Here is a 72,089-nt window from a genome sequence, read left to right as displayed (position 1 = left end):
AAAAGTGTTTTCTAGGTATCTCTATGGATGACAATACATTTATTCATGATATTATGATATTATTCCCTTCCACACATATATGATTGAGATACACCTAAATTATTTTTTCGTTAGTTATTCTTTTGAAAAAAAAAAAAAAGATGTGTTTAGAACATCTTGAGGAACAAACAACACGCTGTCCTCAAGTTAAAAAACATTAGTTCAAAATCCGTTATATGTTTCGTTAGTTATCCATTCTTTTTCTTTAGTAGTTCTCTATAAACTTATAGCCTATCAATGTGTATTCATGTATCACCTACTCTCCTTTAGTTTCTCTATTGGTTTTCTGTGGTTACATCTTTAGCCTTAACTTTGATAACTGGTGGATTTATATCTTGAGTTGAGTTGATTTTGAATTTAACGTCCCGTTTAGCAGCGTGGCTATATGAGACGTGGACCTATTGATTAACGTGGTATCCGAACCACATGAGCTCCCACCGGGAATCGAACCCGGATCTCCCACGCCAAAGGCGCGTACGCTAACCGTTTAGCCACGAAGGAGCTCGGGTTTATGCCTTGTTATTTGTACTGTCGAAGAATTATTATTATTATTATTATTATTATTATTATTATTATTATTATTATTATTATTATTATTATTATTATTATTATTATTATTATTATTTTGGCAGGTCCTGGGACTAATGAGGCTTATTTATTTAGTTACTTAAGTTTGGACCTAGAAATGATTCTTCTACCTTTCTGGATGTTCTGCTTCCTCTTTTTAACTCTCAATATTTTCTTTTGTTCTTCAAATTATCCATCATTTATTTTCTTCTACTTCCTGTTCCTCGCTTTCCTTTCATGTGTCTCTCTATTGCGGTATGATGAAGACAATTTCTTCGCAAAATGTGACCATGTGGCAACAATGTGCATAGTTGCCAACACTTGGGAGCTGATACAACTTTGAAAACCAAGTACAAAAGTCCATGTGAGAAAATGTCGGAAACAGTTTTCTTTCCAAGTTAACACAGAGAAAAATCCGTTCTCCGGACAGCGGTATATTCTACAAATATACGGTATCCTCTTGCTTACTATAGAAATCAGTACGGAGCATAAGTTATCCGTATGCTACATACGTATTGCAGTTAGATGTTACATCATGCCGTTGCAGGATTTCTGACATCTAACAGTTTTCCGTATATCACGTGCATATACTTATGTTACCTTCTTCAGCTATATGTTATATACGTCCATTTGTACGTGAGATCCTGACCGCCTACATTGTTTCATACGGAAAGTACGTATAGATAGAACACTTATACAGAAAATATAAAACGTGCCTTTTCAGTTATACGTCTGATGTACGTTAAGTCCAAAAACTACAGGAATTACGCATGCAACCTATCTTTTTAAGTACGCCACCTACATTTTCTCTCAGTGAAGGACGGGTGAAAACGAGGGGAAAGGAACTTTGATTCCGAATAGGCATATAATTCCGATAGATCCCGAAAACGAATGCGCACTAAACGCTGGTGCCAGAAGACATACTAAGAAACATAACGTTGTCTTACCCAAAAGTGAAAAGGTCAGATGTGGTGCAAGAGTGTGCAAGGAATTCCCCAGAGGAAATAAATTGCATTCACTTCCTTTGTGGTGATCCGTCACACCACCGTCCTATTTATATTCGTTTTGAGCCTATTCAAAATTTCTTGCACATTTTCACACGCTCTTAACATGGACAGGAAGCCGTTTACGGATTTTGTCACATGCAATTTTGTACTTAGTATTCAATGATCAATCAATCACATTAGCACGTCATAGAAATCGAGATTTGATAACACCGTCAATGCGGTCTATTGGAACACGGTTGTAGATTACTTATATCAGATGAAAAATTTGTATTGTAATAAGTGGTGATTCTTAAACATACAACAAAAGCGACAACGTAAACTGTAAAAAGGGTTAACCTCAAATCTTATAAGAAGCGATTCAGTTGTGAGAAGGGAGAAACAAAAAAAAACTATGATTTAAGTTGTCACAAAATCAATTGGGAAAGCAATAGGATCGAAAACCAAATCATAGAGCAAGACAAGCAATTACTTAATGATTAAACATAAATAGAGACGCGTTCATTTATTCAGTTTTCGTCTGCTATGGTTACGCCGTCTGTAAGTAGTGAAGTTTTATTTTCTGATTTTACAAGATATTTTATTTTTTTTTTTAGCTCCATTAGTGTTTAAATCATTGTAAAATATATTATCGATATCATACCATTAAAGATTATCTTCGATATTAGGCATATCCACAATGTTTTATGTGCATACTGATGATCTAAATTACTGGTTATCATATGGGTGTTTCCCCTTCATAGGGTTATTCTTGTTTCTAAAGATCTCGAGATTTAACAGCCATAGATTATTTAGAAGGCTTTTGAGATTCCATGAACTGTTACATTTTTTCTTACTACTGGACGAAACTAATTATACGTCAAGATTAGTGAACATCTACCAGGGTAAGTATATCCTAAGATATCTTTACTCCCTGGTATATGTTCATTAATATTGACGTACATCTTACTGTGGTATTAATAGTATATATTTTGTCTTTATTTTCTTAATAGTTTAATAAAAGATGACAAGGGGGTAAAATATCCTAGGATAAATTTACCTCCCGTTCTACGTTCACTAATCTTGACGTACACTTCACTATGGTATTAATATTATATGTTTTATCTTTACTTTGTTTGATTATAAGAAAAGCTAACAGGGGGAGGGGGTAAAATATCCTAGAATAGATATACCCCCTGTTTTGAGCGAACAATATTTCCTTTTGTGAATAATTACTCACTACAAAGAATGGTTGTTGTCTGTTCTTGGACTCTTTTACCGGGGGATATGTTTCTCCTAAGAGAGTTTTACCAGGGGGATATGTTTGTTCTAGGAGAGTATTATCAGGGTATATCTGTCATACGATAGTTTTATTGGGATTATATCTGTCCTAGGACAGTTTCATTGGGTAGTATATTGATCTCTATAACTATTTTACCGGTGATGTATATTTGTCCTAGAATTTGTTTACTGGGGGTGTTTTTCGGAAGGTACGTCTATCCCGTTACACTGGCAATCATCGTTTAACGGTAAGTTCATCGTATCTTCTGTAGGCACATTTTCCTGTGTGAAATTCGTTCGAATTAGACAGCGCATACTTTCTTCTTAATTGTGTTCCAATCAGTATAGACAGTGATACACATTGAAAATTCAACATTCAAGGAGAAGACTGGGTAGACATTGTAAATGTGGCAGAGAGAGATAAGGTAAGGTGTACCTAGTGTAACATGTTTGCCCTTAACACTTAATTCTGATTTGTTACGGAAGTCCGTGAGACGAGCATAAAATTCAGATGTCGCATGCACGTGTGTTTACTACAGATATTCATAATGGCCGTGAGAGCAAAAACATACAAAAGATAAGACTATTGATATCATCCCGAGGCATAAGTTACCATGAGTCTGCGGCAAGTTTCAAGGCCCATTGATTGAACATCATAGTTATTTATGGTGAGTGGTAATCCCCCTTACAGCACAATTACATAGCAGGCATATGACTATTATGTTCCCTCAGGTACATGAGAATGTGTCCAGTATGTGCCTTATATACCTCTGACAGAGAAATCGCATGGATGGCAAGTGATATGCACAGTCTATTTCCGACCCTAGGCACATGCTTTACATGTACCTGGGGAACGTGCCTAGTATGTTCTAGGTATGTTTTCCATGCCGTAAGCGTCAATAAACCACAAAATTACTCCCCCAAAATATGTTACATCGCCTATATACGTAATGGGTTTACATTAAGGTGAGTCTAAAAACACTTTAAACAAGTAAAAAAATAATATGTACCCCAGGATGGGCGTGAACCACCAACCTTTGGATTACTAGCAGCGTGCTCTTCCGCCTTGCCATGAAGGCGATGAAGAGAACGTCGCTTGTAGAGGTCTTGAAGATAAATTGTTGAGGTCTTTTTAATTTGGCTAATCAGAGTGCTCCTTTAACCACATATATTCTGCGATAACCGTTTGGGATCAGATAAAATCTGCTCGCCATGTAATTTTATAACAAATTGTCACATGAAGAGTGTCTATTTACTTTATTTCGTAGTTCTTCCATATTCACTTTCAAATGATCGGCGAAAGTTGTCATCTAATAAAGTTGATGCGTTTATTGCTTCTAGTACACAATCGCTTAGAAAAAGAGGCAACAAATGCATTAAATGTGGGAGATGAATTTAAAACACCTCGCATGCCTAGCTCATCCTGTGCTTTTAGGGTATCTGAAACAGTATGTTTGTAAAATAAGTACCTAGAACATGACAGACATATGTCCCAACTGACGACATAAAGACAAATGACTGTTAGAGTGCGAAACTGAGCCAGGTATATAAATGCTATGTTTGTGGTACATAGTTGCAAATATCAATTAGGTGGAACAAGTATCTAAAACTGAAGGTAGCTGAAACACATACTTAGCACATGAATATCATATGTGCCAAGTATCGGGTACTTAAAAAGTAACTGGGGTGCCTAAATGGCACATGCCTAGCACATCTTGTGCTATTAGGGACAATAATTGATCAGTCTTGTTTAAGCGGCGAGACATAAGGGGAATGTACAATTAAAGATTAATGGGGCATTGCTTATTTCTTGGAATTGTAGGACATTGCATAGCAAATACGTCTCCCTGTCATAAAATAACAGCACGAAGAACTAGCAGTGAAGCGACCAAGTTGTAGTTCTGGCATTTTGTCAATATACAGTTGGCTGATCAGAGAGCTATCAACCCGTGATAGATTCAAGATAGCATAGAGTCAAGTGATATCCAATATAATAGTGGCTAATAAGATTAGAGAGAGATTCACATGAATATGTTGTCCAGCATGCTACCATGATATAAACTGACATTAATCCTACCATTATGATGCTGTAGACAGATGCTGTTAGACTCATCTTAAAAGATGATAACTTGCTACTCGGCTCTCTATGTACAACGAAAACGGCACAATTAGGGTCGATCATTCCTATACTATGCACTTTTCTGTATTTAAGAATATCTTACATGAAGTGTACATGGTTAATTAAAATTCAGTATGTTTGTCTGCAAACTTAGTTGAGTTTGGAACAATACCTAACTCTACTTACAATTTACTGGATTTTATAGGTAAAAGATTGGTAATGATATTTTTAACTGTATGAGTTAATGCTTACAATTGTAATACAATTACCTTCATGCAGACAGCAAGTAAATTATTTTATTATACCGCAAATTAATACATACAAAATCATTTAAACAAAATACAGCTTTCTTTATATCCAACTTTCATTTTATAAAGCACATATTCCATATCAGTATGCATGACCAGGGATAATATCTTATATATGTTTGGGTTTACAATGAATTGCAGACGTAAAAATATATGTATAAATGTTCACAAGAAATTAACTCAGTATCATGTAATGCAATAGAGTCCGACATCTGAAAGAAAGAAATAGTAAAGCATATTAAGTCGTTTCATCAGGTATACATTAAAATGTTGTAGTATATGAGAGACACGTTACATAAAAGAAATATCTAAAGTAATACAAGTAGATACTTGCTCATATATAAAGATTTCTTTCGTGTATGTTACATCAGAAGTTACATTACGTTAGATTTGGTCTCAGTATGTTATGATGCATTGTGTTACGTTACGCTTGAATTGTTAGAGTAAATTTTCTTCCCGAGCTTCTTGCTTACTACATGGCATAGCAAAATTAGGATCTTTCAGATAAAATCGTGGCAGATTGCCATTCAATAGATCAGCACTATTAGTAAGCCATCGATTAGTAAGGCAATATACAGTAACTCTATACATCACGACTCTGGAATTCAATAAAGAAATAATAAACACTTGTGACCAGAGTATATACGCTTATTTATTAAAAACTAAAATACAGTGTAACGGTTTCCACAACTTAACGTTATGTTCATCAGATACTAACTGATAAAGAAAACGTTAAGTTGCCGTTTGCACTGTATTTTAGTTTTTAATAAATAAGCGTATATACTTTGGTCTCAAGTGTTTATTATTTCAATATACAGCATATGTAAGGTGTTTCGGGATGAAACCGGAAAATTCCACATACGCGATTCAGAACTTCAACACAATAAATGGAATCTGTGATTTTGGTTGGAAATGTCTAATGTAACAATTCTACGACCAATTCCACTAATTCTCCTAAATTTACTCTATCCCCATAATTTACCCATCTCCGTAATTAGATGTTTTCGACCTAAGTCACAGACAAGATTTTTTCCTTATGTAAAATCCTGAACACATATGCAAAGTTTGTCGCTTTTTTCTGCCAGAACAGTTGTGTTTATTTCATTAATTGCTTTCAAGGTAACATTTATGCATATCATGAAACGTTTGAATATATATTTCTATTTTCTATTAGATAAGTTATGTTGTAAGTAAGGAAGAAAAAAGTACAATTCTGATAATAAAGCTTTTGCAACTTCACCCAATTTCTAAATCCAGACCATTCAAAGAACAAAATTACAAATTATGTCTGAGAAAATCTTCTTTCTATCTGCAAAATAAGAAGTAAGTAAGTGCAATTTCACCGAACGTAATTTAATTAGTTTTCTTTTTGTATATTTAACCGTCTTCAGGTCTGCCATCTAGAGTTAAAGGAGACACGTGATTAACAGAAGAATGTAATTATGAAGTAATTGAAGGAATAAGAGTTTTGAGAAACGGGACAGTAAAACAGTAGAAACAGGGTAACATAAATAAATAATAAAACAAAAACTGACCATAATCTTCTACAAATAATATTGGTCTATTTCTGTCGTTACATGATGTTTCACTGGTAACAATTTGCCCATCAGCACAGATGCAAATATATCGCAGCTAACTCAGTAATTTTCATATTCAGTTGTAAGAAACCTACCTTCCAAGATGGATCAGTATGAAGGTGTGTCAGAAAAGGACCATTATGAATGTAAGTAAATATGGACATACATCGAATGAATTTATTCGACTTGTTGGTTTCGAACAGAATGTCCCAACCTATCTGCCATTTTCTAACCGGTGTGGGGACACAAAATGACGCCAACTACATACTGAAAGAAATCTCGTAAGACAGATGGATTTCCAGGGAAGTTGCACATTTGTGAAACACGTTCTATTCAAATCTGACGACAAAATCTGCACATTAAAAAGTGCATGTATCCCAACTAACTACAAGTGGACATATCAAATGCAATTTCTTGGAATGGAAATTCGGAATCAAGTATCTCAAGAGACAAGAGATCAAGTATCACATAATGTGGCATGCAGGTGAAGCTGAACATAAACTAGATATTGATTTAGACCTTCTCAGCGGCAATGTTTTGCAGTTTCTTCAGCATATGAATGGCAAATATGCATTAGATATACTCATCTTTCAAGTTCAAAACTGTCATGTTCATATGACACTAAGTATTCGTACATTCAGATATTGTGTCGGATCTGATCTAACCTGCAAAGTCTTCATATGTAAATACAATTGAAGGTATAAGGGATCTTTCGAATCAGTGGCGTAAGCATAAAAATGGATTGAGATGTACAAAAGAGCAAGTAGAGTAACTGATATATTACTTGCTTGGAGCAAATTCTGGAGTTGCTTCTAAAAATGTCAAGGCAACTATCTAGACTCTCAGATATATTAAGTTGTCCGTTGGTAAATTCTACTGAGGGTTTAAATTTTTCTCCGGTGTGTTTATGTTGGGCTGGTAACACTCACAATGTGAAAATAAAAACGAATATTTGATCCAATCCCGAATGCACATGCACCACCGTACGATTACATTTCCTGTATGTGATGATGGTTGTGGAAGTTTAGAGCATTATCTCCACACATTATTAAGCAGCCGCAATTGTCCTATTCTGTGCACTAATCGTTCTGTGTTATCCTAGTATTGATGAGATTAACTAGATACTCTAGAAAACTTCAGTGAGTATGAATAGTTGAGAATTGAAAACTGGAAGGTACTAGGTGTGAACAAAAATCTACGCTGCACACATGCACAAGAACTACACATCTAGGCTCACTCAAAACTTACATTCCATGATGATACAATTTAGGGCAGAGGCAAATCATAATAGAATCTCTATTTACTTCGTTGAAATTATGAATATCGTAAGTCTTTGTTATTTGCTTCTATGAATAAAAATTGGATGTTCATCATACACATTACCAAACATATATTCCATTTTTAACAGGGATATAAATTATAAGAACAATTTAAAATGAAATGCCGTTCACATTGTCATTACACTTAAATACTCAGAGCGTCATGAAGGAGGATCCGGGATTGATTGTTTGAATTTATTGGAGAAAATTTGGTGCCAAACGAAGTTCGAACAACAGATCGAAATAAGTTGTGATGCGCTTATGAGTATCATCCAGATATGGCACATTTAGCTGTGTACTTTCTCATATTCAACCCCCTTAAACACTTTGTCTGAAAACAAAATGGAAATACAACTAAAAACCAGGAAATGTTTACTCAGGCATGTCCGTAGGAATGTTCCAAGAAGGGGAACATACAAAGTTTAGTGGGCAAAAGACTGACATAGAAAGGCAATAGCGAATACCCTCACATTTTGAAGCACATAAACAAATAATCGTATCGTATATATATAACTACATGAACTGACAAAATAACGGGTTCTTTTGTTTGACGTGGAAAGTTGAAATTCGCCATGTAGCTTTTCGAAACTATCCGACAGGAAAATTCCCAAAAGTGAATATTTTTTTCAGAGGTGTTCTGCAACCGTCGACTAAACCTTGTTTCACCGGCGTCAGATGGTGCCGGCAAAAGAACCAGAGGAACATTGGACCCAGTCATTAAGTGTGGTATAGTACGCATATCATGAGCTCGCATGTTATCTAGGTGAAATGTAGTCCCAGGCAGGACATGCGCTAAATATACCACACTCAGATTGAACACGTCGTCAATGTACCACTGGATGTTCAAATGTCTGCGAATGCGTATAAACCAGAAACAGACATTGTATCAAATGACATCTCACACTCATAACATCCGGTGTCGGACCAACATGACGATACAAAATGCAGTTGTCGTCCAGTCTAGTGCTTTGGTAGCACCATATACTAGTGTAGATATAATTATGCTGCAGACAGAGGCATGATTCAGCTGAATACATATGTGTTGAGACTCGTCACTCAATGTGCGGTATTCTCAACCAAATATTAGATTTCCATACCTCCGATGTGCACTCAGCAGAAGTTGCAACAATGCACGCCGTGCAAATATCTTCCACTTTGACAGATGAGATAAAACCCGTTTTGTGAATCGGGTTCGAATCTCGGCGGGAGCTCATGTTGTTCGGATTCCACGTTAATCAGTAGGTCCAATCTCATATAGCCTAGCTGCTGAAAGGGGCTTTAAACTCAAAATCAACTCCGTTTCATGGATACATGTGACATTGTGGAATAGCCGTCAATGCTTAAGGGCGGATGTCCGTATTTGGGGTCAAAATTTTCGACTTTTGAAAAGTATAATTTTACGAATCTATTGTATTTGAAGTTTCATTGCAAGAAGTTTTATGCTCACATGACATCAAGTTCCCTTCCAGAAATTCAAATTATCGTGTACTTCCGTTGTATTTGCAGGCTTAAATACATCTGTTTCCAGTTTTGATTTTCATTCCAGATTGCTTGATCATCCCATTCTTCTGTAATGATGTGGTAAATACATGTTTGCTTTGTCGTTCCGAAAAGAATCCACACATCATTTTGGTTACTGTTGTTTACTATTATGCGTTCACAGTTCCTTCTTTTTTCCTTATTAGTCTGTGTTAGTAAACTTAGTCAAAGAAATTGATAGCTTACAGGTATATTATGGGAAAGCAATCAAGGGAAACGTCGGCAACCTTCAGGAGATGAAGTAAACAGTTTAGGCAACTGACGAGCAACAAACACATATGCTTTGTCCCAAAGAAGAAAATTTCTAGTGTGGGTATAACAGATCTCAAGCAACTGGAGAACATTATGAACATAATCATTGATTGTCTGCTGCAGTGATGGATACTATCAGACCTATCTACAGAGCTTTTGCGGATCCAGTTCTTTTGGGAAAATGTTTGCATGAAAAAAAAAAAACAATGAAAGTTTTAATGCACTGATATGAAAACAATGACCAAAAACTATATTTGCGGAATCTAAAATCGTATAAATTGCAGTGTATGATGTTCTGCTTTATTAATGACCGTGAATCAAATATTGGTGTTCTGGGAAAGGTTAGAATTTCAAACAGGCAATACATCTCCAAACTACTACCATACATGGGCAGGAAGCGAATAAAAAGCTCGGAGTTTTCAATCTTGAAGATTGACAACGAATTAAAAAAATGAAGAAAAGAAGATGTAGGAAGAAAGAAGAAGATACAGCAGAACAACAAAAATATAGTTATGGTGCTTTCTGAATGTTGTGATCCGCCTTATTGATGGAAATCCATTCTAAATTGTAAACTTTTAATTTCTGAAAATTTTTTTTTTGACATACATGTTCCATTTTCTCACAGATTACTAATGGTGAAGTAACTAAATTTTGCACATATTTTACTTACATATACTTCTATTTACTGAACTAGAACTATGGTATATTTCCTTTCGTACTCTCGATTACTCTTTGTTGAAAATGTATAAAAAACACATTATCAAAATTCCTTGAAATTAAAAAAAAAATATTGGTTTTGTATGTAACTTAAAAAAAAATAATCCTAGTTCGGTAGCATTACCAGCTATTGTAGAGTGATTGTATAAAAGTTAAAGAAATCTCTTCAGTAGTTAAAAGAAAAATGCGCACATACTTTTAGAGCTGTGCTAAAAATTTGAGCCCATATCATGTATGTAAGAAGCAAGATAGAGGGACAAAAACTAACACTATGATGCAGAAATTCTGTACACATATACTGACCAAAAATTGAACTTATGCAAGCAATAGCAAAGCGTGGGTTGGTAAATTTCTCGTAAGGGGCCAAAACATGGACACCCCCCCTTAAACCACTATGCAGGACGTGGGCGTTTGATCCACCGAAACCATATGCACAAGCAATCCATCGTTGAGGCCCATAGTAGGCCGTGGTCATTGGGAACCTGTGTGTCGCATTTTAGTGCCTTTGTGGAGCCATGAACACTATTTGTGCTGTACTGTGGACGGATTTCGTTAAATACGGACACTTATATAGCTGGAAGATAAACAAGCAATGGGCCACGATTAGTAAGCGATAAACGGCCAAGACTTGTAAGAAGGACTGCCCCATTTGCTTATGTGGCATCTTTTGACCGCATACACACAGTCACGTCACACTATAATTTATCTACCACTAAAATGTGATTCACTAACCACTCTCCAATTGCTATTACTAGGAGGTAAGCTCGATACTTCCCATTCTTCACGGCGCTCATCTTCTTATCAATACTTTATCCTTTCATGCTCTACATATGCTGCAAATTGAACTTTGTTATATGCATTTATCTTGGTATTGCATTTTAACCCTACGTTTGTATCAAGTTTGCTTATATCATTATTGCTACAAATACGTAAGTTTTGCGATCATAAGACGCTAGCATACACAACTTTCTACAGCCACAGTGTTAAGTAATAAGGATAAATTCTAATGACCTGTAACGGAAGGTATTCACTTGTTGGTCGAGGGGTTGGTGTAATATGTCATTTATAGTCAAGGTTTTGAATTTTCTAAAATAATAATTGTAAATTGTAATTATCCTCGATTTTTCTGTTATTAAAACGAAGTTAGCAAGTTTTCCACCGATTTGTAATAATAATAGTATCCTAATTTGAGATTTAAATCATTTCAAGAAAAGCTATGGTTCTCAATGACCTCTGGTGGTACTTTTTGGAATGATAATTTTGTTCAAGTGCAGCGCTACCTGGGATCGTCAGATCACAGGCAGCTATCAAATAGGAAGGAAAACGATTATATTTGGTGTCAAAATTGAATATGTTTCAACCTAATCGGCTTCTAAATTAAATTAAGTGTTGATAGTGTATTTGATAAATTGTGAATATGTGAGTTTATTGCTGTAAAAGCTTTGGTTTATAACTGGAATACCTACTGTAAGTAAATTATTTTCTAGAATTTCTCTTGGCAAGTTAGTACGCCATTTAACATTGTGGTTGTTTCTATGCTGCTGTCGCTGGTCGATATTTGAATGATAATGAGTTTTATAGTTGAGTTCTCAATTTTGTGATCTAAATTAAATTCATTTTGTGTTATTTTTTGTATTCTCAAAATTTGGCAATTAATTATATTGTTCGAGTTTACAGATATAAATTGATAATATCCGATTTAACTCTATTATTTGACTACTGTAGAGCTTAGTTTAACTGGCGTGGTATGAGAGTATTTTTTTTTTTTAGTAGTAGCTATTGGATTTAATAAGTTCCCACTTTTGTTCAGTTACTTGAACTATACCAACATAACCATAATTTATTTTTTAGTGGGGGAATTAAATTCTCCTTCCTTCCAGCGTGCACGTTTAAGTTGTCTTTGCGGAGGCAGGTGCGCGTGTAACGTGTTAATATCCTTCCAAAATAATTGTAGTACTAATATATATATATATATATATATATATATATATATTTAGATACAGGATATACGTTACATTGGGCAAACACATAACTGTACGTATATGTAACTCACGGTAGTGATCTAGAGCTAATGGTGGGTAGTGTATATGATATATATCCAAATGTATAAGTAAAAATAACTGCTCATAGCGCAAAGTCCAAACGATATTCCTATATTTGCACAATTTGAATTTTAAACATTATAGTCTTTTAGTCTACTGAAAAATAAAAATCTATTATACTTACTTTATACTTAAAAATGAAATCTTTGAGTTTTACGTCCCACGGTTATGCCGGTTAGGCTAAAGGAGACGGTGATAATGAGAGATGAGTGAAATGGTGGAATGAATAAAGTGGGAGGAAACGGGAGAACCCCGAGAAAACCCACGAGCACGGTGTTTGTCCACCACAAAGTTCACTTGGCGGGGGCTGGGATCAAACCCGGGACCCCAAGCACCAGAGGTGAACGCTCTACCACTGAGCCACCGCATCCCCACTTTATACTTAAAAAACTTCTAGTACAATACGGAATTAGTGACATTATTTTCTGAAATATTTGGCAAGGATGCATACATAAACTCAGCGCTTGCTCTTACTGAACATTCCTTGCACCTCGTTAAGTTGCTCGCTAGGAGAAAATTTCTCGTATTTTTATAATAAGTAGATATAAAGAACCTCAGATTTTTATCTTATACAATTATTTATTTTCTTTTATCGAATTTTTGTGATACAAAACAAACAAATACAAAACAACATATTTGGTTTCAGTTTTAAGAAAGAAAACAATATAAATCTTTATAATGAATTAGCCATAGTACACTGTAAATATCTAAACAAATATATGGAAACAAATAAATGTGTAGCAAAATTCTATAAAGTAATTCATGACATAATCGAGAAGTGCATTCCTATAAAAAGGATAAAGCCCTAAAGCTTCCCTTGCTGGTTTGCTAAAAGTATAATACAAAATACTTAAATTACAACATCCAATGAAGTTTATAAAGGTAATCAAGAAAGTTCTGTCGCGTTCCCCAATAACTTTCGAACATCGATACGTAACGTAAGACGTACCTAGAAGATAAAAAATAGTGCCTACTAGCATCGACGACCTTCTGCTAACGTTTCGGAAGGCCATGAATTACGTTGCATTACAACTTTGTGGGCCGTGAAGCAAACAATATATCAAATGTATTTTGCTCCTCTACTAGGGCTTAGAACTGCGTCCTCTAAGGAGATTATTAAAGGAATGGAACAGGCTATAATTGGACGTTGCAATGTCAGAGGAGTATGGCGAAAGCAATAGTGTTTCCATCCAAGGCGTAGAATGGCGTCCCAGATCATCCTATCCCTAAAGATTCCGTAAAATTTCAATGATGGTTTGTTGGTTATGACCTATTCAACTTTGCTGCAAACTACAAGCTTAAGAGCCTGCCTTACTAAAAAAAAAAATACCATTTTTCTTTTCCTTTTTTTTTTTTTTCATAAGTGAAAAGAGATAATGAAATGCAAGTGACTACAATCATAGATAATGTTATTCTAGAACAGAAAATATGAACCTGAAGAATTTTAAGTGTTGTCAACCATAGAAATTACAGAGTTGCCAGAATAGCATTTCCCCGAAAATCTAAGTTAAGGAAGCGACTAGAGGAACGAATTAACTCTAGTTGATTACGTGCATGTTGCCCTGGAATCCTCTGAACTACCTTTTTAATAACATTATTATTTAATTTTAATAACTGTATATTAAAACTATTTTGTCTCTTACAAACTAAACACAACTATTACTTAGTGTATTACACAACTATTACTTACAAACACAACTATTTTGTAGTGCAACCTGTGAACTACCCAACTATTAGTAGTTCACAGGATACCAAAACAATGTAATCAAATGCAGTTGAGTTCGTTCCTTTAGTCACTGCCTTAACTTAGATTTTGGGGGAGATGCTATTCTCTGAACACTGTAATTTCTATGGATGACAACACTTAAAATTCTTCGGGTTCATATTTTCTGTTGCATAATATCATTATCTATGACTGTGATAAGTTGCATTTCATTATCTGCATTCACTTATGAAAAACGAGCAAAAGAAAAAAGTGTTTGTTTTAATTATTTGTTGCAAGCCAGGCTTTTAAGTGTTCTTGAACTGCTGTCAAACGCATTGTAAGAAAAAGTGGTTCAATGGATTGATTACCTGTTAAATAACTTGACTTTGTTCTCTTGTATTCCTTCTTTTGCAATTGTATATTTCCAAGCTGTGGCTTCAGCATTTTTTTTTAAATTGACACAGTATGCAATCACTAATAGAAAAATATTTTAATGTTTACTTTCAATTGTTATTTTAAACGTCATGAACTTTCCTCTATTCTTTGAAAACATTATCACGACGTTTTTGTTCTAGCTATTGAAGACCCGTAGTTAAGCTGCCGTCCATTAGGAAGCAGTTAAACCTAAGTGAGCACGTTTGCTACTACTGGACAACAGAAAACTCAGTATTTCCTATTTTTACGCATGCAATTCTGTTGTAATGTTTACTGGGGTTCACTGGACGTTTTATGAAACTAGTTCCACATGAAATAGAATATTAACCGGCTATTATCAATAGGAGAAGGATCAGCAGATCATGTGCTCAGAAGCTGTAGAATGAGTTTTCAAATGTATACGTACCGATATTGCAGACGACTCGATATTTCACTGTAAACTTTTTGCGGAAAATCTCATTATGAAGCAGTATAGTTTCGCAGATAGTAATAACTTTGAAGCTAACAATGTCTTTCTGTTAACACAGTTCATCGAGCAGGATGGAATATTAAGACACTTAATATATAGATGCTATTCTCTGAACGTTCGGAATCAACGTTCAAATTTTCAACGTAAACAATCATAATTTGTAGATTTGGGACACTGAAAATACATACATATATGGTAGTTTTACGATCTTAACGTGAATCCTTTAAATTGAAATTCTACTCAGCCATTTTCATATTATGGTTTATGAGCATTTCTTTTTTACGGAGAAGGTATTTTGGTAGATGTCATATGCATGCACATGATGCTCGTACAACCGTGGATATTAACACAGCTTAAGGAAGACAGTTTTGATTTTATGTTACAATAGAATGGTGCGCCACCACATTTTCATCAAAAAGTTTGTGGCTACGTAAATGAAAGGCTTCTTCAGTTTTGGACGAGCAATAGCGGGAGATCGAACATTTATGAAAAGGTCATTACAATCTTCAGATTTCACGCTGTGTGACTCCTTTCTAAAGGGTGTCATCAAGGATAGAGTTCACGAACCATCATATGCTACTACATCTGTTGAATTGCGTAAACACATCCCTGCAGACGTGTCAGAAATTGACCCTGACATAGTAGGTAGAGTTCGGAAGGAACTTGATTATAGCCTGGATGTATGTCTTGTAATACGTGGATAGGATATTGAATATTTGCAGTATAACATAAAAAGGTAACTTTTATCAGTTCAATCAGTGTGTTTAATCTATGTTTATTTGTGCCTCAGACACATAAAATAGTTAAACACTATTTTAATAAACTATATCGAAACCCTAGCAAGTAAATGGCGTAAAGAATTTGAAACTACTGGAAACTCAATCTTTAGCAGTACCTATAGCTAACATATTTTTAGGTAAGTTCATGTGTTAAACTAAAACTTGTAAAAGTATCGTGCATCGTGAGCTCCCTTGTGATTAAGCGGTTAGCGTAGGCGCCTTTGGTGTGTGACACTCGGGTTCGATTTTCGGCGGGAGCTCATTTGGTTCGGATTTCATGTTAACCAGTTGGTCCACGTTTCATATAGCCTCGCTGCTGAAAGGCACGCTAAAACTGAAATCATATCAAACCAAATCATATGAAACTAGCATCACAAAACGAACTATATATCCCTTTGTGACGTTATTAAAGGATTACAGTTTTAAATTTAAATCTTATTTTGCGATTACAAAGATATTATATGTCAAGTTTAATTAATATCGGATACATTTTACTTGAGTAGAAAGACATATAGATAAATAAAGAAATACAATTTAATTAGAAAGATAAGAAGTATTATGCTTGCTAATGTAAATGCATTCTAAGTATTGTTAAACTATTTATTGTAAAATTCTGAATTTGTAGGGTAGGGCGAAAAGATTGTGAAAAGATTACAATTTAGACTCTTCCGATTTTATATACGGTGAAAACATTATAGATAAAATATAAGTTCCTCTTAGATATCTCGATGATTTGCTGGTGAATTTGTAGATGACCATTGACCAATCGTCTTAGAGCGATAGCGATCTCTCAGATACCAGGCGTCAGAGAGAGGAGGATAAAACCCAGAAACCAGGCTGTCTAGGGAGTGATGAGTTTTTTTTTTTTTTTTTTGCAGAAACCACACATCCTAGCTAAATGAACCTAGAGATCAGGCGTCTTAGACATTGGAGGTGATGATCAGTCGCTGAAGATTTATGCCTTCTGTGGTGTTGTGGCTCATTTTATCCAGAAATGTTGCTGACTGCATTGATCTTTGCCACTTACCGATCGTCGACGATTATTCAGTATCTCTTTTTTGTGGTTTTAGGCTGATGTTTGTACATAGCCAGCACGTTGTTTCGAGCCACATGTAGGACCTTGCAATATTTAGTTGTTTTTTTTTATAAACATTAATGTTTATATGAAATAAAGGGTGCTTTTTATGCAGACAAAATGTTGAAAAGTGGTCGGCACTTGTTGAAATTTAATCATACATGTTTAGTAGTTGATAATTTTATTTCAATATTTTGAGCCTAAAATATGTACTACTATACTTAATTTTAAAATCTACAGAGAAAAGATGTTTGCTTAGAAAAGTACAACACGTGGGGATTATATGCATTGCATATTGGCACGATAATTTCAAATAATATTTGTACCAAAGTAAGGTTCTCAAGTCTTATGACATAAAACTGGATCGCTAAGTTTTCGTTCACATATGATGTAGCTCTTTCTATGAAAACGGAAGTCACATAGGGATTATACATTTTAAAATAGGGCTGCGAAGATTATCACTTATTATTATAAAAAGAAAGTAAGGACAATTCAAACGAAAAGAAACCGTGTCAATTGCATATATTTAAAAAAAATGAAAACAGTACAGACAAAAGTGTTAGTGCCGTTTTTGAAAATAATTGTAATATACAAAAAAAAAGCGGTCCACCTGGAAATAGTTGCAAGAAATTAAAATATCTTGCATAATACTGATTAAATTTTTTATGTAAATTACTGCACGTAGCAAAATTGTGAAATTCAAGGAATGATGGAAAATGAAAGGAACATTTCGTTTACTAATTTTATTGATAGCATTTTCTCCTTCAACCCTTGAATTTACAATAAACGCCAAATATTTAACAATTACGGGACGTTGTTTTTTTTTTTTTTAATTTCATTCACATGATTTACAGTACCCCTATGTAATAAGGATTTATTCCAGGATCCATTTCCCGATCAAATCTTGAATTTTTGCTCTTGCAGCTCGCAACTGAGGTGAGTCGTTTGGAGAGGGTTCATACAAGTCTGCACAATGGGATTCGCCTGAAAAATAAAAATAATTAAAATAACGTACTGAAGTGTTACTTTTAAATGTCTAATTATTACCTACATAATTATCCAAACAAAACCAAGTTCAATAATGGTATTTTGAAAAGATGAACACAGTGATATTGGAAAAGAATTTGTTATTAATAGTATGATCATTGTTAAGATATTTTATTTCATTCTTGGTATAATTATAACAAGGAATGACAAAATAAAAGCATCAGATCATATCTTTTGAAACGCTGAAGGTAATCTAGTCTACTCTCTTTAACACCGGGCCGCGGTGGCTCAGTGGTAGAGCGTTCACCTCTGGTGCATGGGGTCTCCAGTTTAAACACTTCTCCCACCAAGTGAACTTTGTGGTGGACAAACACCGTGTGCGTGGGTTTCCTCGGGGTTCTCCAGTTTCCTCCCTCTTTCTTCATTCCATCGTTTCACTCATTACTCATCATCACCGTCTCCTTTAGCCTACCGGCATAACCGTGGAACGTAAGACTCAAAGATTTCATTTCATTTTATTCTGTTTAACACCGCAATTGAGATAATCACTATTTTCAATATAGTACTATCCATTGCTAAGGAAAGCATTGTGAAACGAAGAGCTAACATATCATTTAGAGATATTCGTGTGGCTGATCAATGAAAACGTCCAGAAACATGGACATATGTTAAAGTATTATTAATATAAACATTATTATTATTATTATTATTATTATTATTATTATTATTATTATTATTATTATTATTATTATTATTATTATTATTATTATCATTATTATTATTATTATCATTATTATTATTATTCAAATGACTGTTTCCATATTACACGTTGTAGCAAGAAATTGATTGAATGCATGGAACTGCTAAAAACAATGTATTATTCCTTCTTCTATTAGGTAGCTAATTAAGTTAGCCTTATATATATTTTAAGAAGAAAAATGAAACTCAATTCTATTTTACGCTGTATTGTGTCATTTTAGGAGAAACGTATGTCTCCCTTAAATATTTGTTTAGTAAAAAAAGAAACTTTTTGTGTGTTTATGAATATACTAGTTACTTTAGTTTAGATCTAGAAACAGGTTATAACGTAACTCAGTAACTCATAATAAAATTGAGTGCTCAATTCTCATAGAGTAGGCTATACGTAGTTGAAAACAATGTTGGAGTATTGTTGACAGTAAGGAACATCTTTGATAAAAGATTTCAGCTTCAAGAAGCCCACGTCTTTTGACTCCTGAAAAAAAGAAAGCTACGACTAGATACAACAAGAGATCGAAACAATTGAAACTTTTCGATATTATGTGGATAATTTTCTTTCGTGATTTAACACTATAGACGAATGTTAGTTTTATCAATATCAGTCCAAAACTGAAGAAGAATCAGAACAGTGCAATCATTCTTCATTCTCGTCGGCGAGAAAGACAATGCTCATTATTTTCGATGACAAGGTTATGTTATATGTTTTCAAAGTTCCCAACGTGCGATAATGAACAGTTACCTTCAAAGAGATCACACCGGCCAAGAAAAATATTATGATGGCCAAGTGCAAGGAAAAAAAATAATTCTAATAGTATTTACATTAACAAACTTCTGCTATCTGCTTTCATTTCGAGTAGCTACTTCCTCAAATTGGGAATACTCTTCAATTAGGGACTAAGTCACGAACACTGACACCGTGTTGTGTAACTTGGTTGATTATCTCCCATTTTTTTTTCTATTCAGAAAATGTGGTTGTCAATTCGTGATGCATCTCCTAGATGCATCTCCTAGACAGCTAGATTTTGTTCTTCCTAACCATATACATGCTTTTTAAATAATTTCGTAAATCTAGTTGCTTGAAACTATATACACATCAAAATCAAGGATGTGTGACCAAAATCATTTTATACTACAAGCTTGAATGTCAGATACTTGATTGAATGTCTACTAATTTAACAATATATTTCAAAAACGGATGGATATGTAAGAAAATATTTGAGCAAACTTCGGGAGCTGATTCCAGACAACGAAACCAGCAAAAACATCATCTGTAACTTTGGTCAATGAGGGATATTTTCTGCGATATAAGGTGTCGAAATCGTGGGAAAATGCATTTTAGAGGGCTGTAATTAAAAAAAAACGTAACGTAGAGAGTGCGGTTTAAAGCTAACACTCGAAGTCATATCTGCTTGATTGAAAAATGTATGTTTCAAACCTACGCAAGATGTCTGCAAGGATTTTCCAAAGAAACGTAGTGATTCTCTATAGCTTGGAAAGAAAAGATGGGTCGAAATCGTTGTGGATGGAGAGCTTCCCCACCTGGTAACCATAATTCCTCATAATTTGTACGCAATAATTTGATATTTGGAGCAGATACGAACAGGGTGGTTCACACATGTAGAAAGCAAGTAATGAACGATGCTCAGGATATGTATGTCAGAAGCAAACGTGCGTTCAAAGCGACGGAAATGTTAGAAGTAGCATCAGAAACACATAATTAATTCTTGGTTCTTCAATAAAACTTTAAACCCATTGACAACGGCTAATAAACCCATATATATATGCATGCAAGTGTGTGTGTGTGTGGATATGGATGTCCCACTTACTTTAATCGTGTGTGTTATATACGTAATAAGGTTACTACCATAGAAGTGTATTTTGTATTTTGTATTTTGTATTTGTCGTTGAACAATTTACAGAAATGGAATCATATAATTAATTTGCGGTCTCGGGGAGTCGCGGTGGCTGAGTGGGACCCTCCCCTCTGGTCTAGTGGCTAGCTCGTGCGCCTTTGGCGTAGGGGGTCCCGGGTTCGATTCCCGGTGGGAGAGTCTTTGTGATTTTAACTGTACTTGATGTTTCTGTGTTCGTGTCCCTGTCGTTCTAGATCGTTGGAAAAGCAAGGTAAAATGAGTAAAGCAAGTAAAATTAGTAATAAGTAGTTCAGGTTTCTGAGGCACGTTCGGTGATTCAGTTAACTTTAAAAAAAATGGTAGAGAGTTCACCTCTGGTGCATGGGATTCTTGGTTCAATCCTGCGCTCTCCAAGTGAACTTCGTGGTGGTCTAAAACAGTATTCGTGGATTTGCTCAGATTTCTCCGTTTTCCTTCCACTTTCTTTAGTTCACCATTTCGTTCATTTCTCGTCAATCACTGTCGCCTTTAACCTAGCCAGTGTAGGCGTGGGAGGTACAATTTAAAGATTTCATTTCTTTTCAATTTTCGGTCTCTTTTTCCAACTCAGCAGTATCTTTCCGCACCAATTTCTTATAGAGGGTCAATGATTATTACAATTTAACCAATTGTAACACAATAATGTGAATTGTATTTAATAATCTAAATGTAACAACAAAGACGCTAATCTAGAGTTAGGTTAGATAAATAACTGATAGCCTCCTAATTTATTTTTGTTACTTTTTTGCTGAATTATCTCCTATATCAAAGAGTGTTTCAATTAACTTTTTTAATAATTAGCATAACGCTAACTCAAAAATACTAGCTAAATCTCTATATTATTATGCCTGAATGATCTATTCTTTACATACAAACAATCTAATTTCGTTGAATTGCTTTCGTTGAAGTGAAAAAGAAGTATAGTGTTCTTCACATCCAATTTCAATTGATGTTTGTTCTTTATATGCGTTAGTTTTCACACTATCACTAAAACCAAATATCTATACGCATAACTTTACTACATTTTGTATGCTTCACAGTTTATTTTTTTAATCAGCTTGGGTGAACATAAATAAGTTATATTTAGTTATAAGCAAATTACCTTCTATATATATCGCAGGTGCATCCTCATTCAAGTCTTCCAGAATTCCCAGGGGATGCCACGGGTCTATAGATCCGTGGACAAACACTACTCTGCTTAGATCTGGGTTCAGGCCTCCATAAATTAAGTTCGTTCTGTCTATCCCGTAGTTTAACAAGGTTTCATTAAAGCTGTAAAAAGTATCAATTAAAAGAAATAGGCTGGTTACATCTTTGTTGGAAACTTGCATTTCTACTTTTTGTTATTTCCCAAATTTTAAGTTTAATTTAAAGTATTGTGCTCCTTCTCTCGTGTACACGCAGAGAGGAACACAAACATACACACACACACACACATATATATATATATATATATATATATATATATATATATATATATATATATATTCGCACCTTTACCAATGTCAAAAGATATTCCCCACGGCGTAAAGGAAAATACCCAGGTGTGAATCATGTTATTTTACAGTATATAAAATAACAAAAGAACGTCATAAAAATTGCTTCTTGATATTTTGTTTCCCGTTTTATCAAAGCAGTTGTCCGTTAAAATTCATTATCAATTTTAATATAATGATCCAATTTGTTATACTCTCAATATTAGATTTTTGTCTGTCTTTGCTTGTGAATAATTTTTAAAATCATACCAATACTCTAAGTACTATACATTATTAATAAATTGAGTAGCAGCTTCGGGAGTAGATCATTTCACTTTTGATACACAATGATGATACAATCTAACGTTAACAACTTTTACGTCCCTAAAAATTAATTATAACAAGCATTATTTCATTTTGCTTTGAATTTTAAAAAAACATCCTTATTTAAACTAGATACTACTAAATCAGCAATCATCCTATTTTTTCTTTTTCAGTTATTACCTCTGTAATATAGAAGTATGGAGTCTATATAATTTTAATATATGCATTATCTTTCAGAATTATACTAACTAGTATTTTATAGGTTTTCTGTACGTAACAGTTTCTCTCTCACACTTCCCCCTTGTCTATTTATTCCAAGATTTTAGCACATACATCGTGAATCTTAAGTGCAATATTTCAACTTAATAGATGTTTGAGTTTCTTGATCAGATTTTCCTTATTTCAATTCTTTACAACACTTTAATTCCGGATCTGGACTATATATTATTGGTATATTTTTCTACAGCGAAGTGCAGAACTTTTATACTTTATACATTCTTCTTTTTGTCTTGTTGTATATCACTTCAATCCTCTTTTTAGATGCTTCAAGTAGCGTTCGTTTCAGTCTATTTCTTCATCTATTTATTCTATACAACACTATAATTAGGCATTAAGAATGTTGTGTTGTTTTCTAAATAAATAAATAAATAAATAAATTTCGCTTATTTCATAGGTACAGACAATCATCCAGTTCAATTCTGCATAGTTTTAAAATCTTTTCCTCAACGTAACATTACACATGTAAACTACGTAATTGATTTTTAAATCGGAACAACACGGTAGTTCAACGTTATATGGCAAATAATCCCAATACAAATCAAGATCTAGTTCAGAATTACTCAGAAACTCACACCGATGTACTCCGAGATGCTTTCCAGCTTTACGTCGAAACACATCCGCATTTTAAGAGGATACGTCATCATCTAGATACTCTCAAGAAAGGAAATTTCATTGGCCTTTACAGTGGCGCTTAGCTTAATGTCATCACTAATACAATCTTAAACTTTCTTTATTTTCAAGCCCTAACTGTTTAAGATATAGATACTCTGAAACCCCACTGCATGCCGAAGTTAGAAAGCGTGAAACGAGGTAGTATTCCGGAGAAAAACCTTAGATTGTAGAGTATTTTAAACATTTCTTTTTTAGTGATTTCTATAATTTACTAGGTTTTGAAACAACCTAGATCTCTCAACAACTTCTTGGGGTTTCAATCCTACGAGTTTTTCATTTTTTAAGCATTTGAATCAAGGCTTTTTCATTTTAGAAAATACATATCCGTAGTTATCAAAGTGTATTTGACTTAGGATACACAGTATTTAATAATCCCTGTAAAATGTGTGATGATGATAACGAGTAAAATAGGAAACTTGCTCAATGAATATCATCAAATGAACATGACAAATTATCACAAAGTATTTGCATGCTTTTATCTCTTTCATTGATCTGTTGAGACAACTGAGCAAGAAACCTTCAGACAACGATCAATTGATTTTTCAGTCTATATGTAGACGAAACTATGTACCTTTGCATGGGTGCTCCTAAAAAAAAAAAAAAAAACATAAATAGCTGCCATCATAAGTACGGAGACTTAAAAAATACAGTTCGCAGCATATTGTTATTGGGAAATCAGGGCTAGAACATAGCACACAGTTGACGTCTTCGACAAGTTACAAGGATCTTTGCACACACGATACTTCTGACTGGTATTTCGAATTGTTTGATACAAGCAAGAATCTATCTATTAAAATACTACAATAGCGATTAGAAACGTTCTTTTTGTTTTTTTTTTGTTGGGAAAGGAGAAGAGAGAAATGGCTTCTTATAAGGATGATGGTTTTCAAAAACTTTATTACTTCTCCAGCCTCTCAGAGGGTTACCCCCTCTCTTTGGCATGCGGTTCTCTAAACAAAAAATATAATTTGGAAAATAATTTGTTGGGCTAAGGGAAGTTTGGGTAATGTCATCAGTTGAGAAAGGAGGTTATATCATCATTTTATTTTCCATAATGTATGTTAATTAAACATATCTTTATTATAAAGTACACAAGAACAGGCTGTGAAATGGAGGTGCGAAAAGTGAAATATAATGAATTTTAAATATAAGATAAGAAAAGGATAAATACTGTGTTATAAGATAAAGAGTGAAATATAAATTGAAAAATAAGTGCATATGTGCGATAAGACATAACTGTGCGATAATTGTGGCGGTGAGCAAAACAAAAGATAATGATGATGTAATATGAGATGAAATGCCATCACATCACAAACACAAATAAGTTAGTAAGACAGATGTAAGTTAAATCTTCTGTCCCGGGGCGACTCGGGACTAATGATCACAAGGGGAAGCCCTAGTTAGTTGTGAGGATGTCTGTGCTAAGATGGAAAAACATGAGAAATATGAGCATGAATGATATAAATGGCATAGATGTCGCGTTCTGCTACTGTGAGGTTTGCATGGCGGACATATAATGAAATGAGTATATTCAAAGGGGTATGCTTGTAACGATATGCGGCATCAGTGAGAGCATCCGTTCGAAGAATATCCAAGAAAAGTGGATGACCCGTTTCTATGCGAGATGTAATGTACCGATTACGAAGTTGTGCAATATGCTCTGTGATCTTCGGAAAGTTGATGTATTCATACGTGAGCCACGTAGGATACGGAAGTTTAAGTCGGTGGGCTAGACGAATAGCGTGACGCTCCAATATACAAAGTTTTTCGTAGAAGGAAACAGAGGCATTGCACCAGGCAGTATGTCCAAAGGTGAGAATAGGACGGAGAAACATCTTGTAAGTATGGAGTAGAACATCGGGTTTGAGGCCCCACGTAGTGCCCGTGAGACGACATAGAAGATTTAAACGGGTAGTCGCCTTAGTTTTGAGTTTTTGCAGGTGTGCACTCCAAGTTAGTTTGGAATCAAAAACAACGCCCAAGTACATAGCAGTGCTGGTAGTGCGTATTTGGTATCCATCAACTGTTATTCGTAGCAGTTTCGGGTTACGGTAGACTCTGGAACGTCTATGAGGTGGTATGAAAACCAGTGCTTGCGTTTTGTCGTTGTTAATGGTTAAATGCCATTTCTTGCACCAAGTGATGAAATTATCAAGAGTTGCGTGTAGTACAGCGCTGATTTGATGGATAGTGTTACCAAGTGCAAGAAAAGCTGTGTCGTCTGCATATTGGAAAGTAAATACATTACGTGGTACTGTTGGAATGTCAGAAGCATAAAGAATATACAATAATGGACTTAGAGTCGACCCCTGTGGAACTCCAGTAAGCGGAAATATTGGCCAGGAGAGTGATGTACCAACTGTGACATATGCAATGCGATTTGTAATGAACGAGTAAATAAGCCTGAGATAGCATGTGGGAAGTTTGAATGACTGTAGTTTTGTAATAAGACCATAGTGCCATACCTTATCGAAAACCTTTTCCAAATCCATAAGAATGAGGCATGATGGAAACCCTTTGTTAAACTGATTTGTAATTATGGTGCTGAGACGAAGAAGCTGGTCATTTATGGAGAAACGAGGCCGAAAACCTGCTTGGTGGATAGGCAGTAGAATAGTAGTTTCAAGATACTTATGAAGTCGAGAGACAAGAATTTTTTCCAGAATCTTGCTAAATACTGATGTGAGTTGGATTGGTCTGTAAGAGCAAACAGAATGGGCAGGCTTATTTGGTTTTAGAAACATACAGATTTTAGAGACATTCCACTCAGAAGGATAGAATCCAGTTTGGAGTATGAAATTATATATTGTTGTCAGTATCAGGAGAAATGAGTATGGCGCTTCTTTGATGTGTCTATAAGAGATGTTGTCAAACCCAGGTGCTGTGTTCCTTTTCCGTTTTAGAGCCAATTGGATTTCGTTGGTAGTAATAGGTGCAGTGAGTGGGTGTTCCGGGTCAATCACATGTACTGTGGAAGGTTGTAGTGCATGAATACAAGACAGATCTTTCCGCTCAGAGCGTTTAGAGGCAGCGGTTGGCGTAAAAACGGTCTGTAGTTGTGTAGCAAAGGCGTTGGCTTTTTCTTCGTCAGAAAACAGAGGAATGTCATCTGCAACTAACGGGTAGGTTATCGTGGTGGTCTTACCGGTAAGTTGATGAAATCCCTTCCAGTAGCGAGAAGGGTGTGCTTCCTCGGATAATGTGTTACAGGTCTTGATCCAATTACGACGTTTATAAGTGACAAGATAGTTATGAACAGCTCTTTGCCATTGGCGATGTTGATGAAGACATGCTTCATTCCCGGTTCGATAATATTCTCGAAGATGCTGTCGGGCTTTCTGGATGAGCGTAAGATATTTTGGTGGTAAAGCCGGTTTGTGGGAATGCACTTGTTGCATCGGGATATTCTGATGGGCACTGGTTTCAATTGCCGTAGTAATAGCTGTAAGACAGGTAGTAAGTTCGGTTTCAGTATCTGGAGGCGTAATGCTAGAAAGTGAATGTTCCAGGTCTTCCCGAAAATGAGCCCAGTTCGCCTTATCATACCTCGGAACCCGACAAGGTGTAAGTATAGGACGTGGGGGTTTTCCTCTAGTCAATGTTAATTTAACTGGATGGTGATCACTTCCGATGGAATCTAGAACTGCAAGCTGACAGTCATTAAGAAGATTGATAGAGGTGATGACGACATCTGGTGTAGTCTGGCTGATAGGTCTGGTATGTGCAGGAAGAACATGAAGATAAAGCTGAAGATTATTAGTTATGTACTCGTGAAACTCCGTTTTTTCGCGATCAGTACGACTATGAATATTAATATCCGCCATGATGAGAATATTCCGATGGTTAGTGGCTATGTAACGGAAATATTCTAGTGGTATAGGTTGTCGTGGTCGAATGTATATCGTACTGAAATTGATTATCATCGATGGAAAGTATAAAGTGACTAACAGGTATTCCGGGAGATGCCCTAAAGCTTGCGGAGTATATGTCCGAACTGGATATTTTGGAAAATATCCGATTGCAACTCCTCCTTGGGCACGAGCAGCTTGATCTTGAAAGTCGCAGCGTTGTAATTGATATCCTGGAATACGAGCACATACATTCGGCTTCAAGGCGGTTTCATTCAGAGCAAAAGCACTAATATGCTCCTCTAATAACAGTTTCAAGTAATAGTTTATGTTGCTTAAAGGATCGAATATTGACAAATAAAAAACTAATCCCCATTATGAAGAAGATGGTGTATATGGTTTTAAACCGTGGTTTCCAGCTATCCAATATGAAAATGAACATAATTATTAGAATAAGTGGCATGAAGATTAATGTTAAAAAGTGATTTGGCTGCAGAAATGATATGTTGTATGACATGAGCTCGCTGAAACGGAAATATGTTTTGCAATACTAGACTAACATAGCGAATGAGATCTTCAACTGTGAGCGAGGGTAATACTGATTGTGTAGGTGGTGTAGTTTTGTCTGTTGTTTTCAATGGAACAATAAGTTCTGGATGCTCAGGCGTAGGTGCTGGTTTAGCCTTACACCGATAGCTATATGTGGGGTGAAGCCCACTGCCACATGTATTGCATTTAGGTGGTCCTTTTAAGTTGGGGCAAGTTTTGTTTTCATGAAGGCCGGAGCAGTAACCACAATTAGGTTGATTACGACAATTGCCCGTAGTGTGGTCGTTGTACAGCTGACACTTTTCGCACCGGATTGGTAGCGGACCCTGAGTTTTAGATGGTTCGACGCGATGAATTTTCTTATAGATAGGTGCTCCGAATCTGAGAAGATAGTCGATAGTATCTTGCCGCTGCGATAGAACTCTTACCATATATGTAGGACCAGTATTATTGCGTATGCGAATACATTTGTCCACTGAAATGCCTTCTTGTGCTAATTCCTCTTGAATTTCGGCGTCAGTTAGATCAGGAGAGACACCCCTTATGACTACCGACAGAAACGGAGGTTTTCTAGGAGGTGGCTGTTGTTTCGGTCGCTTGTCCGTGAGTTTAGTGAGTTTCGCGTTCTTACCAAAAATTTCACAAGAAGCTTTATTACGGATTGTAATTCCAAAATTTGGATCATTAGATTTTAAGATGTAGCCATTTTTGGTTTTAATGATTTGTACTAGGGTATCTCGAACCCGAGGAACATACTTAGCAATTTGTAGAAATATCATTTTAGGGTTTGTGTACTTAGTGTCATAATCAGTAAGTATGAAATGGAAAAGAGAAGCGTGATTTGATGAAACTGCAGAAGATACACCAGAAGTTTGTCGTTCAACCTCGATATCCATGGATGTTATTGGTGAGCGAGACCGGATGCGTTTCGCGGATTGCGTAGATTCGCTTGATGGATGTCTATCTCTAGATGCACTGATCGGTTCATGGCCCCAAGAAAAATGCCGAGTGCGAGTGGATGGTTGTGCCACTGAATTGCTGGGAATTGAAGGAGATAAAGATGGTAAGCCAGAATGTCTGCTAAGATTCGTCTGTCCAGTGGTGTTGCCTGAGTCCGCCATCGTAGGTACGTAGTCTAGGGCCGAAGCGCAAATGAAGATGAAGATGAAAGAAAGAATGATAAGATGAGGTTCAAAAAGCAAGCTGCCCTCCGAAAGTAAAGACTTTCGTCAACCCTCTAAATGCAGTACGTGTGCTTTGCTCACAAATGCGTATTGCAATACTTGATCCTCGCTCGCACATTAACTCACATAAGAGAGGTTAGGCCTCTTGATTCAGTATGTTGATTAGAAACGTTTTTTTTTTTTTTTGCTAGTCGCGGTCGACTAGCTCCCGCCCAAAGGGTACCGCCCTTTATATCGGGAAGTGGAGTAATGGGATCGTGAGGATTTGGAGAGTGTGGATGGGTATTATTATTTTTATTAAACTTTATTCAATATCAGTTTATACACAATCATAAATACAGTGGGGATACATTAATTCATTTGATTAAATAAGCATATATTGTGGAAAAGGGTGGACATTATGGCCTTTAACCATAATCATAAATTAAGGTGAAGGGGATGAATGGAAATGAGGTGCACCAAACGTCACAACATCGGGTATAGTTAGCTAAACAGATGCGTGTTATCTTCTGATCCGGGGGCGACTCCGGATCTGATGGAGACAGGGGAAGCCCAGTTAGACAATAGGACTACTGTGCATAAGATGGAATGATGCAAGGTGATGCCGTGGCGGTGATGTAGTCTGTGATGAATAGATGGTCTGGACTGTCGGGGGGTAGGGAGAAGTGGTAGAGGGTAAAGAGGAGGGAAAGCGGTGTATGGCGTAGAAGGATATTGGAAGGATGTAAAGCGAAATGATGCATTGTGGCTAGAAGCATGGGGTGATGAGTTTGAAACCGAGAAGAAATGTAGCGGTGTCGCAATGTTTCGAGATGGTAAAGAATGTGGGGAAATGGAGTGCGGTTATAGAGTTCGTTGGTAGGGCTGGGAAGGCGGATTCGGAAAGCTAGTCGGAGGGCATGCCGTTCAAGAATTTGTAGTCGAGTATAAAACGAGGGAGCAGCGGCAATCCAGGCAGTAAAACCGAAGGTAAGAACGGGACGAAGGAAAACTTTGTAAGTGGTTAAAAGTGTTCGGGTGTTTAGGCCCCAAGTTGTACCAGTGATGCGGCGTAAAAGATTGAGACGATTGTAGGCTTTGGCACATATGGATTTCAGATGGGCTGTCCATTTAAGATGTCTGTCGAAGACTATGCCTAAATATGTAACAGTGTTTTGTGGCTGGAGAGGAACGTGGTCGACATGGACAGAGAAGTTAGCCGGATTGCGATAGACGCGTGAGCGCTTGTTCGGAGGAAGAAATATGATTGTTTGTGTTTTGCCAGCGTTTAATTTCAATCTCCAGCGTCTGCACCAAGCGAGAAAGGTGTCAATTGCAATCTGCAGTGTTCGATTGATCTCTTGGACAGTGTTTGCGGTTGCGAGGAAGGCTGTGTCATCGGCAAACTGATATAAACTGATATTGCCAGGTAATGGAGGAAAATCGGCTACATATAAGAGATATAATAACGGAGATAATGATGAACCTTGAGGAACTCCAGAATGCAGGAAAATGGGGTGGGAGAGGTGGTTGTTGATAGATATATAACTAAGGCGGCAAGAGAGAAAGTGGAAGATGAAACGGATGTAACACAGAGGAAGACGGAAAGAGAGGAGTTTATATATAAGACCAAGATGCCATACCTTATCAAAAGCTTTTTCCAGATCGAATAAGACCAGACAGGAAGGTTTGGATGTATTGAACTGCAGTGTAATATGGGTTGTAAGGCGCATAAGCTGATCATTAATACTATAGGAAGGGCGAAAGCCTGCTTGCGAAAGAGGAAGTAAATTATGAGCGGATAGATGACGGTGCAGACGCGTAACAAGGATACGTTCTAGAATTTTGCTGAACACTAGCGTGAGCTGAATGGGCCGATACGAAGAGACAGCATGTGTAGGCTTGTTTGGTTTGGGAAACATGAGAGTGATCGAGGATTTCCAAGAAGTCGGAATGAAGCCTGTGCGTAAAATAAATGTATAGATAGCAGCCAGTAAATGAAGAAGAATATATGGAGCCTCTTTCACATGTCGGTAAGAAATACGATCAGCGCCTGGAGCCGACTGACGTTTTCTGGCGACTGTGATGTGTATATCTTCAACCGTAATAGGAGCAGTAAGATCACTATTTGCAGGGAGATGGTGACTGGAATTGGGTTGAAGATCTGGTGTTGAAAGATTGAGATTATCGGCTGGATGGCGGCGTAGAGACGGATCAGGTGAAAGAGGAGTGAAAATGCCTTGAAGGTAATCGGCAAAGGCGTTTGCTTTCGCAGTATCGTCAGCAAGGGGTTGGTCTCCGTCTAAGAGTGGGTAAGGTGTGCGAGATGAGCGGCCAGTGAGTTGGTGAAAACGCTTCCAGTATTTTGTGGGATGAGTGGTGGTGGAAAGTTCGTTACAGGTAGTGATCCAGCGACGGCGTTTATAAGCAACTATGTAGTTATGGACAGTCCGTTGATACTGACGGTGGAGACGGAGAGACTCAAGATTGCCTGTGTGAGTGTAGTCTCTATAATGAGCCCGGGAACGTTTGATAAGCGTTAGATAATGAGGGGGAAGAGCTGGTTTGTAAGTATGAACGGTGCGAACCGGAATGTTTTGGACAGAGGCAGTGTTGATGGCAGCAGTAATGGTATCGAGCGCAACATAAAGATCGTCTTCTGTAGTGGGTTCCTGGACAGTTTCTAGCTGATGTTCGAGTGTGGTGCGGTAACCATTCCAGTTGGCTTTATCAAACATTGGATAAGAGCGAGGAGGTTCAGAAGTAGTACTAGAAGCAGGACGTGGCGTTGTGATGGTAAGAAGTATCGGTACATGATCACTGCCAAGAGGATCTAGTACATCAAGTCTACAACGAGTTTGGAGGTTAATAGAAGTAATAACAACATCCGGCGTCGTGTTACTACTAGGTCTAGTGGGTTTAGGTAACGGATGAAAGTGGCCTGAAGTACGAGTTAGAAGGTAGTGGTGAAAATCTTGCTGTTGACGGGGGGTGCGACTGTGAAAATTGAGGTCAGCTAGAATGATGTAAGTGCGATAATTGTCTGAGATATATTGAATAAACTGATATGGAAGAGGATGTCCAGGACGAATATAGATTGTCGCAACCGTGATGTTAAGCTGTCTAAAATACAAGGTAGTAACTAGATGTTCAGGTAATGGCTGAAGGGGAGGAGTAGCACGGCGGAAAGGAAGAGATGGCGAAAAACCGATAGCTACTCCACCACTAGCCCTTCTTGCTGGAGTCGTGTTATCGTGTCGCAGCATGGTATAATTTGAAAGGTGTACGTGCTTGCGGGCCGTAAGATGAGTCTCGTTTAGGAGGAAACATGAAATATGTTTTTCAAAGAGGAGTTGTTCAAATAAGATCTTATGTTGCGGTAACGATCTAATGTTCATAAAAAGAAAATTAAGATCCATATTAATTAAAAGCAGTATGATGTGTGAGAGAGGTTTAAACATCAGTTTGCAATGGATCAGAATGGAAGTAAACAGTTTGGCCAGAATAAGTAGCTGTGAAATTGATGTTGAGGATGGTTTTGGCAGCTTGTTGAACTTGACACAGAATATGGTTGCGCAATAAAGGATGAATATTTTGAAGGGTAACAGTTATAAACGATAAGAACTGTGTAATTGTGATTGGTTGACAGACATCGTGGGGAGCAGAAGCTGTTTGAGTGACATGTGGTTTCAGTGGTACGGTTAATTCAGGCTTGAATGGATCCGCAGTAGGTTTAGCCTTGCATTTGTAGCTGTAAGTGGCATGTCCAGTTTCGTTACAGGTGGAACATTTAGGAGTGTCTTTAAGATTAGTACAATTGCGGGTGCTATGAGGGCCAGTGCAGAAACCACATTTAAGTTGATTAGGACAGGAAGCAGTCGGATGGTCATTATATACCTGGCACTTTTCACAGCGCACAGGAAGAGGTGCAGGAGACCGAGATGGCTCGACACGATGACGTTTGCGATAGATGAAGGCCCCGTTTGAAAGAAGAGAATCAATGGTGTCGTGTGAGTTGGTTAGTACACGAACCATGTATGTGTTTCCTTGAGCGTTTTTAATACGAAGACATTTGATGATAGAATGACCATCAAGTTGGAGTTCCTGTGTGATTTCTTCGTCTGTGAAGGAGGGGTCAACACCTCGGATGACGACAGACAGAGCAGGTTGTTTGCGTGGTGGCGGCGGTTGTTTGGCTGATGGAGTGTTGAGCTTAGAAACAGATGCATTCTTCCCAAAGATTTCATATGAATAAGTATTACGAAGTGTTGAAGCGAATTTATCGTCTGGAGTTTTAATGATGATGCCTTTCTGTGTATAGATGATTTGAGCGATGCTTGTCCGTGGGATGTATTTGGTGATACGATGATACAGTTTCTTCAGATCGAGGTATTGAGGATCGTAGTTGGTGAGCAGAAATGAATGAACAGTAGGTTTGACAGATGTAATAGCAGAAGTTTCAGCGTCCATGCGATGAGATGAGTTTGAGTCGGTGGATGATTCACTGAGGGTGTGATGGCGCTTTGCTTGAGGTGACTGAGGCTGACTATGATGAACTTCGCTACGTGAGGTGCGTTTAGAGCTCTCCCTTCGCTTGTCGGCAGATGCTGACGGAGCGGAGGGGCCCAAAGAAAGATTTGTAGAAGCTTGAGGTCCAGTAGCCATGATATGATATGATATGATATGATGATTAGCACAAAAAACACAAAACAGCTAACAAGGTATGGTAAGCAGGTAGAAGCCACCCATTCGGATAGTGGCTTAGGTGAGGAAATGCCCCAGTCTAAACGTATCGCAACGAGCTACCCTTGGCTGAGATAAGTCTGATAGCTGTTGCTCAGCGAATATCTGACGAGCAAGTCCCAGGATCGTGGACAGGTTTACAAAAAGCAGCCGTTCTGACGTTTGGTACGTCACAGCTGTTATAGTCGATATTGATATTGCTATCGCTATCGACCTGAAAGATGATTAGAAACGCCTGAGCTCAACCTATAACTTTGGGTTTCAAATTTTTCATTTACGGTTGTAGGTGATTTCACGTTTAACAGAGACAAATATTTTAAGTGTGTGTACTTTAAATAAATTATTTAAATATATCTTTTTCATAAAGTTTATGGTTTAAAATTATTGTTCAATGCCAAATTATTTTTTTAGTAAGCCTTCTCCAAAATCAATGCAAATGAACTGTGCTGCCATCTTTGGAGTTTTTATAGACTATATGTTTGTGGATGTTTATATGTTTGTGGCCAATCATTTCGACAATGAGATCTCGGAAACTACAGGCTCTAGAAAGATGAAGTTTTTCACCGATCGATTGCAAATTTTGCGTAGATTGTACAGTTCTAATTGAACATTAAAAAAAAACATGGGTATTATTTCTTTATTAAATTTTTAGAGATGCACTGGGAGTGTTGAAATAAAAAAAACTAAATCATAATATTCTACGCATTATACATTCCAACACCACATAGTTGTATATTAGGGTTGTATGTGTCTCAGACGTTTGTGTCGTGGCCAAATAATAATTAAGAAGGAAGGATAACCATTCCTTCAGTCTAAGATGAATCTATTTTTTGGAGTGTTATGCCCAATGAACACCATATATAACTGACATTATAATTGAATGTGCATGTAATGTATTTGCTTATTACATACTCCATTTAAGAAGAAAGTATACACTTGTCATACTTGAATTAGAAACTTCAACCGGAAGTAGGCTCAAATCTTGCAAACGGTCCGAGATATTGAAAAAATAATTTTAAAAAATCTGCCTTTTATATTAACCTTTTACTATTTTTATCACGACGTCTTTAACTTTTGTCTGTAAAGGGACATGTACAGATGTTTTGAGGACTGGTAAGGAGATTCATGCTCACATGTGAATGATGCGCTGTGTAGAGAGCGCAGGTTCAGCTAGTACTCAAGCAAAATACTATAAAAGTCTCTTATTGTTAAAACCTAGGTTTTCTACTCTGGGGCGATTGCCTGAGGATGGACTCGTACGTATATACTTTTGTGCGAAATAAGGCGAGACTAGGGTTTATTTCTTGTACGCAGAGAAACTATATCTCCACTAGTATGACTTATGCTCCTTTACCTTAACTACAAATTCATATATCGTGAAATGTACATGGATACTGATGAAACCATCTACCATAGATACTAATGATCAGCTCTAGAGACTGATAAAACTATTCAGTGGAAGGGTTGCCCTGATTTAGCGGTATTTAGCTTCCCAATGACTTTACATGTGGTCCAAGATATACGTGTATATGAAAATCAACTATATGGATAAAATATGTACCTCATCAAGATTGACAAGGTCCTCATATTTCCCTGCTATGACTTGAAATCTCAAATGCATTCCAATTGTCTACGTCATTTCTTGGGTACTAAAATTCCCACCAGTTTGGTATACGTGTGTTTCAGTTAAATATTTTTAAATTCCTAAGTGGTCTGCACAGTATAGCAGTTTTAGGTAAATGTGTGATCACTCCATATACTGAAGTACCAGGATCGTGTCGTACCTCTTACATTTCTGTTTCAAAATTAGGAGAAGTAGGCAGAGATATAACACTGACATTGAGCATGTTGTCTTCAGGTTCAGTGGAGGAGGCAGGCGGTAATCTGAAGAAACTATTGTTTCTTTCGTGATTCACGGCCCTTGTTTATTTCCTAAACACAGATATATCCCATGCTGTAACAGTAAGGACAAAATGTGTACGAAACACTTCCCTAAGCCTCATTATGAAGAAAGGCGTGCAGATGAGAGAGGATTTGTGCACTATACGAGATATAGTTCTACCACTGTTGTAATCACGTACAACCGAAGATCTGTACAGGTTAAAGTCGCCTGGATCGTCTCTCATAGTGTCTCCTATACTAAAGTATGACTACCACATAAACTTTTTGGAATCTTTTCCACTCGTAAGATCGTATACTAAGCATTCAAATACTTAACCAAGGGACTGAGTGAGATTTGCGTTTGGTTTGTTCGGAGGAAGTTGAACGATGAAGTCGAACTCTATGCTACAGAACACTGCATTGAGACCTGAAAAACTGCGTGGTATATGTTGGAATTCGAACTAACTGGCTGTCAACCCATTTCAGCTTCCGGTAAATCTGAATGGATATCACACTGTTGTTCTGTGATCATGTTACGAAGCCTATGATTTTAGCAGAGTACGCTCTAATCTTATTTTGTACTTTTTTGACCAATGCCACCTGAAATTGATAATTTTATTTTTGAGTTCCTTGAACGATGTATTGAGCAGCCACAAAGTATGTATAGTGTTTCTGTGATTGCTCTCCTTAATGAAATACACTTCATCACCGCGAGACAGGATGGAAAGTTGGTGTTGATGACAATTTGGGAAACTCCTAACAGAGTTGAACAGTTCTACATTCGCATACTCCCGAATAACTTTGCGCGCAGAATTTAAGCAACGTGCTGCATCTTTAGATGGCAAAGTTTCAATACTTTACAGGCTACTACAAGAGCTCAGGGATTGGTCAATGATAATCTGGACTACGAAAGAACATGAGACTTCACATTTCATGACTGACATCCGTCTTTGAATGTTCTAAGTTAGTCTTCTCGTTGCTGGGTAATCTTGTGCTGCAAGTTCTAGAATTGCTTCTCAGAATTATGAAGGTGACACGACAACACACGTTTTACCTCATGTTATTCTGAGGGATCACACGGGAGATTCATCGAGCAGAATTGATCATGAAGGCATTTGCTAGTATCTAAGGCGTGGAGCCTATAGCACATTATGCTAATACGTATACCCGAAATATTATTGCAAAACCTTCAGAAAGAAAAACTTGCCATTTGGTAGAAGAAATATTTATTGCTGAAGATTTTTCACAGGTTCTCCCGGTTATTACAAGTGTTCGAACCAATCTTGAAGTTATTCCAGCTTCTACTCATTGCAAGTTTCTGTGAAAGTCGTTCAATCTTAAAGAAAATCTTTGAATAAGAAAGGTTATTAATTTATAGAGTTTATGTTGTATGACTAAAGGCTAATTTTGAAATTAAAATGACAAAATTTAATTATTAATTAGATTAAGAAAATCTAATATTATGTAATGGAAATACACTTACCTTTGTCCATAAAGAAGTGAGCACTCAGAAACGAAATAGTCAAGGTTTGATTTTCCGTTCAATTGTTTCCAAAAGGTTGATTTTCTGAGTCTGTTGTTTGGTAGAAACCAAATTCAGTACAAGTTTGATATGTCCATTGAAGAACTGCAAGTAATTACATTTACATTATATAATTACAATCCCATACAAACAATCTTTAGCCAAAGATGCATGTAACATGCTACTTGAAAATCGTTTCATTTTTAATACAATTACTTAAAACCTTTACTTTACCGCCGGCCAGCAGGGTGTACGCTTCTCTGTACCGCGGGAAATTTAAATGATTTTTAATAGTTTGTAGTGTATGAAAGAAAAGCTTCTAAAATAACTACTATTGCGTATAGAGACATAAAGTAAAAAGCATTTTGTTGCCAAAGGTCTCTGCTATAATTTTGGGGGTCATTTGAGATACTTGGTACAAACCGAGCAGCGCCACGGGGCGCCAAAGATCAAAAAATCTAGAAAAAATGCTAAATTTGGGGTGAAAACACCCCCAACCCCCTTCGTTTCAGTTTTGTTTGTAAAGAATTGTATTGAAAATGTACGCACAACCTTCCGAATGCGAAATCTTTTTGGTTGAGATCTTAGAATGAAATAGTAATGTTTCTATAAATTATTTTCTGAGACCTTGCAAATGCGAAAAAAATGTGTAAAATTTATGTCATTGCAGTGTATCAGAAAACATTTTTTTCTGACGTTACGAAATGCGACTAAGTTATGAAATTACTTTTACACTCTTAAGGAAGGTCCCTGGTATAATTTTTAGGTCCTTTGACATACTTGGTACAAACTCAGGGGGCGCCACGGGGCGCCAAAGATAAAAAAATCTAGAAAAAATGCTAAATTTGGGGGTGAAAACACCCCCAACCCCCTTCTTTTCAATTTTATTTGTAAAGAATTGTATTGAAAATGTACGTACATCCTTCCGAATGCGAAATCTTTTTGGTTGAGGTCTTACAATGAAATTATTTTCTGACACCTTGCAAATTCCAAAAAAATGTGTAAAATTTATATCATTGCAGTGTATCAGAAAACACTTTTTTTCTGACGTTACGAAATGCGAATAAGTTATGAAATCACTTTTATATTCTTAAGGAAAGTCCCTGGTATAATTTTTGGGTCTTTTGACATACTTGGTACAAACCGAGGGGGGCGCCACAAGGCGCCAAGAATAAAAAAATCTAGAAAAAATGCTAAATTTGGGGTGAAAACACCCCCCAACCCCCTTCTTTTCAATTTTGTTTGTAAAAAATTGTATTGAAAATGTACGTACATCCTTCCGAATGGGAAATCTTTTTGGTTGAGGTCTTACAATGAAATTATTTTCTGACACCTTGCAAATTCCAAAAAAATGTGTAAAATTTATATCATTGCAGTGTATCAGAAAACACTTTTTTCTGACGTTACGAAATGCGAATAAGTTATGAAATCACTTTTATATTCTTAAGGAAAGTCCCTGGTATAATTTTTGGGTCTTTTGACATACTTGGTACAAACCGAGGGGGGCGCCACAAGGCGCCAAGAATAAAAAAATCTAGAAAAAATGCTAAATTTGGGGTGAAAACACCCCCCAACCCCCTTCTTTTCAATTTTGTTTGTAAAGAATTGTATTGAAAATGTACGTACATCCTTCCGAATGGGAAATCTTTTTGGTTGAGGTCTTACAATGAAATTATTTTCTGACACCTTGCAAATTCCAAAAAAATGTGTAAAATTTATGTCATTGCAGTGTATCAGAAAACATTTTTTTCTGACGTTACGAAATGCGACTAAGTTATGAAATCACTTTTATATTCTTAAGGAAAGTCCCTGGTATAATTTTTGGGTCCTCTGACATACTTAGTACAAACTCAAGGGGCGCCAAATGGCGCCAAATATCAAAAAATGTCTCGTGTTCGATCTCTGATTCGGCATTGTCAACAGCGTCCAAATCATCTACATCTTCTGTGACTCTCGTGCCACACTGCTTGCTTGTTGAATTGCTTCCTCGCAAAGCTTGCTGATGTCATCTTCTCAAAAGGTAAATGAACACTTTTCATTCCAGCTAACATCACAGAACGGAACATGACTCACACAAGAAAACAAACAACCCAGTTTGGGCTCGTGGTTTTGAGGGGTGGAGGGTACGAGGGCAATTGTGTATATCGCCCACTTGTTAAAACAAAATGACGATAACACAATCAACTTCCTATTCGGGGTCATAAATTACCTTCTGTCGTGACGTTTGTTTAGTCTACTCTAGCAGGAAAACATGATTCCCTGATTCCCTCTTCCCCGCTACCCTCTTGCCACCACCCCTAGCTGTGGTAAGAAAAAAAGAAGAGTGTTCTTTTCCTTTGGAAAATAAGAAGTCAGTATACATTGAACTACCATGATAATATTTCCTCCGAAACATTTATAAAATCTTGTGAAACGCAGATTTTTTTAAAATTTAAAAGCCATTCTTTTTAAAAATCACAAACCTAAATTCTTATCGCTATTAAAACTAGATAAAAGTAGGAATAGCACACTTATTTTTTAAAATGATGTGCCTTATTGTATGAGGAGATAGTCCATAGCGAAAGGAAACAAAAACGTTGGTTCTCAACCGGTGTGTCGCTGGTCAAAGTAGACCTTTCGCCTCTGTCAGTACAATGGCAGCGGGAAAGAACGGGTGTACACTTTTGACAGTGTACTGTCAATGGTAATCTAAGGATATATTTTTTTAAATGGTGTGTGTAAACAACACTCTCAATGAATTGAGTATTTTGTTTCAAGATAAAACAAAATATCCTAAACATGGAGATATAATTAGGTTGGTGCTAATACTACCTACGTGGCATCAATTAAGGAAGCATTCAAAAAATGCGATCCTGGCTAATTAAAATAGTTTCCATATACAACTAATAACTTTCTCCATCGCTCAGCCAACGGTAGGATTCCTTGACGAAAGAAGTATAAAATCTGTCATGTGAAGAAACTCTCAAGGGAAATTTTACCTCACGCGCATCAATGAAGGTGTTCACTCCCAAAGAATGATCGAAATGACGGAAGAGGTAGTAATATATTACACAGTCACCGAAAGACAGTGATTATATTCGGTGATTATATTTAACTCTTCTACAATAGGTCGAACCGAGGGTCCGCTTTTATAGCACCCCTGAGAAGCTCGATGTTGACCAATACCCAAGGTCTCATTCTGCAATGTAGTGTTAGTAAAACGAAATTTCATGGACCTATAGCAAACAATGCATTCATTCGCCATATCGGCTCAAATCCACTGTTAATGTTTCTTGTGGCTTGCAGTGCAGAATCGGAAGCCGTAGAAGAAATTATTTGTAATTGTGTGTTCTTCATGGCGCACTGCGTTTGCTGGACGAATACTGTGTTGTGACCTTAAGCGCATGATCACATCTACACGTGCGTTGTGCTACTAAAGTTAGTTTCTCACAAGACATAAAAGTGTACATTACATTTGCGCCAATCTAATATAAACTGCAGAGACACCAACTAACATTTATGTCCACCTTAGTATTGGAAAATTATATCTATATATGACTAATCATCTTTGATTTCATTTTTATTGATGTTTATTAATTTGCGAGTATTTGCTCTGTTGTTATAGTTTCATTATGTAACTAAAATTGTAAACGCGTTTGTTACGTTTTTTTACCTTGTTCAAATGTCAGAAAAGTCTCAGAAGTTTAGGAACCAGTATTTTAATCAAATGCATAAAGAATGCCGGCAATAGTAAATAGTACTATCAATCTTTAAACCAATTTCGATCCATGTTTCGATGTTTCTAACGTAGTGCTAGTAATTTGAATACTCTAATTTATAGGGAAATAAACACAAACGTGGAAGTACATAGACATATGGATCACAACAACGTTTAATGTTTAAAACTAGATCATGCAGATTGTTGATTGTATATTGGCGCGCATGCTGTTTCATGGTGTATGGTGTGTGCCTAACTCGTCTGTAATGGCAGAAAGTCTGTTTCCACGCTTTTCTGAGGAGGTCACCCCAGCTCGCCAACAGGCTCATTTTGCAATGTTATGTCATTGGAATGAAATACCACAACAAGAAGAGTAGAATCGCCCTTGCAATTAACACAAGTCAACTGTTGTGTGGACGAAAAATTCTAAATCTAAACTATCAAATATATTACTCACCACCAAATATAATTCAACACCAAAACGAACTGGCGAAAAGAGCCCTAAAGCTAGAAAGCAGGCACCAGATTATAAAAGTAGCAAACGGTTGAAATTTCCGCCGTTCGACATTAAACTTCAGGCACAATGTGACAATAACTGAGCAGAACTTATCGACTATCAGTAACATGCGGATACCATATCATATGAACTGTACCTGGTGGAAGCGTTGCACAATATCAATTAGACGCGTTCAATCCGTGATAGATCGGGGGAACGCGACTCCCAAGGTAGCAGTGGAGCATTGTGTCCGACTAGAAAAACAAGTATAGTGCGTCCAAAATGAGGTTGCATTACCTTAATTGAATGTAGTAATTGTCATTAAGAGCGTTAACGATACGTCAGCTGGGTCCAATACCGTTGGCTTGTTACTTGTTCATCATTGAGTAGATACGGACGTGCTAGAAATTCAATAGCACCCCTCTCCTTAACATACAGTGTGGAACCGACGTGGCGATGCAAAACGCAGATGCTGCGGAGCCAAGTCCCACTGTAACATCTAGTTAAACAACAATGGCCATCGTAAAAAATGTCCTATCTGTCAGGCCATGTAAAAGTATTTGTGTGGACATTGTTTGCTAGGTAAAACCATCCAGTGTTTGCGCCCTTGTGTGGAATATGGCTGTTCGATCCGTCAGAATCATACTCATAAGATGTCCGTCTCTGCATCTCGTGGTATGCAGCTATCGTTGGGATCCAGCGTGTCGCTTTGTACTGCCTCCATGCATTCATCGAGTTTATACGCCCTGCACTGTGTTGACATTATTTCCAATACATACACCAATATCGGAGAGAAAAAAAAACTACATCCGCTATTCTTCCGCAATCAAAGGCCGAAACGTACTACAAGAACTACCGCATTCGGCAATGAGACATCTTTTGACCGTAAGCACAGTCTCAGATTACACCAAATCTCGCCTGCTATTGATGTTCATTTCTGGGGCGGATATTTGCTTGCCTATTTGTTGGTTGGTATATCCTTTGAATCTGCTGCTTCTAGGCACTATTGTGTTAATAAATTTTCTTGTCTTTCATGCTCTACACATTTAAAAATTTGAACATCATACGATTTATCCTTCCTTATGGTGCGTTTCAGTTCTGAACAGTACCAGTTTGGAGTTAAAGATTTATGCTTGCACGTAGTGCACATACGGTAGAGTTCCACTGTTTAAAGTGCTCGTAATAGGAGAGTCCTTACATTCTGCACCTTCGAATGGAAGTGAGAGGTTTTTCTGTATGGCCCATTTTATTACAGATAGAAACAGTATTGAATATAAAATCTGATCTCCTCTCTTTCGCGACCTATTTAGTGTGTCGATATCTACCGAATGTTTCCATTAACTTTTGCTTTTGTGTTAGTAGCTTATATCATCAAAATTTCGAAATTGCCAAAAGATGTTGGTCTAACGCAAGATTACGCTAACGCTAAATTTACGACCGGCTTCGGATTTTATTACTCTACCTATAAATGTTAACAATGCGTAAGCAAATTTGAGTTGACATTAGTGTGAATAAATCGGCGCGTCTACTATATGTGCTTATGTGTGCTTTGACAAAGAAACTCCTGTGATTGGTAGGTATCACTCGTACGGGATCTAGGAAATCATAAGTGTCATTCGTTCATTATTTCAAGAGAAGTTTCTTGTGATTAGCATGTGTTATGTGGTCATTTATGTTGATGTTCTTCTTCGATCGTTCTAATAACATTCTATTTAACGTAGTTTTCAATTTGAAATGTTTGAGTTGATCCTTTCTCCTCAGAAGCCACCCATTTATCGTGAACACTTTAAACCGTAAGTCCTCACATTAAATGCGTTGTATGTTATATGAATTCTCGAACTTCGAACCGTTTCTGAGAAAATGATTAGGGTTAGACTTTACATTATCGTAACGACAGAGATTGAATTAAATTATGTCACAATTCATGATCTTTTTAGTGTATCGATACCGGGTAAACGTTTCAATTCGTTGTTTCATATCAGATTTCGAACACCATCGAATTTGAACTATCCTTTCACTTGACATTTGAACTACTTCTAGGCCCCAGTGGTCAGCATTTATCACGAGGAATTCAAAAAGTGGACCTCCACAGCACATGCACTGCGTGCTGCAGGAGTCTCCAGGTTCAAATCGTTTCCGAGAAAATGGTCCTGGGTCAGATTTTGCATGATCTAACGACAGAAATTGAACTTGTATTTTACTTGTCACCATACGTACGTGACTTGGTGTATCGATGTGAGATAAATGTTATTAGTCGTTATTCCTTATGAGTTTTTAAGTGACATCTAATTTGACATAATTTCTACTTGAATTTCGCGAGTTGATCCCTGCCCTATGGAGTCACCCACTTATCACGAGTACTTTAAGCAGTGGATCTCCACTGTGCATGCACTACTGTTAGTAGAAATCTCACAACTCCGAGCCTTTTCTAAGAAAACATATATGGCGATCGTGCTTAGAGAGATATAATCATCATCATAGGTATTCTGTCATTATTAGCAGATCCCTTGTCGCATCTGATAACCTTCCATGCTCCACGCTTCTCCGTTAACCTCTTCGTCTTCAAATACGATTTATGTGTTATGATAATTTTCCACTAACTATAGTCTTCTTCACTCCCTGCCTCTCCTTCATGCCACCATACCCTTTCATGATTCAGTTCCATCTTACCCAATGTACAAACCAGTTTCTTTTCCTCTTCTTAGCAATTTCTAGAATTGTTCTTTCCTCCCCCGCCATTTCTAACACCCTCTCATTCGTTTTCCGCTCGACCAGTCTAATATTCACTATTCCCTTCCACGCCCAAATTTCCAAAGCTTACAGTCATTTTTCCATCAGTTTTGATTGATATAAATGTATTTTACTCATACACAATATTCCACACGAAGCATTTTATGGGTCGTTTTTCCCAACTCTTCATTCAAGGTCCACAAAATGGTATTTTCCTCTTAAAGTTTTATTTCGCCATTATTATGCTTGCTTTTATTTCACATTCACACTTGATATCATCACTATTAACACTACCTAGGTATCGGAAACTAGTCATCTGTTCTGTTTTCTCCTCCTACTTCCATATTTGGCACCAAACGTTTCATTCCAATTATCATGGCTTTGGTCTTTTTAACATATATTTTCATCTCATATTCTTCACAACCCTTCCTCAAGTTTTCTAATTTCTTATTGATTTTCTTTTTAGATTTCGTAACAAACACCATATCATCTGCAAATCGTATACATCTAAACATTCTACCTCCTACTGAAATGCCCTCTTCACTATGTAGGGTCTTCATCACCATGTCTTCTAGATGTATATTAAATAATGTAGGCGAGAGGTCATCCCTGTCGACTCACCTTGATATTGCACACCCCTCTCTCATTCTAACACTTACTTGTTGGTTTTTATATAAGATTCTTATGAGTCTGATATATATATATATATATATATATATATATATATATATATATATATATATGAGTTTGACTTGATCATTCCGTTGTCAGTCAAACTTTTTTTTAGAACTTCCAACAACATAAAGGGATGCAACAGTATATAAAACAAGTGAAATACGCCTACTCGTAAACAAATAGTCCTTCATTTCATTTTTATTCTTTCTGTCCAAAATTGACTATTAACTGTTATTTAAAAGGTGCTAATTATGTTTTTTGATATGCCCAATATTTTAGAAATTCAATTGTACATAACTCTATAAACCTAGAATCATCACAACATAATATTTTAGACGCTAATAAACATATCAAGATATACCATTATGCGAAGTTAATCTGGACCATATTAATTACATGTACGGTTTTTGTTCGGGAATAAAACGCAAAGTTTGACCGCCTACAACTAGGGACCCATTACGTTTGCTCAGCGTAATTTTTATTACGCTTATGTAATTGATCATTGCAAATTTGATCTCGATCAAATCATTTATGTATGTCAGCTTTTGTTTCTGAAGATGTGAAGCAAAATGTGACCGTCCTCAACTTGATAATCATAACCCTACAAAACGTAATATTTCACACGCTTTTAGAGTAGATGATTTTTTGTAATTATCAAATCTGATTCTGATTAGATGAGATTACTGTATGAGTTATTACTTTCGAAAATATGACGTGCACAATATTTTATATACGCTTACATAACAAGTCAAGTTACATCACATGTTCATGTGGTTCGGATTCCACGTTAATATGTAGGTCCATGTCTCATATAGCCTCGCTACTGAAAGGGACGTTAAACTCAAAATCAATTCAATTCAATTCAAGTTGCATCACCATGCCAACTTCGGTCCTGGTCAGATGTGTCCGAATGTACTCGTACAATATATATAGTGTCCTTCATTTTTTTCGTGTAAAACTGAAATGAAGGACGGAAAGAAAACGAAAACATAACCTGTCATTTAATCTCTGAGATATTGTTATTGCGATATGGTTCAGTGTCTAAAAGAGACACCATCCACTGTTTACCGCGTAGTAGAGATAAGGTGTGTAAGTGATAATTATCTAATCCCTGTTGAAATCTTACCAAGGATTTCATTTTTCTCTACGGTGCAAAACATTATTCCAACCTAGATCTAAATAGAAACCGTTAAGTAAAATAGAAAGTGTGTAAAAGAAAAGGAAATTTGTACTCTGAATTATTACACGGAATCCACAGTGCATAAAGAATTGAAGTCTGCTTTTCGTCATTTTGGATGCCTTCAATGAATTTTGCCGTTCTCCAGATCTAAAAAAAAAAAACTACTAAGCATAGAGCCTTTACATTTTGGTACAAATCTTCTCCTTGTACCATAAGAAGGTATGTTGCAAAATGCTCCTCGTAAGGAAGTGTTGAAGTTTGGATAATTCTTGAGCGTTGGCTTGATCTCAGGACCCACGAGATTTTGGCGGCGAGGTTTCGGCCACGCAATGTTTTGGATGGCGAGGTTTTGGCCCGGCGAGACTTTAGGCGGCGAGGTTTTGGCAACGCGAGGTTTTGGCCCGGCGAGATTTTGTTCCGCCAGGTTTTGGACGGCGAGGGTTTGGCCACGCAAGGTTTTGGGCGGCGAGGTTTTGGCCACGCGAAGTTTTGGCCGGGCGAGATTTTGTCCCACGAGGTTTTGGACGGCGAGGTTTTCGCAACGCGAAATTTTGGGCGGCGAGGTCTTGGCCACGCGAGGTTTTGGCCGGCGAGATTTTGGGCGGCGATGTTTCGGCCGCAAGATTTTGTCCGTATCCCACCATATAAGCTCCTGCAAGAAATCGAAGCCGAGTCTCCTGCAGTATATGCGCGTACGCTACCCATGTAGCCACGAGGGAGTTCATTTGCATTGCATGTGCAGAAGGTGCATATTGTACAATTGTATGAAACTTACTTGCGACTTTGCCACCATATCTGCAGTTGTATGTCTACAAGCTAATCACGTTGACACATTACAGATTACATCAGTGTAATTATTTCTGTTTCTTCACAGTATTACCAATATAGTTCGCATTTATGATTGGCTTGTAACAGTGTGTTGCAATATTAGAAAATGAACCAATTGGTTGCTAATTACACAAGCTACCACTACTCCATACCAAGAGTAATAACATTTGTAAGTTAGATACTTCCTTTCTAATATGTCATGTTGTGTTGCCACATCGTAATTTTACCGAGTTCTACCACTGAAACAAGACCTAAGAGATTAAAGCTCATACGTTTTAGTCTTGCTATTACATCTAGCATCACCCTAAGCTGAGCCATGACGCAAGTTTGATATTTCCCGATATAGAGATTAGCTAATATTTTGCAACGCTAATGTAGTTATTTTGGCATGCATGGAGATCTCATATCCTTGCGATTTGTATATTATTGGCACTTATTATGAAGGAGTGGTAACATGACATGTTGGCAACTAACATTGTAACATGTTACCCCGTCTCATTATATGAGAAGGAACCAAGAACACCCACAATATAATGATATTGAATCTCTACGCATGCAGAAATTAATATTGGAAATAAATATTTGTACACTCCGCATATAAAAAATGCGACAGCTAGACCACCCAATATACACATTCTTATCCCATAATCGTGTATGGTAAAGAGACCTCCTCTCTCTCCTCTTTTCCTCTCTCCAATACTAGCAAGGAAGGGCCACGCAGTGGCTCCGCTGAGATACGAACGAGACAATTGTGTTTGCATTTGATATGTTATAACCAGATGAATCACAAAGTTATACGTGCCACCGGGCGGAATATCGGGAGTTACAGCATATTTTGTAATATAAAAGCTACAAAGCTGGCAGAATAGTTTGAACCGAGTCATTTGTTCAGAAACGGTTGGGCAAATGGAAAACTCGACAATATGTATCCCATCATTTTCAAGGACACACTTTTTCGGATAAAAATGTTTTCCCCACGGTCCCAGGTGGGGTCCAACTAAAAAAAAGTTTCAAACGACAAGAGGGGTTCAGTAGCCCATCGTTTGCAAGATCTTGTTAAATGAAAGTAGATGGAGCAAGTCTCGACTTTCTACGACAACCCTGTCCAAAATTGCGGCTTGTCAAAATGTAAACAAAAGCTTTATTGAAAAACTATGACCGCTTAAAACCTATGTCATTCATAACAGTACAAATCTAAATCTCTACTTTTCTCTATTACGTATCTAGAAATAATAGGAAGACTAAATAACAATTGAATTTCGATTCACTTCAACTATTATTTCATTCGGTAACAACATATATATGTTTTGTTCTTAATGCACGTTCGTCACGGTACTCTCGACATCATTTACTTGAGATAACATATTTATATACAAACTCATTTTTCACGCTGGCAGCCATATTGGATTATAGATTATACTATTTGATATCTTGCGGATATCTACTATTAACCATAAACGTAAATACAACATTTCGCTTCTCCAACATCAGTGGTGTGAGCTGGACATGGGTTCGATACATAGTGCGGCATTTTGAACTGAAGATGTCGTGTTTTTGAACATCTCGCATATTTTCGTCACCTACTAATCAAGGTTCATGGCAAATTTGGTTTTCCTAGCTTCAGCAGTTTGGTATGCTTATCCTTTCGATATAGGTTTTAAGCGGCCATCTTGAAGGTGACCATAGATTTTCAATTAAGCTTTTGTTTACATTTTGACTCGCCGTAATTTTGGACAGGGTTGTCGTACAAAGTCAAGATGTGCTCCATCTTCTTTCACTTAACAAGAACTTTAAAACGATGTGCTACCACTCTTGCCATTTGAAACTTTTTAGTTGGACTCCACCTGGAACCATGTGGGGACCCTGGAACATGACGGTTTCACTTAAATCGTTGTACTTTGAAAGTAATGCCACACTTCCTTTCCTGTTTTCACATTTGTCTCGCCGTTTCCGATTTATAGGGGTGACAATGGACGTTTCAATTGTTTTTGTTTACACTTTTAGCCGTCGCCATTTTGCACAGGGTTATTGTAGAGAGTCGAGACTTACTGCATTTTCTTTCATTTTACAACAGCTTTCAAACGGTGTGCCACCAAACCCCCCTTGCTATTTGAAAATTTTGAGTTGGATCCCGTCTGAGACCCAGCGGGGGACCCTGAGATAAAGTTTTTTTTTTTACCCCAAAATGTTTGTCGTTGAAATGATGGGATACCGGTACGTGTTGGCCGAGTTTTCCACTTACCCAACCGTTTCCGAACAAATGACTCGGTTCAAACTATACTATTCTGCGAGGTATTTTTTTGTAGTTCTTACATTACAAAATAAGTTGTAACTCACGATATTCCGCCCGGTGGCACGTATAACTTTGGTATTCATCTCGTTATAACATATCAACTGTAAACACAATTGTCTCGTTCGGATCTCAGCGGAGCCACTGCGTGACCCTTCCTTGTAAGATCATCTAGCAAAATGAGCTCAATTCTAATGTCAAACTACACATGTATTAGTATCAATAAAATGAAAGAATAAATGCTAAACGTAAACAATCAACATGGTGCTTATTCATCAAACTTTATTACTCAAGATTTCTATCGGTATTTAAATAAAATTTATAGTTACTTAAAGGTAAGTCACTGTCTTCGTTACCAGGAATATTGCATCTATAATATATGCTAATGAAAACAAAACAAATAGTGCACCATTACTTACTTGGAAAGTACATATTCCGCCTCATTCAAGCTACATGTAAGAATGATATTATAGATAATGCATTTATATAATTTTATTTCAGTGAGCACAACAACCGGTTCAGAAACAATATACGACATAAAATGAATATATAATTACTCAAAATTATTTCTTACGAATATCCCATAACGAAAATCTAGTTGTTGAGATGTAGTTATTGTAGAAACTATCAGGTGGTCGGTGTCCTTTAAAGATCTCTGCGTAGCGATCAATTTCAGCTCCAAGACTTTCATTAAGCATAACATTGCAGTAGTCGTCGATCATACCAAACGTTGAATTATATTGCACAGCACCTGCGAATTGAGATGCTACCTTTAGGAAGAAGTTAGATACCTGTAACTCGTCTGTGATGTTCAACGGGGTGGTTAGCCTGAAACAACAAAGCAAATTATAGCGTCAGATAATTTTTAAAGAAAATTACAATTACTGTAAAACTTAGAATTAACCAAACTTGCTAATTGGCAATACGTAAATAAAATATTTAAAAGAGTGTTATATTCCAATATATTATAGATTTAGTGTTAAATATTCTTAATGATTATTAATACTATATAAAAATAATTTACACATGCTTTTGCATTTAAAAAGAAAATAAAATGTATATTATAATCTGAAATTTTCGATAATAATCTTTGAGAAACATTTGAATGCTCTCCAATTTTTGGACTGATAAAGATATTTTTGGACTTTATTTTATAATCACCAGATGCATTTTCTCCTAACAACAATGCAACATGGTTCTTGGAGGCTTTAAATCCCAAAATCCTTGAAGAATATCATACTTCTACTTTTCCACAGATATACTGTTTTACTTGGCCGAAGATTCCAGTACTAGTTCGTTTAATTAAAATTTAACACTTCCTGCACCATATATAACCATGCTTCTTAATTACAGTTCCATGTTGTGGTGGAAATTTGTCAACTGCAACAACAACATGTGCTACAATCTCCCATGTTAGCTTCAGATTAAGTAATTCATGTCGCATTTTAGAACGCCCGAAGCAGCCAGTAGCTACAACTATGCCCATATCTCATGTACACTCCGCATCAAAAAAAATGCGACAGCAAGCGCCGTGCAGATAGGCCACCAAATATACACCTTCTTATCCCATAATCGTGTCTGGTAAATAGACTCTCTCTCTCTCCTTTCTTCTGTCCCATACCAAAATTAGCTAACAACATGAACGCAGTTCTAATTTCAAACTACACATGTATTAGTATCGATAAAATGAAATAACAAAACCGAGACGAAAGAAGATTCATAACTTAATTTAGGGAGAAACTGAAACACACACAATGAAAAATTGAAACCAATGGATGTCTATTACACAGAGGTTCAGAAATGAGGCAGAGAGAGAGAGAGAGAGAGAAGGCGAGAGAAGAAGGAAAAGAAAAGGGAGAACAGATAAAAATGCGGAATTTTAAACTTAGTAAGAAAAGAACCTAACATTATAAAGTTCCGTTACCAGAAATCAAACAGTAATATAGAAATTACGTTTGTTTTTATATATTTTTCTGGACTGCTCGAATATAGCGAGGATGCTTGAGACATTCATTAAGTCTCTTTCATAAATGATAGCATACTCAATTTCGAGTAGAACTGTAGATCTCACAGACACATCTAAGATAATGTCAACAGTTTAACACATGCTTTGTTTTCACGTGGTTTGGTTGTAAATTCGGTAGTGTTCATTGGACGTACTGATGCAAACTACATTCTAATAAACCCAGTAGGTAGCGTAGGTCATATCTTCCATTCCATACTACTAATACAAAGTGAACAGAAAAAAACGAAAAGAAAAAAATAAGTAAGAAAGAAAGATAGAATTGAATGAGTGCTATTTTAGTGGTAATTTATCAGAAATATCCTAAGTCCAAATCGTATCATAATGAAAAGTTACAAATGTTCAAGTAAAAAAAAAATGGATGTTCTTTATAGATGTAGCAGATCTTGCATGTTTCAAATTTCAACGTGAACAAATCACATTGAATTATAAGATGGAAACAAATTTGTGTCGAACTAGTATAAATAAAATTTTGTTTCCAAATAACCAAAGAGGTTGCCATTTTCTAGTCTTTTCCGAAGATTTAACTGTTCCGAACATCCAGCATCACTTTCATCTGTTGCGAATATAACGTTGTAATTTGCACAGATAGAATGAATACGTTAGAGCTCAAACGGATCATAGTGTCAGTTGGATGATGTTGGTTAGCTTATGGACCACCACTGGGGCGAGGATTCAAACCAGTGGTGTCCCGGTAATTCGACTGAGACTCGGTAACCCAGATGATAAAAAAGATATGTTGCTTATTACGTTGCCTTTTCAGAGATGGCCAGAACTGGAGATGTTATGCCCAGAGCACGAAAAACTTGACGCTGCAGTTGCCAGTTAATTACATTTTCCAGATCAGGTCTATCGGTCTCTTGCTCCGTTTTAACTTTGGAACATGCGCAGGCACATGAAGTGCGTGCGTACGTGAGAGATAGGGGGAGAAGTGAAAGATGCAACGACAGGATAGGGAAACGTCAAGAAAGAAAGAAAGAGAGAGAGAGACGAATATAAAAATGAAACATACTTATCATTACAGTGTATGATTAAGAACGCACACACTGTTTATTCGAATTCTTGCCAGTGATGCTTTGCAAGTTCTCAAACAGAAGATAAATCTCTGTTTGCAGCCATTATTTAATCCGAAAAAGTTAAACTACCTGATGGGGAATCGAACCCAGATCTTTTGTTTGGAAGTCTGGTACTTTACCACTACACTACCGATTGCTTTACACAAACTTTCTTCAACAAATGCTGTAATATTTTTTTCTGAGAATGATAACACGAAAAGTGTTTACTACAGATCAATGAAATGTCCCGGTAAATCCCTTGCCCTTTCCCAACCAACATTCGTAAATCGTCTCTATCCTGATAAAGGTGTTTGCTTCCACATTCTTAAGCATTGCACGTCTAATATGAGAAATTAATTCTACACTATTACTTTGTAAAAAATGCAACTTTGTCGTAAAGAAGACTTGAACCCATGCTGGACAGCTGTATTAATCTAAACTCCATTACGATACCGCTACGCTATTATGCCACCTGAACTCAGAAGCCAAATATTATTTCCTTTAGCCTTGATCTTTGGAAGGATCAAGCTTCTTTCTGTAAGGTTATTTGCACCTAAATGCACAACGAAATTCATTTATTCGACGACCTAGGGAGAAGTTAGTGCCCACTAATAGAGGAAATCACATTCAATCCAGGAAAAAATACAGAAATAAAAATATATCATGCAGAAATTTCGCCATGCAAATTCAAAAGTACACGAATAATAATAATAATAATAATAATAATAATAATAATAATAATAATAATAATAATAATAATAATAATAATAATAATAATAATAATAAGTGCTGTTTAAAAGGGCACAAGCGGCGGAAAAGATGGAGAAAATATATATAGAACTAATTTTAATAGCTGTTATTGCATCAACATATTTTCTTGTTTTGGTTGCTATGACTACCTGTGCATGTTGTTGATAAAGTAACTAAGATATAATATAACGTAAGACCATCTTGTATGAATTTGATGTTCATCATTTTATGTCATGTTTGGTATTTATTGCACAATTTATGTATTCTAAAGTGTATAATCGTGGTGTGTAATTTATTTTAATCTTATGAACGTTATAAATACTAATTATTTAATATTTGGAACTGGAGAATGTAACGAAGAACGACGTTGCACAATGTGTGGAAATGTGAAGAAGCCTAATGACAGTTCAGAGGAGAGTTTGTGAAAATATGCATACGGTAGCCATCAAAACTATTAATACATATATGAGTCACATTGGTAAAAAAATACATATAATATATGAGTCACATTGGTAAAAAATTACAAAGTACAAAATGAATTTGCTATAAATCTAAACGAATTAAGTACCTACAATTTTGCGATAAAGGCACAAAATCTGCTAATATCAATAAACTTAAATGTTCTAGTATATCATATTGTTGTTTTAGCACTTCAAATATCAGATCGAGTTCATCTAACCTAAGCTAACCACTGACTGACCTCAGTCGTGAAAATATTTTCATTTTAGGCAAAGCAAATATAACTCTAAGAACGACAACAGAAGTGATAAATTTAGAACATCCGTCGTTTATTTGTCCATGCATACATTAAACAAGAATACTACGACGAATTTTAGTTGAACATCAGTCAAGTGAATTAATTCGTTAATGCTATAACTTACCTTGATTGTAACGGGTATACACACAAGATTTAAAAAATAAATAAATACATAAAAAACGAAAAGAAGGTCAATACATTTTTTACTTTGTTCAAGTTAGGGTTGCAGTGGAAAGGTGTCTTTTCCTGTGTTGTTGCAGAATTTTAGAATAATACGAGAAATATAAAAATAATAATATAAGTTTTCGAAATGTGAAGCACCCACACCGCCTTAAATTTTTGAACACCCCTCTGATTTTGAAATCCTGGCAGAAACCCTGCTTGTAAACGTTTATGAATAGATTTCGAGAAAGTCGAGTGTAAGCTTAAAACATAACAAAATATTTTGTACAACATCCACGGTCGCTATTAGAGTAAAACTAATACTGAAGTGTATTCCCTTATCAAATTATGACGACGTAAGTACACAGTATAGCGAATGAGATAAAGCTCAAAATTATTAACTTTGCAACTTGAGTTTCTGTTGAAATAATATATTTTACAAAAACGATAAGCATATCAGTCGACAGATCAGATAACCGTGAACAAAATAGCATGCCTCAGGATGCATTCAGGGTTCTATAAAATCGAGGAGGAAAACATTTTTCTTAGCTATGTCGTTCGTTATCGATCTGATACAGTTGACCTTTTTATTTGTTTATACGTGTAGTGAGCTCTTGTTCGATTAAAAATCGGACGAGTAAGGCTCACCAAACACCTATCCGGGGTTTGCCGTCAGAGTGTCAAACGACTCACAGATCTCTCTGTTAAAGCTATCCTGCCGTAATATGGGCAAAATTGGATGCAAATCTGTGATACGCGATTTTGCTGTTTTCATTCGCTTGAGCCAGTTCAATAGTGTGAAGAACATGAAAAAGTTAAATGGAATCTCTAAGTTTTACGTCCCACGTTTTTGCCGGCTAGGCCAAAGGAGAAGGTAATGATAAGAAATGAAAAAAATAGTGGAGCGAACAAGTGGGAGAAAACTGAAAACCCTGGAAAACCCACGTACACGGTTCTTGTTCACCAGAAAGTTCACTTGGCGCGAACTCGGATCGAACCAAGGACCCCATGCCTCAGAGGTGAACGCTTTACCACTGAGGCACATGCAACATGCAGCCTAGTAAGCAACAGCCCTATTAAGCAACATGCAAATACTATAAAATGCGGAAGAAAAACTATTAACAAAGAGTCGAAGCACGTGTTCAAGCTGTTGTTTTCAGAGAAGACAGCCAGTCAGACTTTGCGAAAGATAGCTCAGTCAACAGATTGAGCACTGCGTTGGATTTTTAAAATATATTCACAAATTGGTGTAGATATTACACAGAAACACACTGGACATCAAAAACTCACAACTTCTGTCAAAGATAAGTTCACTGGGAAAAGAAGCAAACGGAATAAACATTAACAGCTCCGGAAGAATCAACAGAAGCATAGACGAGCCTTTTTCAATCAGTATTAAATATAAGAATGCCCAGCACCTTCCGATTTATGGCCTTAGGCGTACGACTGCGATGAAAACCATACATTCAACCATTAATCATTACAGAAAACTTCTTGGCCAAAAATATAATAGAAAGACTGGAACAATAAACAATGGAAAAGGCTACCCTAAACGATCTACACATTTAAAATCAAACCTTTTGCCTTCCAATGTAAAATTTTGCGCGTCGTTACGAAGAGAACTTTCATCTTGAGCTTGTAATACCTACAACACGACATGGATAAGGTGGAGTCACTGATTGGAGATGCTTTACAGACTACGACGTTGATAATTTGGTTCGAATGAATAGAATCTTTGACGTAAACGTGTTCCACAACGTTTAAGGGAGGTACGGAATTTTATCATTAATGCGGATTTAAGGCAGTAACTTTGTACTACAACAGCATTAAAAAATCTGAGAAGTCCATCAAAAATCATTTTGTTGGACTTGTCTCTAAAATAAACCTCATTGCTTAGCTACTGTACTTTTGCCTATTTTCTCTTATCTGCTAGTTTAATGCATTCCTGGTCGAACCATGGTTTGTTCGTACGTATTTCCCCGTCTCCAAATTTTGGTTTTGCTGAAATTTTAATGCTATCTCCGCTTTCAATCCAAATATCCTCAACACTAGTGCACTCTAAACCTTTTGAAACCGAGAATCTATTCGAAATTTGAATAAGGTATTCCTCTCTTATTTGGCTCTCCTCTAATTAATTTAAATATTTTTTTCCGTTTTCAGACATTGAATATTTCCTTTATTCAAAGATTATCTCTTATTATGGTTGCTACCCAGTAGTGACGAGTGTCACAGTCCGCCCCTCTAAATGACCGAACATCAGTTACGTTAGACTGCTTTCTTCTATCTACAAAACGTGGTGAATTTGCTTATGTGTTTTCCTGTCTGGTGAATTCCGAGTATATTTATGAATGTCACGGTGTGGGAATATTGTACTCTTCAAAATAAGATTTTTGGATGTTGTAAAGTTCACGAGTCTAACACCGTTGACATTACTTTCCTTATGCAGACTTTGATTCACTGTAATCGGTTTGGAAATATCCTCTCGTTGTACCATTGCTTTGAAATCCCCCAATAGAATTTCTATATGGTATAGCGGGAGTTGGTCAAATACAAGTTTTACTTCTTCGTGAAAACTTTGTCATCACCTTTATATTTTGTTGGTGTATGTACATTTAATGCAATAATATCGTACCACCGACCCTTAATAGAAATAAAATAAATCCTTCATTAACAAATTCAAACCTTTAAATTGCTGATATTATTCATTTCTGAACGAAATATCCTGTTCATAGTTGGTAATTTTTAATTCCTTTCCCGTAAATGAACTTACAACTTCCTGCTTCCTTTCCTTCCCATTTAGCTGCCTGAACTTCTACTAGGTCCATCCTAAATTTCTCTAATTCATTCGTTACGCATTTTGACGCGGATGTCCTATAAAAACTTGTTATATTCCATGTTCCTAACCTCATGTCCATTTTACTTTATTGATGTCGTGCAAAGTTATTAATTCTGGTCTGAGGCTTCTGTGAATGTTTCTGAACAATTAGCTTTTCTTACAGGATAAGGTTGTTAGCTTCACGCTAAACCCCAGGCTGGAGGACCACTCCTTGTCGTCTGTTTGCGACTGCTTATTCAATACATTCATCTAACCTCTATATTTAGAGTCCCTTCGTCTCGATCCGCAACCTGAGGAAGCGTCAAGCATGTGACGGGAACCTACATTACACGGGTAAATCATTAATATGTAACAAAAAAAGTCTCAAGTTCTAACCCTTACGATACCAAGGTGTTTTTATAACGTAGCATACCAAGTGGGGGGAGGGCTCGTTGAACCCATAGAGCAAAATTCGTTTTCAAATTAAATTCTCAGATGTTTTATTAAATGATCCGTTATAAATGAAATAGTGTCCCCGGTGGATGAGTGATTAAGGTCGTCGCCTTGCAATCAAGGGGTCCCGTGTTCGATTCCATAAGTGGAACACAAGTAGTTTGGATCCCACATTAAACTGTAGCTCCCTTCTTGTACACGTCATAACCATCCCATGGTAGTAAATGGCAAACCAACATGGTTTCCAGGGACATTCGTGTACATGATCTGCATTTGGGTAGAACGCTACATCATCATAATCATCATTATCATTATAAATGAAATTATACATAGGTTATATTATTTTAGGCATCTAAAGTAAGTTATGTTAGATTAGATCAGTTCAAATGACATTTCTGTTTCTTATGCGTTTTTTTTTTCAAAACTAGAAAATTGAATAATAAAAGAAAGAGTTAAATTAAATGGACAAATATAACCAATATGTTTCAGTGTAAAATGGCCTAGTGCTGTATCTGAAACCTGTTATAAATAAATAAATATTTTGATATCTCAGATTTCAACGCTTCTCAGATTTTTGCTGAATCACACACAGTTTTGGCATGCTACTTTGTTTATACTGTGCTTCGTGCACACGTGCTTGTTACAGTCACCGCATCTTATTTTCATTTTACTCCTGTACTTTTGCTTCTTGCTTTTGCACTCTTTGCAACATATGTAACACCTGCCACGAGAAGCTGTCAAAGCATCTGAAGTACCGGGTTCAGACTGTGATAGTTCACTCCCTAGGAGATCTTGCATTGCCAGGATTGTCTTCTTGTTGAGTCCTGTTGTTGGCCTGGCTCTGACATGTACTTTCAGCAACTGTTCCCCAACGGAAAACGAAACTTACGACGTCGGCTCCTCTCCTTCGGGTGCCACTGTGGATTGCTTTAAAAGAATATGGTACCTACGTTGATTAGTGCAATATCTAGGAGTGTATAGAACACTGAATGTGGTCATCCGTTCGTTTTCTCTTCACTGTGCAATTTCTGGTCATTTGATCTATCGTGTCGACCTCGCCTTTTGTTGAGTTGTAGTGTAGGTCTATTGCTGGCTTTCCTTTCTCTCCAGAGTCCACTTCGTCATCTTGATATTGAGTTGAAAGCAGAATCAAATTTCGTCATGGCTTCTCTTTCACAATATCGGATACAAGGGTCACTTACTGCTTTCCTGTGGGCGGATCAGGAACGCAAATTTTGAAGAATACAGCTTGCGTCCTTAAACTTTCTTGATCTCTTCGGGAATGTGTTTCCGGTTGTGCTGCATAGTTCCAACTAGGGTCAATTTTCATTCTTCAAGCAGTTCCTCAGCAAGGTCTACGGAGGTATAGAACCTGTCTGTGGTGATGTTGCGTTCTGACATTGCTATGGGTTTTGCAAGCCGTTTTAGAACTGTCCTGGGCTCTCTTTCATACTGCGGTAAGCTGTTTTTCCCTGGATGTGTCTCCATAGGTACAAGATAACGTGTTTCAGCATCTGAAAGCCTTCTTATAAGAATGTCATATTTACCTGGTGTTTCTTTCTTAAAAACTTTGAAAGGACATCTGCCTTTAAGCAACGACATAATTTCATCTATTGTGGTATGAGGACCTGAAACATAGAATTTAGTAAGCAATTCATTTATGTGGGTAAAGAACTCTCTTATGGGTGCGAACTTGTCATCTGCTCGTCTTTCTTCCCTGGTGCTCTTATCATCAAATCTTACAGTGAGTTTATTTGTAGAAAACGTGCCCGGTTCATTGTAGCACTGTACACTGGGCGGCCACAAATCGGTTATGTTAGTTTTGACATCGTGATTGCCTCCCATCAAAATTAGCAAGCCAACGTAAGCCATGAGATCATTTTTATATGTTCGTTGTACTTTCTTTGTATCGGGTTTTAAATTTGTGTAACGAAGAATTATATTCAAAGCATCATCATCAAAATATTTCAAGAACGCTTCAACAGGCTTCTCTGTTCTTCCTTATTTTGTGAGTCCAGCAGTAAAGCGAATTATATTGAGGACCTCTTCTGCACGATCTTGGAGCCTGAGAAACGTAACGTCTACCAGAAGTAGATATGTAGTCAGAACCACTGAACTTACTATCGGAAGCAATTTCCTTTTCCACTATCTCATCACTACCGATCACAGCATTATGATCCTCAACTGTATCTTCAATTTCGCTTTCACATCCAAGTTCTTCACTATAATTTGGATCATCGCACGAATTATCACTGTCATAAAAGTTTAAGGCAAAATCCTCGAGTTCTTCTTCTGTAAGAGTACGTTTTCTTGACATTTCAGTATTGGATAACTCGCTCGCAACAAACTCACTGATATTATTACGCGATACGACACACAAAAGAAACAATATTCGACTTCAGAATATTAGCACTGAAGCTACGAAAACACTGCATTGCTATAAATCAAAACATCTAACTCGCGCGATGTTCAAAATATTAGTTCTCTTTTCAGTACTGCAAAATCACTGAAGACGTTCAAAAATAACAACGAAAGTGACGACTATTAGTGTTCTCAAGCCCATCAGTGTTGCAAAACATTAGTGTTGCCAGGCCCAGACATGCCAGTGTTTATTTGTAGCAGAAAACAAAAACACGAAGCCGGAACGATATCTTAAGTCAGAAAAAAAAACAAGGTAGTATGCACCACTAAGACGAAGAAGGGGGCTTGTTGAACCCAGTTTGCATTAATTACCGTATACAAAATAAACGAGAATCCGTTTAGAGCAAAATCAAGCATTATTCTTTTCTTAACATTCCACTACACAATGTCAATATATATATATATATATATATATATATATATATATATATATATATATATATATATATATATATATATATACATACATACATATATATATATATATATATATATATATATATATATATATATATATATATATATATATATATATATATATATATTTACGGATTATTTTTCGTCCACGCAGAGAAGCACAATTCATAATATAATTATCTGTGGATTTGTGGAAACTCTTTGGTATCATAAGGGTTAACGCTGTGGAACAGGAGAATGAACTACAAACTCGTAAATCAGGACATATCTGTAGAGTATACCATGTTCACATACATTGTGATATGACGATTGAATTTTACGTTGGGTATGTGAATACGAAACATTATGACCAAGCTAAAAGAATATCGTGATGTATTACATCAAATGCTTTGCCGAAGTTTGTATAGAGGACGTTTCAAATCAACACCGACAACATTTGAGAGATGATTACTGACACCAAGATAAGACAAAGAGTATAGACATGCCTGTGTGAACAAGTGCTTCCTTTCGGATTTACAGGCTACCGAAAACATGAAAAAATGAACTTTAATTATAAATTGCTGCAAAACTACGGGAACTACTGTGTATCCAGTCAATACTCCACTAAGGAACTAGTATTTGCCCTATCCAAAAAGCCATGTTTCAGAATCCTAAGGTACTCACTCTATAATTTTTATAGACGGGGTTTGGCTACGGGCATATAGTTTGAAGTACTCCCCAACTACCTGTTGTAGAAGGCCCATGTCCTTCTCCATCATCTGCATATCAAAATGCAGATGAGGGGCACATTTAAATATTGATATGTAAATATAATGATTTTGTGGTATAAATAATTGCTTTTATTTAGCATCTTCAGTGCATATTAATTAGCTATTATGAGTAATAAAGTGTAAAACACCGAGCATAGTACGTAAATATTAATACAATATTGTATCATATTGTATTTAATTCATTTATGTTTATTCCTTTTTATAGGCAGTTTATAGCATATTTACGAGTTGCATCTAACTACTGAGTCGTTGCATAATGTATAGCTTACAGGGGATGATGGAAGAATTGATATTTAAATCATATATGACGGATGAATTAAAAAGGAAATAAGCAGATTCTATGGGAATCATACATGAATCTCAGAACGCTGGAAGATAGAGCGAACGCTGAGAGGAGTTTTTTTTCCCGACTTTTTGTCGCCAAGAATTCAAGATGTGAGGTCCTTCACAACTCACCATGGAAAGAAATCACCAGAATAGAAACTAAATAAGAATCCTTATACACAGGAAGTAGCCTACAAACTTCCTTGGTGGAACCACACTGACGTTGATACAGTGGGTCGAAGCACACCGTTTGTATTGTTTCAAAAGTCATAAACTTTTTCGCTTCTACATGCGAGATTTTAGTTTTCTATAGGTGTGATTTTCTATGTAGCGAGCACTAGCGTCACTTCCTCCCCCTCTTCACCAAAGACCAGTAAAGTCAGCCAGCGAGCCTTTAGCTTGTTTCCCGAGATGCAACACCAGTTTAAAAATGTATACTCTGTTTTGACTAATTTTCTATGAAAAATATTAATATTTACGTAGTATGCTCAACACGTTCTTGGAAATACCGTATAAAATTCTGATTTAATTTATCAGCGTGATCCCTACTCGTACAAGACATTTGGATCTTGTAATTTTCAAAAGTAAATTAAAACAAAGATGTTTCCTACATCCCTCTCCAAGCAAACATGGCTGACGTTAGTTGCAGACAGCTTTGAAAGACAGCCACTGGAAATTGAGCTTACTTCGGCTTCTGGGAGAGATGACAGTGTGTATATATAATGTCAATGTATTGTATAAGTATTGTTATTCATTTTTGTGTATGTTAACATATTTTTTCTATCTCCATATGTGTAAAATAAGTGAAGGAAACCAATTGTTTTGATAAACTCTTCAAGATTTCTGCTAGGAGCAGAAAGTTCAAAAACCTCCGCAAGTTACATAGGGCAGCACTTGTCACAGGGGTGAAGGTTTGATGTTGCTTCAAGAAGCCACCAAACTAGTGTTTGCGGTAAGGACCACCTGTGAGAATAGCCCGAAGGGACAAAACTTTGTGAGAGAGACTGGAGGAAGCGAGTTTCCTCGTTTCCTTGTTTGTTGTGATTAGATATACCTGTTTTCGGGAGAGAACAGGGAAGTTCAAGTTAGTTTCTAGACGTGACAACATATAGCTTTTCGTAGTAAGTAAGTCCTCTGACTTCACTTACAGAGTTTTTTTTAACCCAGGACAGAGTGTGAACAAATTTTCCGGTTCCCGTGGAGGTCCTGTGAACAACAGTCTACGCGAGTGTGTAGAACTCAATTTTTTTTATATCAAGTTCTAATACATTCACAGAATGTGTGAAGCCATACACATTTCTGTAGTGCATAAAAATCAGTGGTGATTATTCAACAAGTGACAATGGAAAGTTAACATTTATATTCAGTTAATCTTCGCTCATTTCTCTGAGTGCTACTGACACTCAAAAGAGACCACGTATTTTTGACTCTTGGCGAACAACCCACTTTTTATATGGGAAAACCTATCTCTTCCATTATGGGAGAAATACATAACGTATAATATCTCAAATAGAGAGATAAACATAGGCCGGTAACGCTTTTACGCCGTGCCTGTCCTTGGACATTGTGAACAAGGCTTCAATCATTTAGTTTGCTTGTTTAGAAGAGATACTACAAGTCCCCTCGTGAAAATCAGTATCCAGTGTACCATAGCTTATAAGGAACATTTCTCTTCGCAGTGGAATGACAATGCAGAAGGACTCTGCGAAATTTAACTAGAACTGTGCGACAACAACTACCAATAACATGAACAGTGTATCAGCGTATTAAGTTTTTTTTTCTTCAATCTGTGTGTTTTATTTACATATTCAGTTGAAATATGAAAATTAGTGTAAAATTCATCTCTCCTCTCTAAACTGTTTAGAGACCATAAACTCACAAAATGAGGAGATAAGAAGTTGTATATATATATATTTTTTTTAAAGGTCAGACAGACCTTTTTAACATCAGGTTTTATCCTACCTTCCTTTTGTTATTTTTAAAGAAATGAAATAGTGATGAATATATAAAGTGTATCAATATATCTAAAAGTGTGTGTGTGTGGTAGTGCACTACGTGAAAGGTATAATACCAGTGTATTGGAGTGTGGTATTCTTCACAACTTGCATCTTTATGTTCCTGGTTCCTATGAGAAATAAACTACCATCTCCTACCAGAATTCGTGTCTACTCAATTTGCTGTAGGGTGAGTACCTGTACTAATGAAATGTTTGTTTTCAGGAGAGTGATACAAGGAGGCATTTTTCCCTTGTTTGTGTATGTCGGACCGGCTCTCTGAATGGGGCCTCAGAGAGATTATTCTGCCCAAGGAACCATATAACAGTCATGAGATAGTGAGCTCAAGTACAGGCTGCTACCTGTAAACTCAAAAGTATAGTTTTTTTTCTTTTAACCTATTTTAGAAATTGTTAAACTGACTCACTATAGTAGCGTCTTTGAGCATGGCTGTTATGCAGATGACCCTGAGATCTGCTGTTCCAAAAATACTAAATAAAATTGCTCTACCGACTTCATAAGGGAGTGGCGGCTCTTGCAGGAGAGTACCTTATCTCCAAGAGGGAAGAAATCCTATTAGATATTTTGTATTTTTCATCTTATGCAAATGTCTATTTTGATTTAAATATTCCCAGCCACTCCACTTCAATTATTTTTATTTTTATTTGTGTTGGTGTTGTTAGGTAACAGTAGTTTCGGCTCTGGCTACCTGCACCTCACAAAGAAGTGGCGCCCAGCGTGGGGCACGATACTTCACGCTTTTGCGCCAATAGAAGTGGCGCCATCAGCGTTAAGGGCATGGAGTATACTTGATATACTCACTGGTCGACATACAGTTTGTATTAAATTTTCGGTATATGTTTTGTTTCTCTTCCCGTAAAATTTCCAAGAACGTCTGTGTCTTGTGTTTTGAAATTTATTTGTGTTTGAATATTATTGATTACCATCACTGTGTTTTAGAGAATTCAGTTTGTTTTTTTTACTTTGGGGGGAAGAAACTTTGTAATTCCGTTTTTAATTGTAAATGGTGTTAACGCGAGCACAGGCTCGAAGATTAGAAAGAATGGACACGGAGTTTGTATTTGAAGAGTTCGCTCAGAGAGCTGGTGAGCTCTCAGAAGAGAATAGTATTGTTGAAGCGAGCGCCCGGTCAGCGTTGTGGGAGACGCTGATGCGGTGGAAACGGTTCCGCGAGTCCCCAATAGGGAACCGGAAGTACCTGTACGGGAGGAAAGGGAGGTAACCACGGAAACTACAGAACGAAGTGTTAGCCCAGCCGTTAATGCATGTAGCTCTAAGGGAGATATAAGTAATGAAAATTTAGCCACCATGATAGGTGAACTTTTTAAGCAACTTAAGGAGAATGCAAGTCAGTTAGAAAGAAAACTAGAAAGCAAATTAGAAGAAAATAGTAGAAGCATACGGGAAGATTTTAACTCAAAATTAGAAGAAAGTACGAGAAGACAAGAGGAGAATGCGAAAACTTTAGAGAGTAAATTAGTAGAAAACTCACATAGTTTAGAAAAATTAGATAGAAGTCTTGTACAGGTTCAAAATGAAACAAGACAGAATAGTGAAAGGATTGAGCAAGCTATAGAGTCGGTCAATGCTTGTCGTCTTGAAATCCGGCTAGAGTCCATGACGTCAAGACTTGAGCAGAGTGAACGGGAGTTGACTGAGCGACTAGAGGTCACCACTGTCAAGCTTAGGGGGGAGATTGAAGGTGCTCGGGAAGATCTCAATTCCCGTGTCACTGAAACCACCAGGAGATTAGAGGAAAATTACACAGAGCTTTCTGAAAGTGTTAAACAGGTCTCGTCTCGTGTTGAACAGACCACAGTCACACTGAATAATCAGGTCAGGCGAGTGGAAGTGAGTTTCGCTTCCCAACTAGCCAGGATCAGGGGGGAACTAGAGCAGGACACGCCACTCGAGGAGATCAGATCTGAATGCAACGGTAGCATCCAACAGATGCAAGACACTGTTCAAGAGGTGTGCACACAACTTGAAAAGAAGATGGAGGAGTGGAAGAACTCCATACAAAAGGAGACGAGCGAGGTGATTGAGGGGAGACTCGCAAACATCTCTGTCTCCAGTGCACAAGAACGTCCTACGTCACCAAACAACACCTCGAGTCGCGATGTGCCCGGTTCTCAACCTGAGAACCTCGCTACTTCCCACGAGACAGAACCTGTTCCGTCGACGTCTCGCTCATGTACTCATGAGACGAGACAGCATCTCGCAACCGCATTTGGTCTCATACACAGGGACGTCACTTTACCTGTGTATACAGGAAGCGAATCAGAAACCGAAACTTTTAATTTCCTTCAAGATCTCGACCGGTACTTCGAGGTCACTGGAGTACCGGACGAGATGAGACTCAGCTTCATACCTAGAGCGGTCAGGAACACTTGTTATCAGTGGTTCCAGGTCAACCGTAGCAAAATCCACACATATGAAGATTTTGTACACAATTTTAGGCAGTGTTACCTTAGCGAAGAGCGGCTGGCGAATCTAAGGGCGAACATTCTCGCGTCCCACTTTGATAGTAGGGTACACAAATCCCCGGCGGAATATCTCTTAGATTTGCTACACAAAAATAGCATATTGGAGCCCCGCATGTCTGATGCGACTTTATTAAAGGTACTCAAGAGGCACTTCCCAAATTGGCTGTTCAGGGCGATAGTCTCGTCTCGCCCTAAATCCATAGCCGAACTATTGAATCTGGTCCAAGAGCTGCAGTCGTCGATGACTAATCGCGACCAGTTCTACCAAAACAACCAGAGGAAAGGGGTCAACATGCTCCAAATGAGCATAGAAAATGAAGACAATAACCCCTCTGGCCATAGCGGTAAGCACGCTGTTCGAAAGAAAAACAGAACGAGAGAGAACCAGCGTCCTTACCTGAGACAGAGACATTCCAACACGAATCAAAACAACCACCACCGCTCCCCGCCTCGCAACCAGAGCAGCGGAAGTGGGTCGTCTGGCTGGTCACGTGGGGGGAACTCCCACTCCACCCACAACAACAACGTTCGTGGAGCCCGCGGTAGGAGGGGTGGAATGCGCAACACGGATAGACCACAAGGAAATTCCTTCCGTCACGAGGACGAGGAAATTCAATTGTTAGAACGATATGACCGTGCGCCTCCTTCTACCAGCCAAAACCAAAACAATAAGAGGAGTAACCAATCCTCTTCTTCTGCTCCCAGAGAATGAGGATTGTCCGCATGTGCTTGGAACAACGGTAAGATGGAAATGGAGAAAACGAGTACATCTGAGTTGTCAAATTTAAATTCCGAGTATGTGCGATATTTAGAAGATAACATAGAAAATATACATTTAGATGAAAACTCATGTGAAACCGCAGTAAAACAAATTTTTGAAAATGTAGAAGAAAAGGAAGAAGAAAATTGTAAAATTTGTTTAGAAATTAAGGCAAAGAAGCATTTCAGTGAAGGCATGATGGAAAATAAGTTAACTTTATTGAGTAGGACTGGAGAACACATCGATTTAGATAGGGCTATATATGAACAGGCAAATGGCATTTTTAAGAATTTATTTGATTCTAGTAATGAGGAACTACCTAGCAATAACGTCATCTCACTGCCAGAGATTAAAGTACTTTTGTTTGGAAAAGAGGTTAATTCTTTATTGGATACAGAGGCTACGTGCTCAGCTATCTCGAAGGAAATTTGGGACACTGTCTCAAATAGCCACCCCACACCCGCATTTTTGAGTGCGAAGAATATACGGGTTACGTCGGCTTTTGGAAGTAAATCAGCGACGATCATAGGCCAAACGCTGTTAGTCATTCAGATACATGGGAAGGAATTTCATACACTAGGCATTATAATTTCAGGTCTGAACAGATCTTTGATTTTAGGTTCCAACTTCTTTACAGAATCTCGTGCCGTGTTAGATTATGACACCGGCCTTCTACATCTCAAACATCCTCATGATGTAGAAGTGAAGTTTAGATCAGTAGATTGCGAGACTGAGGATCTAGTAGTTCGTTGTTTAGAATTGAATGGAGAGTGCGAGAAACCTTATAGTTTTATAGAGGAAGTAGATATTTTTGAGTGTAATTTTTCCCCGTCAGATGAAAGACGGAAGGCCATACGGGTTAGCGCACAGAATGAGCATAAGACCTGCAGAGAAAAGGCCGCTCGTGCCCCAAACTTGGACGATGGTAGATTCCCAAGTGCCCAAGAAATGGCAGTTCATGTATTCCCACCAGAAGAGTGGATGAAAGTGAACACACGTGCCTCCCATTCAGATATAGAGGAGTTTGTCTCGAACTACTCAGATCTCTCAGCCTCCCAAAGAGAAAGTTTGAAAGCTGTTCTTCTAAAGCACCAAGCGCTTTTTGATGTCAAGCCAGGTTGCATAGCTAACTACGAGCATGAGATTGGAGTAACGGACGAACGTCCCATCAAGACAAAATTGTATCCTTACCCAAAGAAATTCAGGAATTTAGTATCGAATGAAATTTCGCGTTGGGAAGCCTGGGGTGTGATCAAGAAGATGCCTACAGCATATATTAACCCTCTGGTAGTGACAAAGAAGAGTGACGGACGCATTCGGGTCTGTATAGATGGTCGAGCTCTGGCCAAAATTTCAGGTGATCTTTCCGACAGACCAATGCCACCCCTATCTATTCTCCAAGACATTTGCGACAATTCTTGGTTCAGCTGTGTCGATGCAACCGAGATGTTTTTGCAGATTAAAGTGAAAGAGAGCGACCAGAAATATTTAGGGTTCCTACATGAAGGCATTTCGTATGTTTTCCAAAAACTTCCGTTTGGGACAAAACAGAGCCTTGCTTCTTGCGTCAGAGCATTAGATATGTTGATTGGATCTGAAGCTAGAGAGTACTGCGGCGCTTATGTTGATGATTTAATTTTAGCCGACAGGAGCTTCGATGATCACTTAGTACACCTCGACAGAGTGTTGGGTTTACTCACTGCGGGCGGCCTAACTCTCAGGCTGAAAAAGTGCAATTTCGCCAGAAAATCGTTGAACATACTTGGTTTCCATCTTTCACAATCCGGTATCGGCAAAGATCCGGCGAAAGTGAAGGCGGTGTTAGATTTTAGGACACCACGGAACGTAAAGGAACTGCGTTCCTTCATTGGCTACTGCCAGTACTATCGATGTTTTAGTAGGAAGTACTCAGAAGTTCTCCATCCGTTGTTCCAACTTCTAAAGAAGAATGTGAGGTTCAAGTGGGAACCAGTACATCAGGCAGCGATGGACAAGATCAAGCAGATCTTCCAGGAGGAAGTAGTACTGAAAACCGTCCTGCCTGACAAACAACTGATACTAGAGTGTGATGCGTGTGATATAGCGTGTTCATCTCTGTTGTACCAGCGTGATGATAATGATGACATCCGTGTCATAGCATTTACATCACGTGTGTTTAATGCAGCACAGCGAAATTATTCTATAACGGAGAAGGAATTTTATGGACTAATAGATGGGGTTGTGAAGTTTAAACAGTACTTAGTTGGTACTAAATTCATAATACGCAGCGACCACCTTGCACTTAAGTTTATTCTCTATTGTAGACTTACAAACCAGCGCATCACCCGGTGGGCGATGCTGCTCTCCAACTTCAATTTCGAATTTCAGTTTGTCAAGTCCAATGAGAATCTGAGTGATTACCACTCTAGGTACCCTCCTCACACAGAAGAAGACCTCAGTGTTGCACGGAAGCCTATCCTCCAGGAGTCGCTGATGTCCATCCTGACGGAAATCCCATGTGAGTTGAGGAAGATGATAGCCATACTACCGGAGATGCAGTCTTCAGATCCTGTCTATGGCAAGATCAAGAAAGATGTCGAAGAGAAGACGGACTCACCAAAGGTGAATGGTGCTTGTCACTGTTTTGAAGTTTTGAACGGGCGCTTATGCAAGCGTGACCGGGAAGGAGTCCGAATATGCATCCCAGAAGTGTTAGTAGTTCCACTGCTCAATTATTACCATTCAGATCGAGGGCACATGTCGGCCAGCAAACTACTCCCACTTCTATCAGAATTCTTCGTATGGCCGAAGATGAGGGCAAGTGTGAGGCGATTTTGTGCTTCCTGTGAATTATGTCAAAAGAGCAACCCTCCCCAATGTTATCGTCCGGGACCACTGAATCCCGTCGTGGTTGAGAAGCCAGGCTATTTGGCCTGCGCTGACTGGTTAGGGCCTCTAACCAAGGGAATTGGGGGAGTCCATTACATATTAGTATTTTATGACGCATTTTCAAAGCTCATTTGCTTGTACGCGTGTAGAAAGGCAAACACTACCACTGCCATAAGGAAACTGAAGGAGTACCTAAAAGTTAACCCTAGTGTGGAACTAGTCTTAACAGACAGAGGGTCACCTTTCCAGTCTAACCGCTGGAAAACTGAGTTAGCAGATCTTGGTATCAGGCACATCACTTCGACGCCATATTATCCCCAGGGTGAGATGTTGATGATTTAATTTTAGCCGACAGGAGCTTCGATGATCACTTAGTACACCTCGACAGAGTGTTGGGTTTACTCACTGCGGGCGGCCTAACTCTCAGGCTGAAAAAGTGCAATTTCGCCAGAAAATCGTTGAACATACTTGGTTTCCATCTTTCACAATCCGGTATCGGCAAAGATCCGGCGAAAGTGAAGGCGGTGTTAGATTTTAGGACACCACGGAACGTAAAGGAACTGCGTTCCTTCATTGGCTACTGCCAGTACTATCGATGTTTTAGTAGGAAGTACTCAGAAGTTCTCCATCCGTTGTTCCAACTTCTAAAGAAGAATGTGAGGTTCAAGTGGGAACCAGTACATCAGGCAGCGATGGACAAGATCAAGCAGATCTTCCAGGAGGAAGTAGTACTGAAAACCGTCCTGCCTGACAAACAACTGATACTAGAGTGTGATGCGTGTGATATAGCGTGTTCATCTCTGTTGTACCAGCGTGATGATAATGATGACATCCGTGTCATAGCATTTACATCACGTGTGTTTAATGCAGCACAGCGAAATTATTCTATAACGGAGAAGGAATTTTATGGACTAATAGATGGGGTTGTGAAGTTTAAACAGTACTTAGTTGGTACTAAATTCATAATACGCAGCGACCACCTTGCACTTAAGTTTATTCTCTATTGTAGACTTACAAACCAGCGCATCACCCGGTGGGCGATGCTGCTCTCCAACTTCAATTTCGAATTTCAGTTTGTCAAGTCCAATGAGAATCTGAGTGATTACCACTCTAGGTACCCTCCTCACACAGAAGAAGACCTCAGTGTTGCACGGAAGCCTATCCTCCAGGAGTCGCTGATGTCCATCCTGACGGAAATCCCATGTGAGTTGAGGAAGATGATAGCCATACTACCGGAGATGCAGTCTTCAGATCCTGTCTATGGCAAGATCAAGAAAGATGTCGAAGAGAAGACGGACTCACCAAAGGTGAATGGTGCTTGTCACTGTTTTGAAGTTTTGAACGGGCGCTTATGCAAGCGTGACCGGGAAGGAGTCCGAATATGCATCCCAGAAGTGTTAGTAGTTCCACTGCTCAATTATTACCATTCAGATCGAGGGCACATGTCGGCCAGCAAACTACTCCCACTTCTATCAGAATTCTTCGTATGGCCGAAGATGAGGGCAAGTGTGAGGCGATTTTGTGCTTCCTGTGAATTATGTCAAAAGAGCAACCCTCCCCAATGTTATCGTCCGGGACCACTGAATCCCGTCGTGGTTGAGAAGCCAGGCTATTTGGCCTGCGCTGACTGGTTAGGGCCTCTAACCAAGGGAATTGGGGGAGTCCATTACATATTAGTATTTTATGACGCATTTTCAAAGCTCATTTGCTTGTACGCGTGTAGAAAGGCAAACACTACCACTGCCATAAGGAAACTGAAGGAGTACCTAAAAGTTAACCCTAGTGTGGAACTAGTCTTAACAGACAGAGGGTCACCTTTCCAGTCTAACCGCTGGAAAACTGAGTTAGCAGATCTTGGTATCAGGCACATCACTTCGACGCCATATTATCCCCAGGGTGAGATGGCCGAAGTCGCCGTCAAAGCAACAGTACGGTTGCTACGTAAATTGTGCCATGATAACCAAAGATTGCGGCCCAAATACCTGGATAAAATTGAGAAGTGCTTAAATTCGGCCAAACACCTGACCACTGGCATGTCAGCCTTTGAGTGTCACTTTGGGCAGTCTATGTCAAGAGACATAGCCAGGCTGTTTGAAATCCCAGAGTTGGATCAGCGCCATGACGTGCAGTACTATGTTGAAATTGCAAGAAAGAACCACAAAAGGAATGCTGCTGCACGAAAACGTAACTTCGACAAGTCACACCGTACTGTATAGTACAAAGTGGGTGACCTTGTTCTAACTAGAGTTTTTCCCAAGTCGGATGCTCTAGCAGGTGCGTCGAAAAAGCTCTTGCTCTTGTACTCTGGGCCATGGGAAATTGTCGCTACCACTGGCCGTAATATGTACACACTAGGGGATCCAGCGACAAAAGAAGTCAAGATGACGAGAAATGCTTTTCTCTTGAAACCATACACGTCTAGAGAAGAAAAGGATCACAGTGGTACTGGTCAATAGAGATGAAACAGGTCACACATCTATGCATCACTTACCGGATTTGACAACATGTGTAAATAGTGTTAGTGTTAGTGTATATTTCAGTGAACTAGTGTATTAGTGTATTAGTGTATGTATGGGAACATATGTCATTTATGTTTATGTAAACTTAGGGAACACTGAATTCTCAATATTTAGCTTTTGTGTATTAGTATTTCATTTATTATGTTTTACAGTGTGATTAACTTTGTTTTTTTTAACCTTGGATGTCTTGTGTACCTATATTTTCAGGAACGGAAATGTGCCCTCCTTATGATCTACG

The sequence above is a fragment of the Thermobia domestica genome, chromosome 17 (assembly GCF_964235325.1).
Source record: "Thermobia domestica chromosome 17, izTheDome1.hap1.1, whole genome shotgun sequence".
NCBI classification, from domain to species: domain Eukaryota; kingdom Metazoa; phylum Arthropoda; class Insecta; order Zygentoma; family Lepismatidae; genus Thermobia; species Thermobia domestica.
Note: the sequence above shows the minus strand (reverse complement) of the source record.